The sequence below is a fragment of the Schistocerca cancellata genome, chromosome 6 (assembly GCF_023864275.1).
Source record: "Schistocerca cancellata isolate TAMUIC-IGC-003103 chromosome 6, iqSchCanc2.1, whole genome shotgun sequence".
NCBI classification, from domain to species: Eukaryota; Metazoa; Arthropoda; class Insecta; order Orthoptera; family Acrididae; genus Schistocerca; species Schistocerca cancellata.
This window is the reverse complement of record NC_064631.1, coordinates 566819964-566892052: the sequence shown is the minus strand read 5'-3', so window position 1 is coordinate 566892052 and position 72089 is coordinate 566819964.

Sequence of the window (72089 nt, the reverse complement as noted above, 5' to 3'; positions counted from 1 at the left end):
GAGCGAAGAAAACCTCCAACCCTGCCGGGAATCGGATCCGGGCCCTTAGGATAGACATTCTGCCGCGCTGACCACTTTTTTTTCATTTTCTTCGATATAGTTCGTTGTGTTAGTTTTGGGCGGACGTCAAAAGACACGCGTTCAGGTTGTTCGTTGATTCCTTGACTCATTTTTTTTTATTACAGAGAGCACGCAGCCCTCTGGCCGAACACGCTGAGCTACCGTGCCGGCAAAAAATGTACACAAGCAGGATTCGAATACGGTACCTCCCGATGCTGACCATTGATGATGATGTTCATAGTATTGTCCATGCATGCCAATACCAGATGTGGGTCAGGGTAAGGCAGCTGTAGTGCCGATTTGAGTGTGTTATCCAATAACATAGCAAACTCACGTGAATCGTAGGCCAAATGCAAGAAAACCAGGGGACAGGTACGCAGTCATAGAGAAGGGATACGGATAGCAATTATGTGTGACAAGAGATGCCCAACAAAAGTGGGAATGTCAGACAGGTCAGCTACCGGCGACGGCCTACTGCATGGTGTTCTTAGGAGATTGAAATCAAAACAATGTTTGGTCTATGTGGATGACAAAATAGCGTATCCAAATGAAATGGAATTTCAAGTATGACGATTGGAGGAGGTATTCAAAACAATGAGAACAAAACAACTGACGCTAAGCATCGATAAATGTCATTTTGTAGCAATGGTAATAAATTACCTCGCACATATAATTAACAAGGAAGCTGTGAAAACGATGTCTGGTCTCATCAGTTTCGAATTTTTCGCCACCACAGACAGTCAAACAGTTGCAAAGTTTCAATGGTCTCTATAATTATTAAGTTCGATTCGTAAAGGACTTTTCTGGAATTGCCGGACCTTTGAACCGTTAGTTATAGAAAGGAGCAAAATTTGAATGGTCTAGCGAATGTCAGATAGCTTTCATACTTTAAAGCAAGCGCTGTCATCGTATCCAGCTTTGAAATCCCCGATTTTGAAAAAAAAAAAAGTAGCCGGCCAGAGTGGCCGAGCGGTTCTAGGCACTACAGTCTGGAACCGCGCGACCGCTACGGTCGCAGATTCGAATCCTGCCTCGGGCATGGATGTGTGTGATGTCCTTAGGTTAGTTAGGTTTAAGTAGTTCTAAGTTCTAGGGGACTGATGACCTCAGCAGTTAAATCCAATAGTGCTCAGAGCCGTTTTTTTTTTCTTGAAAAAAAAATTATTCTGTTTTCTGGTGTAAGCAAAATTGCTCTGGGCGTTGTCTCAGAACAGAGTATAGATGGGAAAGAGCGTACTATAGCCTAACCATCCTGACAGTTGAACCAAACACAGTGAAAATATTCTACAGGGGAGAAGGAGATGCTAGCAGTAATCTATGGCTTTACATACCTCCGTTGTTATTTACATGGCCAAAAGTGTAAGGTAGTGATGGATCACGCTGCTCTCAAATGGTTATTAGGGTTGAAGGAATCTTGCAGGAGACTAACAAGATGGGCATTTCGTGTGAGTGAATTTGATTGCGAAGTAACACACTAGCCAGAAAAAGCCATGTTAACACCGATAGTTTGAGTAGACAAATCACAGTTCTACAAAGACTGGGCAGGAACGTTGCTGAATGGCGAAAGTCTCAAACTGATGATGCCGACTGTCAACAACTCAAGCCGCAACCTCAGTTCGTGACACTTGACGGCTTGCTGTGCAAAACAACAAAGAGCGGATTACAAGTGGTAGTGCCTAAAACTTTCCGGAACGACGTCTTGGCACAAGCACATGACCATATGTTGTTAGGCCATGGTGGGCAAAGAGCAACTGATAGGCGAATTGCCGAAAAATTTAGTTAGAGGACTAGAAAATGTGATGTCGAATATTAGGTCAGAAACTGCATACCTTGTGCACAACGAACTGATCTTAGCTACTGAGGAATTCCGTTACAAGGTCTACCGGAAGCATGTAAACAATTTTAAATGCTTCGATTAGAAATTTTAGGCCCATTTAATAGAACACCAGTGGGAAATGAATACGTATAGACTGTAACTGACCATTTCTCAAGTCATATAGTAATAGCTGCAATTCCTCACTAAAAAGAGAGTACAGTTGCTCAGACGTTTCTAAATAAATGGTTCTCGCATTTGGCATTCTGAACACGCTAATTACAGACCAGGGTACCAGTTTCATGTCCGATCTTATGAAGTCATTGTGGCGATTGCTCCAAATTCGCTAGGTGAGAACAAGCTCCTTCCACCCTCAAGCAAACGGAAGATCGCTAGGTGAGAACAAGCTCCTTCCACCCTCAAGCCAATGGAAGAACAGAGTGAGTTCATTGCACGATTTCGAAGATGTTGAGCTACTACGTTAGCAGTAATCATGAAAATTGGGATGTATATTTAAACTCTGTAACTGCTGCGTACAGTTCTAAAGCCCATACGACTACTGATCTTTCATGTTTCAAGGGATAAAAGTATCTTTGCTTTTTGAAGTGATTAAGCTGAAGCTTGGATCCGACGTCGAATCAGTTCAAAGAATTTCTACGAAAGTATGAGACATTTGACAACAAGTAAAAGTGCAAATACGAAAGCCTTAGAATGTCAAGAGCGGATAGGATATGGAGGTTGTATGGTTTTGTCCGGGTAATCTCGCCTTCTGAACGAAGGGGAAGATAGTGATAAAGGTTCGTTTCTCTCAGGTCGCATAGCAAAATGGGTACAGGAACGAACGAAAAATGTACTAATAATTTCAGGGCAAAGAGATGGCTACCTCTAATGTCATTGTAAAACCTGAAGATATGCCAGAGGGAAAATATTAGGGTCTGCCCAAGTAGAATGATACATAGTAGCGTACAAGCATGTGAGGTCCAGCTATCCCTGGGAAAAACCGAAGCAAGTGAATGTCGCAGGGAAGTGTTGACGCCGTATTCTCATTTCCAGAGAGTAGGCATCCACTGGGTCTACTCAATTTTTTTCACCAGAAGTAGTCGAAGTAAACCGTTACGAACACGGGAATAATAAGTTTCAGACATTGTATTGTAGCTTGCCGTCCTGACCTCTTACTTCAAAATATTTTGAACGATCATGAAGATGATACCAGGCAGAAATCCATATGTCAAATTTATGTATATTATTATTATAATAATCAACGGTACGATTTGTGACATAGCATGTGCGTCATTTCGTTTACCAGCTGCGATCAATGGTACTAGCACACTTGAGTGGGAACAATCTATTTTGTACTGGGGCGAGAAGTCGCTAGAAGTGCTGCCTACACAAAACTTAACCTTCCTAAGTAATATTCTGAATTCAGATATTTTACATTCACTAGACGAACTAGTAGCATTGCAAAAATGTAGAATTACAGCCTAATAAATGTTGTACCACATAAAAGAGTACCGTGATAGACAACATCATAGTATCACGACTATAAGCCCCTTTGTACTTGTGTCAGTACAAGCAAGCACTTTTTAATTACAGTTCCTTTAAGTTCTTCCATAGATCTCAGTTTCCTATGTTTCCTTCACATTTTTATTTGATCACGAAGTTTTAACAGCTTTAGTTATACATTCTGTTTTCGGTTGCTCGTGTTTCTAGTTATATACCGTATCGGTATAATGGGAAAATAATAGGCCTGCCTTTTTACAAGCGGCAACATTTATTTATTTTCGTGGTCAAATATTAGTTACTGATCCAATCAAAGATACTTTGCTGAGTGGTGGATATACTTATAGACCCATAGGCAAGGGCCTATGGGCGGCATCTTAAGGGGGGCGACAGTTTTTGCTCTGCACTCATTTTAAAATTTTACCTTTTAAAATGAGTGCCCTTACAAGCGATAATTTTTTTAATATTGTTAAACAACTTGCTAGTTTAAATAAGCCTTAATAACGAAATTCGACAATCCAAGCTTGAGGATATACATAAATTTGACATTGGGTTTCTGTCTGGTATCATCTTCATGATCGTTCAAAATATTTTGAAGTAAGGTGTCAGGACGGCAAGCTACAATACAATATCTGAAACATTATTATTCCGAGAATGTTGTCGGCTTCTACTTAACCCTACCATATTTTCTCCGTGAAAATACCGAGACCCCTGAAATTCTGTAATAAACGAATCAGCAGTTTCTTAATTACTGTAATATATATGGGCCTCGGTATGTAAAGCCCCACTCTACTTAAATTTATTGTAGAAATTACGGCGAACTATCAAGTCAACCCTCCATTACTGTAGTTAATGTGAAAGCTCTGTGCTCTTCAATATCTGAGCTTTGATTTAATGACACCAGTTTAACAAAACATGTTGATACTGGGAATGTTTTACATTTTTAAACACATGTTTATACGAAAAGGGCATAAGCAGATTATCTAATAATGTGTGAAACACACTTCACAACAGTTTAAAAATTTTATTTATTTACTTAGTTACTTTTTTTGGCGAAAAAAGAAGAAGAAACCATATTTCGTTTGTCTCATTTATTGTGCTGCAGCCTGCACGATATCAAAGTTCCCAATCTGGGCAATCGAACAGTATGTAGCATTGCAAATTTTATATTAAACTACTTAAATAAGGTTTTTTTCTTCGATGAAAGGTTATTTTTATTTTATGTTGTAACAAAAGGTGCATCTGCGTGTAGACATAACAGCGGTGTTCACACAAATGACAACAAACCACATCAACTGCCAACAAGACTACTTAAACTTTTTAGTCTGTCTTCTCTTTCCACAGAAACGGCTAAAATGTTATAAGAATAAGTGGAATAGGAGTCGATCAAGCACACCTCACTGCAAGAAATGGCAAAAATTATTTTCTTTTTAAATTAGAAAGACAGTGTCAAGAAAATTTACAACATATATGCGTCCCAGCTAAAATTCAGGCGGCATGGGAAACGGGACTGTCCCGTTTTCTTTACGAGACGAATTCCAGCCGGCAGGTGTGCTTCTGCCGTTCACTGACAACAGATAAACAGGCGACAATGAAATTAAATTATTCCGCATTGTCGTTACTTCGAGTAATCCGAGTTGGTCAGTTCATCGCTTTGTGTTTAAACGAAAAATCTTTGTGCTCTTATGCCGTTCTTAAAGTAAAAATCTTTGTGCTCATGTGCGGTGTAGTACGAGTGGGACTGGATACAATCTTTTTTTTCCTTTTACACATTTTTTTCTTTTGTTTTGACTGTTGGGTGACAAGTTTGTAAGTGCCTTAACATGAATAACAGTGATAAAAGCAAACATGCAAAATTAAGTGGGGTGGCATTTCGAAAATTATCGAAGGAAACGCGAGAGCGAGAAGCCAATGTTCTAAAAACGCTTGGCAGGTTAGATAAATTTTTTGCAAAAAATGTTGCTGGTTCGACTTCGAGTTCAAGTAGTATGGATGATATTTTTGGCACTGCAGCTGTTGTAAAAGAAGTAAATATATGCGAAACAAAAGTTAAAAACGAATAAAAGCAAATTATTCCTGATTTAGAGTTTCACGGAAAAGTAGGTGTGGAGTCAGACATTAGAAAAAGAAATAACTTCTGTAAGTAGGCTGTTTATGTTTTCTTATTGGCAAAGTTACGTAGCGCTCTGTATGAAAATCACTGGCTGTGCTGTGTGCAGTCTGTGGCTAGTTTGCATTGTTGTCTGCCATTGTAGTGTTGGGCAGCGGCAGCTGGATGTGAACAGCGCGTAGCGTTGCGCAGTTGGAGGTGAGCCACCAGCAGTGGTGGATGTGGGAAATGAGATGGCGGATTTTTGAGTACAGAATGGATATTATGAACTGCTATGTATATTATGACTTTTGATGATATTAAGGTAAATACATTGTTTGTTCTCTATTAAAATCTTTCATTTGCTAACTATCCCTATCAGTAGTTAGTGCCTTCCGTAGTTTGAATCTTTTATTTAGCTGGCAGTAGTGGCGCTCGCTGTATTGCAGTAGTTCGAGTAACCAAGATTTTTGTGAGGTAAGTGATTTGTGAAACGTATAGGTTAATGTTAGTCAGGGCCATTCTTTTGTAGGGATTTTTGAAAGTCAGATTGCGTTGCGCTAATAATATTGGGCGTCAGTTTAAGCACAGTCGTGTACAATTGTTCTAAAGGGACGTTTCATATGGCGACCCTTAGCCTAGGATACCTCACTGGAATCTTCTGATTTTTTCTTGTAGTTTGTGTAATTAGTGTAGCTTTTGTTTATTGCTAGCGCGTAATTATAGAGAGAATTTCCTTGGTAGTTGTGGTTTTTCATTGTTGCACAGTAAAACAGTTGTGGCATGCATGTAGATTTGCACCAAGTATTTCGCACAGCTGCGCTTGCAATTAACTAGATATTATTTTCAGTTCTATGTTAATGTGTTCTCTTATATTTTCTCTTCAAATTGTGTCTTTTTGTGTTATCGTGTGAAATATTGTGACAATAATGGCGTGTGAAAAACGTAATACTAGGCTCCAAAGTAAACTGAGAAATGACATTGAAGACGAAAGCAGTGTGTTAGCGCCACCGAGTAATGAATTAACTAATGTTCAAAGTAGTAATTTGGTAATTGTACATAGGGAAATGGAGCGGGCTGCAAACAATGGTGTAGACAGTGAACCGATTGGTCGGTCACAGCTTGCCTCAGGAATCCGAAACGACAGGACACAATCTTGCAAATACTGTAGATTCAGGTTTTGCGTCCTCACCCTTTTCTCAATTAAGTCAAGACATATTTTCTGCTATTCAAACTGCAAATATTGCTGGTTCAAATGCGTTGCCGAATAGCACTGAGGGACATGTTTCAGACACCAGTGCACTGTTATTACAGTTAATGCAACAAATGGGACAAAGACTACAAAAGTTAGACACAACGCTTGAACAAAATCAGAAACAAATGGAACAAAATCAGAGACAAACACAGCAACAGTTAGACACAGTGGAACAAAATCTTTAAGTTAGACACAATGGAAGAAAATCTTCAAAAGTTAGACACCACACTCGAACAAACACATGAAGATTTAACTGCTGAGTTACATAACATTGAATCGAAATGTCAAAGAGTCTGTAATGACGTAAAAACACAAATTTGTGAGCATTTTCAACCTATTTTTTCGCGGCATGAAAATGCATTACAGAATCACGAAGCAGCCATAAAAGAACTGCAAACCATTGTTCATGAAAATCATGAGACCCTGCAAGCTAAAATTGACTCAGTTTCATCTACCGATTCGGTTACGCAACTTGCAAAAACTCAAGAAAACTTAAAGGATACAGTAGATACTCTGAAAATTGGTTCAGAAAGACACACTGAGGAAATGTGTTCACTATCGGAGAAAGTAGCCGAACTTTCGGATCAGGTCACTAACTTATCTACGAAGGTAGATGATAATCTGAATGACACAAAACCGGTAGTCTTTAATGACACAGAAGAGTGCGAACAAATTAGGAAACTGAAACAAAATCTGAATCAAATTAATATGCAACATCAAAGAGAAATCCGGGAAGTACAAGATCAGCTGACACAGGTAATACAAGAATTACGTATTTCAGAGGACACTCACGCTCCAATACGGGAAGAGGGACATAGAAATACGGAACAGCCACAAAATAATAACACAGGGCACTTCGGAAATTATGAAAGAAATTGGCAAGGTACACCGAATTTTGAGATGGAACCGCCGAAACGACGTAACAATGACCGACATGCGACTCGCCGACATGATGATTTTGATTATAAGCTGTTCATTACTACACGTAAATTCAAAACGTTTAAGAACTCTGCCAACGACATTCATCCACAAGCGTGGCTCCATCAATTCTCTCATTGTTTTCCTCCCAACTGGTCATTGGAGCACAGATTAGAATTTATGTGTGGCTACTTGGAGAATGAACGAGCTGTAAGAATGCGATCGGTCATTCACGATTGTCACAGTGAAGGAGAATTGTATCATGCCTTCCTCTCAGCATATTGGTCTCAAGCTACACAAGACCGAGTAAAGCATAGCATCATAATGATGAAACATTTCGAACAATCTGAATTTTCCAGTCTTGTGAAATATTTTGAAGACATGTTGCACAAGAATCAGTACCTGTCAAACCCATACAGCCCCTCAGAACTCATCCGCATTTGCTTAATCAAACTGCCTGAACATTTACGACATATTATTTTAGCAGGACGTTGCAAAGACGACATTGAAGCTTTTCAGGGACTGTTACAAGAACTGGAAATTGACACTGACAATCGCGGAACACGAAAACAGGAGTACAACAATTACAGGTCACATCTGTCACAATTCCACGATGACAGAAATAATACACGACAAGGCTATTCTTATAACGTAAATCGTGACCATAACAGACACCACCCGTATGACAACCATTGGCAGAGTAGTAATAATTACAGGGAAAGATCACCTCTCCGCGGTAATGACTATCACAGAGACTATCAGAGAAACAGACAATATGGGAACCAAAATAATTATCATCAAGGGAGACAGAATAACTTTAGACGCAACGGTCCAGCGCGCAGTTACGATTCAGGGAGAAATTCTCCACCACGTGACCGACAAGAAAGAAACTATAGAATCTACCGACATGACGACAGATGATATGATCGTAACGACAGACCTGAACTGCATGAGAAATGGCGGGATTTAAACAGAGCAGAGCCCTCTCGGCAAGGCGAATTTGTAGAAGTTAGGTCTCCTAATCCCAATAACGGCGCGCGCCAACAAAGAAACAGACAATGACTCGCACCGCAGGCAGCCACCTGCACCCACTGGCTCAGGGAAAAATAACATTGACGCTAACCTTGAGCAAAATTCCAGTATTCTTTACGGACGAATACCGCATGATAATTGCATTCAAGTTGAAACTCTGCGAACTGAGAAGAGCAAAGGTTTACACCACATTTCACATGTAAAACCGTTTATTGAAAGATAATCTGCCTTTTAACTTTGTCTTTGCCATATAACTTTTCACTTTACATTACTCGTATGCTTTGTCAGACTTAGAATCTGTTTGCGGTGTTTCTGTTTCATAACTGCACAGTTTTTCTGAATTATTCTGGAAAGTAAAACATGTTTTAGTAGTAACTTTTGTGGTATAGCTACAATGAAACAGCCTCTTTCGTAGCACAACAATACGTTACAGCACAGTACGTTCTTCATCACAACAATAAGCATAATAACTAAGATATCTATACGCAAAGCATTTCACTTTTGTTTATCATGAGGTAAGTACATTGACTTCTGCAGAACTTAGCTTTCGGAGGACAATAACTACGACACTTCCACAGAGATTATCTTACAGCAAGAAGCACATTTAGCGCTACAGGACACGTATTTGAGTGATTAATTTTGTACTTAAATCATTTATTTTTAAAGATATTTGAAATACAATGATACAAAGGTTTTCCGTAATACATTTAATTCCATTCTTGTAATCTATAACACCTGAGGGTATAATTAAATTGATCCTCAGGGGGGTACATGCTTACTTCGTGTACCATGTGTTTGGCAAGCACAAGGAGCCCTAGCTAATATGGTATTTGCTTGTACAACTTTACACATCAGTACCATATTTCTCTAATACATAAATTACACAGCTATCTGATCATTTAACTGAGAGATAAACATGTTTTTTACTATGTCAGTGACACATGTTTACGTAATTACACCGTTGGGTAACTTCACACTTATGAAATTGTATTTTGTCTGTACTGTGTGAACTCTTCATATTTTTTCGGAACCATTGTGATACTATGAGAGCTTTGAATGATGTATTTGGTATGAGATCATGATTTTTAAAGTACGTTTGAGGCAGATGACACTATTGAAATGAGCAGAGAATATTTTTTATCGTTTGAAATTATTGCAGAAAGCTATGACTTTCTTGAGATTTGACTGAGGTGTTATGATGTTATTTTTACGACGACGATGTGTATTATGCTGTTGAGGTATGTTTATGTCAATAAGATGATGCTACCATATATGAGGAATGTGATTACGTGTTTATATGTATATGAATAATGAATAGAAGTTAGGGACTCTTGACTTGTGAAAAAAGATGTTGGAACCAAGAATCGTACTTAAAGAGTTATGAAATGTGTGTAAATGTGTGAATGTATCACAATGCAGAGGAAAACTTTTTGGACACTGTTATATTTATAGGATTTTGTTTCTACACATTTGAAACATAAATTCTTGACCTGTGAAATATTTTTATATGAGACTGTCACTGTAGCGGAAACTGCTGTCGTAAATATTTTCGTAAGAAAGTTAAGTGACCACCTGCACGTGCGTCGTGGGCACACAGCTGTATGAGACACCTGGAGAACAAGCCATTAGGGTGTGTCTTTCCGGAAGCACAGGTAGAAAAAAAAAATGGAGGCCATTATCCTCGCTATTGACATTTCCTTGTTGAAAGCATACTGTGGAGCTCGTAATTTATGATATTTACTGAAATGCCTAATGAAATAACGAGAAGTATTTTTATGTCTATACACCTCATTATGACAAGTGTCTTTCTATGAGAGTTGAGAGCTACTGACTTACGAAATGCCACACAGCTATTGAAAGATGTTTTTATGCTTTGGTCTGCGTAATTGCTTATTTCATTTGATACCTGTTTTCCAGCTGTGTTGCAGCATTGCTTCTATAAAATAAAATGCATTTGCTAATGTGAACACTTTCTGTCAACAGATCTATTAAATAATAATTTTGTAATCCACATTCCTTAAAAAAGGAGCACCTGGAAAGGAAAGAACAATAAGAAGGGACTAGTAACAGTAACTGGACACATAATTTTCTTTTCAAGTACATGGTAATATTTTTTTACAATAAGTTGTTGTGGTGCACCACTTTAATTACATAGACATTAAGATGTGAATAGACATTTCCCTTGTCTGCATTGTTGTTTTTACTGTAATATTTTTTCTGCTTGAGCTATGTCATGTTTAGGTATAAGTTGCTGCTGTTTGCCAGGCATAGTGCTGCTAAATTTAACTTTGTATTACTCTGTTAAGCTTTTCTTGTTGCTGCACATTGGCTCATATTAGTTGTAATTTTGCATTTTATCTGTTAATTTAGATTTACTGCTGCTTGCTTTGCAAATTGGCATTTTTTGTCATTGCTGTTTGTGTTGATTTGTTGTATGCTGCTGCATTGCCTCGTCCCTTAGTTTAGCATCTGAGCTCAGTAGATTTAAGTTAGCTTAAGAGGGGTAGACTATATAAGAAACTGACTATGGACAGTAGGGAAAGAATGCATTGAGAAGTTATAGGAAAAAGATTTGGGCCAAAATGAGTATTGTACAATCAGAAATACTTATTTTGAAAGAGATATGAATAGAAAACAGGAAGGAGGTATAGATAGGAGTTTTTGGGAATAATGATGAATGAAGGGAGATCTCCAAGAAGCAAAGAAAGTTTTGTTTGCCAAATACTGCAGTAAAACAAACCCTGTCCTTTCCTTGTGTTATCCCACTATATGTTTGTGTACCCTTGTGTATTTGTGTTTTTCCTGTCTTTATGTGTTTAGCTGATGAGAGCTATGTTGTAGACATTTTCTAATACTCTGTTATTTACTTTGTAAAGATGTTTAGACATTATTTATACTGTTTGGTTGCTCACATGTGAAGGTGATGTTTCAAACGTTCTTCTGATCTTTTATGTATTTACTTATGTCATAATTCCTGTAACACTGATGTATATGTTAGTTCAATTCTTTTGTAAAGCCCATTTTACTACAAATGTTATCTGTATTGTTATGTTTTTAATGATGTATTTTGTACCTTTGTTACTGTATTTTTATGTTATAAAATTGTAATTGACACCAGTTAATCAAATTAAGTACCTTGTAAGTTACATTTCACTGCACACGTTTCTGTTGGTCATAGTATATGGACAACATGTGAGAAGTAGGGACTGATAGTGTTTGCACATGTGTTACTAATTCAGCAAGGGACTGGATAACAGCATTGCTGGTTCTAAGGACAATTCCAAAAAACTTTGTGAGTGCACAAGTGGTGATTATGGACTTGCTATATTAACTGCAAGACTCTTCAATGGTGATTGTGCACCTGCACAGTCACAACAGATGGCTGCTGGCCATCTCTACAAGGACTGCAGTGGGTCTGCATCTTTGATGACCCACCAATACCATACTCTCTACCAGGACTACAGTGGGTCTGCACCTCTGGTGGCCCACCAGTACTCTCTACCAGGACTGCAGTGGGTCTGCTCTGTGATGACCTACCTACCAATATTCTTCAAAACGTCGAATGACTCTGCTGTGGGTTTGCTCTGTTGTGGCCCATTACCTGTCAGCATGTCAAGAGTCAGCACTGTCTTTCAGTTGGAAGGACAACACTGCTTCTTCAAGACTGCATGGAAATCCACTACTTCTGTGTGCAATTTCTTTTACTAATGAGACTTTGTGAAAAAAAACTGTAATTATTATTATGATGAATGATCAGGACTGTTTTTATGGACTGTGAGAAAATTTTAGCTTTTGACCAACATTGTATAAATAAGTGTGTGCATTTGATATCTTTGTTATTGTAATTATGAAAAATTTTTTCAAATCATTATTGGCCACTGCCCAAAAATATTTTGTAAAATTTTTTGTGGGGAGCATGGGGGCTATGTAAGTAGGCTGTTTATGTTTTCTTATTGGCAAAGTTACGTAGCGCTCTGTATGAAAATCACTGGCTGTGCTGTGTGCAGTCTGTGGCTAGTTTGCATTGTTGTCTGCCATTGTAGTGTTGGGCAGCGGCAGCTGGATGTGAACAGCGCGTAGCGTTGCGCAGTTGGAGGTGAGCCGCCAGCAGTGGTGGATGTGGGAAATGAGATGGCGGTTATTTGAGTACAGAATGGATATTATGAACTGCTATGTATATTATGACTTTTGATGATATTAAGGTAAATACATTGTTTGTTCTCTATTAAAATCTTTCATTTGCTAACTATCTTTATCAGTAGTTAGTGCCTTCCGTAGTTTGAATCTTTTATTTAGCTGGCAGTAGTGGCGCTCGCTGTATTGCAGTAGTTCGAGTAACCAAGATTTTTGTGAGGTAAGTGATTTGTGAAACGTATAGGTTAATGTTAGTCAGGGCCATTCTTTTGTAGGGATTTTTGAAAGTCAGATTGCGTTGCGCTAATAATATTGGGCGTCAGTTTAAGCACAGTCGTGTACAATTGTTCTAAAGGGACGTTTCACTTCGTTAGTGATGATCCTCCAGAATGGTGTCTCAATGAATCAACAACCGAAATTCTCTTACAACATGATATTAATCAAAATTGTAACGGTGATTTTTCTAATTCAAGATAATCAGTAGGCGATAAAACCAGATATTTGAACAAAAATATATTTTATAGTAAACTTTTAAATGGTGAATCAACTTTGTGTGATTTTCCAGTATACTACCGTAGCACTGGTGATATTTTTTGTGCACCGTCTAAATTGTTCGGAGGTAAGGCCTCGACTGCTACTAATGGTATTGCAGATTGGAAAAATATTTATAATATTTTATCTCACAATGGGAATTCACTGTGACACAAAAAGTATGAGTTATCATTCTTAACAAGAAGAAAAACACTTGGAACAATAGATAACCATATCGAGTCGTATGTTAAGACAGAAAAAATGTACTGGCACAGTGTGTTGAAAAGGGTGTTTGTAGTAGTGAAGAATCTAACAAGTCGTGGACTTCCCCTGTGTGGACACGTTGAAAGATTCCATTCATTACGTGATGGTCAATTTATAAAATCTCTTGCCATTCATTACATAATGGTCAAATTTATAAAATCGCTTGAACTTATAGCCAAGTTTGATCCTTTTCTCGCGGAGCACACTGAACGATATGGAAATCCAGGGCAGGGACATACAAGTTATCTTTCTTCAACAATCAATGATGAAATAATAGAGTTTCTTTCTGAACGAATAAAAAGAATTCTCATAAGTGAAATAAAACAGGCCAAATATGTCTCTATAATAGTAGATTATACTGTGGACATTTCACATATTGATCAATTTCTTTTCATATTAAGATATGTGAACGAGAATGATGCACCTGTTGAACGTTTCCTTCTGTTTTTACCAAACCCGGGACACAAGTCCGAAAACTTAGCTGAGGCCATACTAAAAGTCCTGTCTACAAATTCTATTAATATTATTGACTGTAGAGGCCACTCATATGACAACACAAGCATTATATTAGGAACCTACACGGGTATGCAGGCACGCGTTAAAGAACGAAATCCGAAAGCGCATTATGTGGCTTGTGCAACACATTCTTCGAATTTAGTCAGCACTAGTGGTGCAAGCTGTTGTACAGAAGCATTCAGTGTAGTGCAATACCTTTATAACTTTTTCTCTGCTTCTACACAGCGCTGGGATAAACTTCTTTCTTTCATGAAACCAGGAAGCAAAACGGAAAAAAAGTTTATCAAAAACACGTTGGTCAGGAAGAGATGAGTCTGTATGAAAACTGAGAGGGCTTTAACAATGCTCTCACACATATGGCGTTTGAAAAACCACTTGTGCGAAATGAGGCTTTACCTTTATTGAATCAATTCAGCAGACTAGAAACAGTATTCCTGATGACAGCTTGAAGGGCATACTCCAGAGAATTAATAGTGTAAGTCTGAAACTGCAAAGTGTAAATATTAATACTAAAATAGTGCATGAATTATATGAATCACTTTTAGGATCTATTGCATCTATTCGTGACATGTTCGACTATTATGAAAATAAATCCATGGAGACTCTAACTGATATAGACTATGAATGCACCTACAAATGATAACGAAAAAGCAAACTTCGTGATGACGAAGAAGCGGAGTCTGAAGAAGTTTCTCTGACTGGACGGGAAAAATTTAGAGTCGAAACATATCTCCCAGTACTCGACAACTTGTACGCCGAATTAGTGGAAAGGAAGGTAAGCTATAGAACACTGTAGAACTCCTTCACAGTTTTCAGTAACCTTAAGAACAGTTCACCTGACGATATTGCTGAACGTGCAGAGAAACTCCAAGCGCCATATGACACAGATTTAGAGCCGTCCTTACCTATAGAATGTGTACATTTCGCGGAACTTTTGAAATCTTCTGAGATGAGTGATATAACAGACGAACTGAGTAAATTTTTGGGAAAAGAGAGGTTAAAGTCCGCATTTTCGAATGTTGACATTTCTCTTAGAATATTTCTATGTATGGCACTTACAAATTGTTCAGCAGAACGCTCGTTTTCGGCTCTTAAAAGACTGATATCGTACCTACGTTCTACGTTATCTGGGCAGAGATTGAATGCCTTGTCCATTATACATCGAAGCCCACCGCCTAACTGATAACCGTCTGAGCTATGAAGGAATGATAACAAGTTTTCAGCCGTTAAAGCCAGATGCAAACTTTGCTGACATTTGAGTTTGTTTATTTATTCATAACAGTTTTAAAAATTTATGATTATAATGTGATTTTTATTATAACTTTGAGCACATTCATTATATTTACAAACTACGTATTATCTATTTATTTCTACAATTGCCGATGGCAGAACGCGGAACTAAACCTCATTTACGTGCAGACGTGACCGAAGGCACCTGACAATACTAAACAATACCCGAATGACCCAGGCCGCTCGTCGCTGTACAATCAAGTCATACTGATATGAAACTTCCTGGCAGATTAAAAATGTTGCCGGACCGACACTCGAACTCGAGACCTTTGCCTATCGCGGTACTGGCAGAAAAGCTGTGAGGACGGGTCGTGAGTCGTGCTTGGGTAGCTCAGTTGGTATCGCCGGCACGGTAGCTCAGCGTGTTCGGTCAGAGGGTTTAGCTACCCTCTGTAATAAAAAAAACTGAGTAAACGGATCAACGAACAACCTGAACGCGTGTCATCGGACGTCCACCACGAAGAAATCCAACGAAAAAAAAAAAAAATTTGATAGAGCACTTGCCCGCGAAAGGCAAAGGTCCCGAGTTGAGTCTCGGTCCGGCACACAGTTTTAATCTGCCAGGAAGTTTCATATCAGCGCACACTCCGCTGCAGAGTGAAAATGTCTTTCTGAAGTCATACTGATACTGTGGTATATTACAACTGATGCGTATTATTGGCGTCTGCTGAAGTATATAGTTATCGAAGAAATATACCTTATCGGAGAGTACGCTTAGATCAAAAAGTATTAATATATAACGTAGTTCAGCTCTGTCGATAAATACGTAAAAGCTTTGATAATACCGTTAGAAAGAGCTATGGTGAGAGCAGCAGCTGCAGTACGAAACTGTTCAGCCCTTATATGGATTAAAGGTATTGTGTACACTAATTATGGAGCATCTAGTTACAGACCTTAATCCTTTACACGTTAACTATTAGATTATAAAACAAATTTGATTTTTCCACACTAGTGTGTAAAATTATGTAATAACAAATCCAGTTCTGTGTTTGTTTGTATTTAGTTATTAGTTCATGTATTGAAATCTCTATTTCATTTTCATTTCTTACGCTTTCCTATAGATTCTCGTATTAATACAGAACGTGTTTTTTTGTCTACTACACATTCAAGTTATTAGATCGTAAAACGGCATTTTAATTTTGACTTTGAACAAATCTCTGTAAAAGTATGCACCAATTTGTAACGTATGAGACGTTCGCTTCAATTTTTAGATATTAACACAACTCTTATTTTCATTTTCGGTGGTTTCATGTAAAAGAACTTAATAAAACTGAATTTATAACAAAAATCCGTTTTCTCCTACACTCTTTGCTGAATTTTTAGGCCATAAAAGAAGTTATTTTCCTTGTGTTCGTTTCTGTTGTCTTTCGGAAGAAGAATGTGTTAACACAATCTCTCCAGAGAGATAGAAAGAAAGACAGGATTTAAGCGCAAATAATAATTATACATTACATATAGTAATGTTCATTCAAACTATTAGTCAATTACAAAATTCTCTAATCTATTTTAAGCGTATTTATAACTTTTAGACAAATCACTTTACAAAATGTAATACAGACTGGTGTGTAAAACTTAAAGACGAAAGTAGCTTTCGCATGAAGTCCCAAGTAACTCAGCACGATTAAGTTTGAACCATGCTTAGAAAGAATTGCTACAGAATAGCGGAGAAGGTAAATTAAAGCAATACGCAACGCGGTGAACAGAAATGGCACCTTTATTCAGAAACAATAACTACACTGAAGACACCACGACTTATGATGCTCCCCTGGACGTTGCAAAAGGCAGGACAAGGTTCTCACGAACAGTAGAATGTTTATTCACCACGATCGGCAGTGTACGCTCCGCAACGTGCTTCCGTGATGGCCACGAGTTTGGTAGGGCGCTGCATTTCCCCACAAGCGCCGCTGACCAATCCTGGATGTTGGCTAGTGCATGTGGACGCGCTGCGGTACGTCTCCCCGACGCATCCCACACGTGCTCGATGTGATTTAAGTCAGATAAACGGGCAGACCAGACCATTTTCCGAAAATCCTGACGTTCGAGAAGCTCCTCCATCAGCGAAGTTCGATGCGGTAGCGCATTGTCATCAATAAAAATAAAGTCGAGGCAGAATGCACATCTGAATAGACACTCATGGAGAAAGAGTGCATTGTCACGTTAATGTTGACCATATTTGGAGATCAGGACATCGATACCTCTCCACGCCATCGCACCTGAATCTCCAAAACAATCAAGATAGACGGCGGTGGACGTACCGTCCTATGGGGGGAGGTGGGAACACACACTGCACCCAGAAACATGGCCGTGATACGTCACGCGACAGATACGGTCGTCCTTAAGTTTCTCATACCACTGTGCTTTCGAAATAATCTTAAAGCACTGAGAATAAATCTACAAACCTGCTATAAATTCAGTGGTGGGATAGTTATTCTATTGGCTCAAATGGCTCTGAGCACTATGGGACTTAACATCTATGGTCATCAGTCCCCTAGAACTTAGAACTACTTGAACCTAACTAACCTAAGGACATCACACACATCCATGCCCGAGGCAGGATTCGAACCTGCGGCCGTAGCGGTCACGCGGTTCCAGACTGAAGTGCCTAGAACCGCACGGCCACACCGGCCGGCCAGTTATTCTATTACAAAGGGACACACAACGAGTCCAAAGCAACATTATATCACTATGAGAGATACAAATGTTATTTTAAACAGCCGAAGCAGATGTCTTCTACTTTGTTGATATATTTCTGCAGGAGTTCACTTGTTAGTGAGGTTCAGGTCCGTGACCCCTACCACGGCTCATAGCGGCGTAAGCTGTCGAAGCCCACGCCAGAGGAGTACAGAGGCATGTGCCGAAAGCTCTTACTGTCAGATGGTGAAAAGGACAGATGGTGAAAAGGACAGATGATGAAAAGGACAGATGGTGAAAAGGACAGATGGTGAAGCTGTTGAGAAAGCAAACACAGCTCTCGTCCACAACGGGCGTAGCGTGCTTTCAAATGACAGTAGATTATTCGCCGAACATATGATGGGGCGTTCGTCAATATTGAAATGTAACGTCAGTTGCAGGAACCATTTATTTGAGCGGCTAGGTAAAAGATATTATTTCGGTGCATTATGCATAATTTCGCAAATAAACAAATGGCGCATATATAACTCACCCGCTTTTTTAAAATAAATTGTAATCTGAATTACTCAGAGCTTTAGTTACCACAGGCCAGTATCGATTGCCAGTGATCAATAATTGTGAATAATACAATAGATTTTATTGGTGAAAACGTCAGCTGGATTTCAATAGAGAAAATACTACTAATAACTTGAGTAGCAAGCTGACTGGCTAATAATTTTCCGATGGAAACCTTATTGTGGTGCCACTAGTGCAAACGTCGTATTAGTGACATGATGACTCCCGTAAATCGAAGTAATGTGCAAAACGTATTGGTAAAGGCTGCTGGCTAGTACTGAGTATATGCTGCATACATGTTTTAGTTGTTCACGCTGTCATACATGACCTGAAAATGAGTTTGGAGTAACTTATAAAATGCAGGCGCTCCGTTTTGATATTGCATCAGTTTTCTCGCCGACTCAAGATGAAAGGATCGGTTTTCCTATATTACTTGTGGAAAGTTTCCTTAAATATAGTGCTTCATTTCACGCTCAGTACGAATTTCATTGTACATATTTCTATTGCCATATAACGCTATTCTATACGTAGCACTTCGTGTCTCGCATGCTTTAATTCCATCGTTATCCTCATATCTCACTAGTTTGTACAGCTATCACAGTGACAGCTCTCTTACTTTGTAATGATTTCCTGAAATTAGTTCTATTCTTAACGTTTCTACCAACGGAACGCCATTCATTACTCTCAAATGCTGGTATTTTCAAAAGTATTCGTTATGTCGCACTAAAAAGCTGCGAATTCGGTTCTTTGTTACCGAGTTAAGCGTGAAACGTATCATTTCACGGGAAGTAACTCCATATATTCGATGTACAATTTTAGGATACTATGGCGAGCGTTGATTTTGTTCATTTCAGAATGTCACTGCGCAGATTTGTTCGTCGAGTAGTCGAATGGATTAATGAAATTTCATTTGAAGTAAGCAACGAATTTCGTTTTTGATATTCAATGACTAAAACATTTTTTCCAGCACTCTTCAAAACAGCAGGTGACACTTAGAATTATATCTCACGCTGCACAGAACACAAAATCTGTCGTATCATCGTTTGTGTTTATTTAAAATGGAAACACATTTCTACTAGTTTGTTAAGTATCGTGGCCAAACGAACTGACTGGGCAAAGAAACCTGGGGAAGGAAATTAGCCATGCCCTTTTCAAAGGAACCAACCGGCCTTTGACTGGAACGACTTTATAGAAATAACGAAAAACCGAAATGTGAATGTCAAGACGCGGATTTGAGCCATCGTCCTCCAGAATGTGAAAAAAGACCAAGATGGGTTTAATGCCCCTTTGGCATCAAGGTCACTAGGGACGGAACACAAGCTCGGAATATTTCCAGGATATGGAAGGAAATCAGCCTTGCTCTTTCAAAGGAACCATCCCAACATTCGCCTGCAGCGATTTAGGTACATCACGGAAAACCTAAATCTGGATGGTTGGCCCCGGATTCGAATTACCGTCCTCCAGAATGAGAGTTCAGTACGCTAAACACTGCGCCACCTCACTCTGTATGTAGGCAAGAGATGGTGACAAACAGCTCTTGATCGCTGTATTGTGTGAAATTTAAAATTTCCCGAAGTATGTTGTTGGCCTAGGAATTGCCATAGTGTCGGCGGTGTTCCATTCCCTGGGTGGAGACATGCTGCCTCACCTCTACTGAAAATGAGCAGCTGGGTTTCAGCCTGTTCTTTATTCCCCGCCATCATCAAGAGCATTAAGCGAAAACCGCAATGCACATAATTATTCAATCATCCATGCTAAACATTTTTTTACTTAGGTTATTTATTTATATATTTATTATACCTCATCATCATCATCATCATCATCATTTAAGACTGATTATGCCTTTCAGCGTTCAGTCTGGAGCATAGCCCCCCTTATACAGTTCCTCCATGATCCCCTATTGAGTGCTAACATTGGTGCCTCTTCTGATGTTAAACCTATTACTTCAAAATCATTCTTAGCCGAATCCAGGTACCTTCTCCTCGGTCTGCCCCGACTCCTCCTACCCTATACTGCTGAATCCATGAGTCTCTTCGGTAACCTTGCTTCTCCCATGCGTGTAACATGACCCCACCATCTGAGCCTGTTCGCCCTGACTGCTACATCTATAGAGTTCATTCCCAGTTTTTCTTTGATTTCCTCATTGTGGACACCCTCCTGCCATTGTTCCCATCTACTAGTACCTGCAATCATCCTAGCTACTTTCATATCCGTAACCTCAACCTTGTTGATAAGGTAACCTGAATCCACCCAGCTTTCGCTCCCATACAACAAAGTTGGTCGAAAGATTGAACGGTGCACAAATAACTTAGTCTTGGTACTGACTTCCTTCTTGCAGAAGAGAGTAGATCGTAGCTGAGCGCTCACTGCATTAGCTTTGCTACACCTCGCTTCCAGTTCTTTCACTATGTTGCCATCCTGTGAGAATATGCATCGTAAGTACTTGAAACCGTCCACCTGTTCTAACTTTGTTCCTCCTATTTGGCACTCAATCCGTTTATATTTCTTTCCCACTGACATTACTTTCGTTTTGGAGATGCTTATCTTCATACCATAGTCCTTACATTTCTGATCTAGCTCTGAAATATTACTTTGCAAACTTTCAATCGAATCTGCCATCACAACTAAGTCATCCGCATATGCAAGACTGCTTATTTTGTGTTCACATATCTTAATCTCACCCAGCCAGTCTATTGTTTTCAACATATGATCCATAAATAATATGAACAACAATGGAGACAGGTTGCAGCCTTGTCTTACCCCTGAAACTACTTTGAACCATGAACTCAATTTACCTGCTGCCTGACTATCCATGTAAAGACCTTTAATTGCTTGCAAAAGTTTGCCTCCTATTCCATAATCTTTATTATACCTAGTAACATATATTCCGGTCGTCCAACGAGAAATCCTATGCGATCCTGTTTATGTTTGATATTGATATATCAGTAGCAGAAGAGTTTCGCACGGCTAGCCGCGCTGTCTAATGCGCTGCTTTCCGAGCGGGAAAGACGCGCAGGGTAAGCGCGAGGTCTGGGCGGCTTGCCAAGGTTCGCGTGGCTCTGACCCCCCCCCCCCCCCCAACCCGCCCCCCCCCCCCACCGGTCGGGGGTTCAAGTCCTCCCTTGGGCACGTGTGTGTGTGTGTGTGTGTGTGTGTGTGTGTATGTGTCTTCCTTAGCGTAAGTTAGTTTAAGTTAGATTAAGTAGTGTGTAAGCCTAGGGACCGATGGACTCAGCAGTTTGGTCGCATAGGAACTTACCACTGCAGAGCGGGAAGGCGTGTCGGTTCACGGCACGAATCCGCTCGACGGACTAGTGTCGAGGTCCGGTGTGCCGATCAGCCTGTGGATAGTTTTTGAGGCGGTTTTCCATCTACCTCAGCGAATGTGAGCTAGTTCCCCTTATTCCGCCTCAGTTACACCATGTCGGCAATTGCTGCGCAAACAGTGTCTCCACGTATGCGTACACCACAATTACTCTACCATACAAACATTTGCGGTTACACTCGTCTGGTATGAGACGTTCGACGTTCCCGGTGGGGGGGATCCACAGGGGGCAGAACTGTACAATAAACCTGGGTTCAGTGTGGGGCGGCGGTGGGGTGGGTGGACTACTATTGCCTGTTGTCAGGTTGTGAACCACTGAAGGCTATGGCGGGACGAAGCCTCTCCGTCGTTTCTAGGTCTCCGGTTTAAATACACAATACATGAGTTGCATATAATAATAATAGTTATGGTAGAGAATGTGGATATTACAGAAATGTCAGTACCGTAACTTATATATATATATATATATATATATATATATATATATATATATATATATATATATATATATATTTGTGTGTGTGTGTGTGTGGTAGATAATGTGGATATTACAGAAACGTAAGCATTGTATACATGTGGTATCTGTTCTTTCCGACATGTCTGAAAGAACAGACATCATTTTCATCCAGTAGCTACTATGAACCGAGACAAAAAGACATTAATCACATTAGTATCCAGCTGACATTGGTTTAAATCAATGGGAAAAGTTGAAAATTTGTGCCAGACTGTGATTCTAATACAGGTGTCCTGGTTACTAAGCAAATTCGCTGACCACTGTGCCAGCCGGACACCCAGTGGTCATCGCAAATGCACGGACCACCCTGGTAAATCTCACATCACACTCAAATAGTCAAGTCATCCACACACTAATAATGTAGTACCCCTTCCCCATTATCCACATTATTTGCGGCATTTCGCCGATTTCTTTAAGAGTTCGAGCCTGGTGTGCATCCACACTGACGATATCATTCGACGTCCTCACCTGAACTGTAAATGTGAGGCGAATGTTCTATGGACTTTTTGGGATGGCGCAATGGTCAGCGCATCTGCCTGGTAGGCAGGAGACCTCGGTCTGAATCCTGGACCGGCACATATTTTCAACTTTACACTTTCATTTAAATCAGTGCCCACCGGCAGCTAATGCCATTAATTCGATTGTGTTTTGACTGTAAGCACTGTCAAAAGATAATTTCTGATAATACACTGAGCGCCAAAGAAACTGGTATAGGCATGCGTATTCAAATACAGAGATATGTAAACAGGCAGAATATGACGTTACGGTCGGCTGTGCCTATGTAAGACAAGTGTCTGGCGCAGTGGTTAGAGCGGTTACTGCTGCTACAATGGCAGGTTATCAAGATTAAAGTGAGTTTGAACGTGGTGTTATAGTCGGCGCACGAGCGATGAAGCGAGGTAGCGATGAAGTGGGAATTTTCACATACGACTATTTCACGAGTGTACCGTGAATATCAGGAATCCGGTAAAATATCAAATCTCTGACATCGCTGCGGCCTGAAAAAAGAATCCTGCAAGAACGGGACAAACGACGACTGCAGAGAATCGTTCAACGTGCAGGAGTGCAACCCTTCGGCAACTTGCTGCAGATTTCAGTGCTGGGCCATCAACAAGCGTCAGCGTGCGAACTATTTAACGAAACATCATCGATTTGGGTTTTCTGAGCCGAAGGCCCAATCGAGTATCCTTGATGACTGCACAGCAAAAAGCTTTATGACTCGCCTGGGCCCGTCAACTCAGACGTTGGACTATTGATGACTGGAAACATCGGACGAGTCTCGTTTCAAATTGTGTCCAGCGGATGGACGTGTATGGGTATGGAGACAACCTCATGAATCCATGTACCCTGCTGCATGACAACAGGGGAGGGACTGTTCAAGCTGTTGGAGTATGTGTAAGGGTGTGCTGCGTGTGTAGTTGGAGTGACATCGGACCCCTGATGACTTTAGATACGACTCTGAAAGATGACACGTACGTAAGCATCCTGTCTGATCACCTGCATCAATTTATGTATATTCGGCATTCCGACGGAGTTGGGCAATTCGAGCAGGACAATGCGACACTCAGCACGTCCAGAATTGCTACAGAGTGGCTCCAGGAACACTCTTCGGAGTTTAAACACTTCCACTGGCCACCATACTCCCCAGACATGAACGTTATTGAGCATATCTAACATACCTTGCAACGCGCTGTTCTGAAGAGATCTCCACCCGCTCGTACTCTTCCGGATTTATGGACAGTCCTGCAGGATTCATGGAGTCAATTCCTTCCAGCATTACTTGAGACAATCAGTGACAGTATTCCAGTCCATAATTCCATACGACTTCCCTTTACTACCTTCTGCCAATGAAATTCAGTGGAAGGAAGATTAGCGATAAAATCTCGTCAAAGACAATGTTATTAATGATGGAGCAGAAGCTACTAAGGATAAGGAACGACATTCGCCATGCTCCTTTGAAACCGTCGGAGCAAATGCCTTAAGTGATTTAAAAAAATTATGGAAAATCTTAAACCTATTTGGCAGGATGGGGATCTGTACCACTGTCCTCTAGAACACAAATACAGTGTCTTAGCACTAAACTGCCTCTCTCGGTGAACCACATTTGAATAACCATAGTGATTCCTAACCATTAAAACAGTGTGTTAGAGAATACCAGCCCTGGAAGGGGACAGTACTGAAGAATCGAAAATGCTAAATGTTACCTTTACACCATCACGATATAATCACCGATGCAAGATTTGTTTTCGTGTAAGTTGACGGCTTTGTACCAGTCTTAAGAGTACACAACAAACCCCACAAGAAGCCGCCGCGAGACAGATAAACCACTTGCCTGGCACTTCTGGATTCCGAGCAGCAGGCTTCAGACGGTGCTCCCAAATCTCGACCCCATTCTGCTTCTGTGCCAAGCTCGTCAATGAATCCTACTGCCTATACTGCTGCCAACCGACAAAAAAAGAGTTGTCACCTGAGAACTACTTCGCTTCCACATAGTACTGGCGGAGATGAAAATCCTTCCGCCAACAGGCAGAGAAGGTGATGCGGGGCGGACACTGTCTCAGTGCCGATCCTGCAGTTACAGGACTCAGTTCAGTGCCTGAAGCCAGCTGAGTTTATTTCCCAGTCGATCAGTATTTCCTGCATTACGCTAGTTAGTAGTCGCTATTGAAAGAACAGCAAATACAGTCAAATGAGTATAAATGCTTTCAGTCGTAGTGACAATATCACAGACTGCAAATAGACAGCAAAGCTTCATTGTATTATGTGTAAGAAATCAAGTGCCACTGCATCCAATTGTTACTTAAAGTTAAGTACAATACTGTAACACACTTTTAACTATTGTTTTTCGTTATTTCTCACTGTGCTGCCACGTTTCCGTTCTAGTGCCTCCCTGTAAAGAAAGGGTACTTAGCGATTTTATATAGTGTGGAAACTACTGCGCATTTTGTCGAACTATAGCAGTAAACAAGTGCTACCTTCCATGTTTGGGCCGGCCGCGGTGGTCTCGCGGTTCTAGGCGCGCAGTCCGGAACCGCGCGTCTACTACGGTCGCAGGTTCGAATCCTGCCTCGGGCATGGATGTGTGTGATGTCCTTAGGTTAGTTAGGTTTAAGTAGTTCTAAGTTCTAGGGGACTGATGACCACAGCTTTTAAGTCCCATAGTGCTGAGAGCCATTTGAACCATTTGAACCTTCCATGTTTGGGTTGAATTAATAGTAACATTGAGTTACAACAACCCAGCAGTAATTTCAAGGCAATTTATGGGTTAAGCCAACAGACTCCACCCTCCAAAATTCAGTGTAATATAGAAAATGTGGGGAGGGGGGAGGGGTGTAGTGTTAATCCTTCTCTACATATTCATGTTTCAATGAGACACGTTTTTCCCAGTGGTGGATTGCTTGGCGGAAAACTTGATTGCAGAAGACATTTCTGCTGTTCTAGAAACATACATCTCGAATACCATCTCGTCGTCAGTCCGAAACTACCTGCCATATGAAGACTTTTATGCATGAAAAGAGAAAAAAGGCAATAGATTCCCTGTCAGCAGAATAAAGCGGATACAGAATCATTCGACATCTTACAGAAGCTGTACATGTGACTCTGTCCTGTGCAGGATGAGCTGGGGTGTTGGCGTGTAGCCAAGAAGCTCTTCTGGATCGCTTCCCGCGTCGCTCCGTCCCCAGTGGGCCGTTGTGACCGGGCGGTTCTAAGTGCTTCAGTCTGGAGCCGCGCGACCGCTACGGTCGCAGGTTCGAATCCTGTCTCGGGCATGGATGTGTGTGATGTCCTTAGGTTAGCTATGTTTAAGTAGTTCTAAGTTCTAGGGGACTGATGCCCACTGCAGTTGGTCCCATAGTGCTCAGAGCCATTTGAACCATTTTGAGCTCCGTCCCCACAGCCTCTCATACGGTCAGGAGTTCTGTAGTATACCTATGTGACGGCGTACCACTTCTGAGCATAACACCAGGCAATTTGATTTTGATGTTCACTTAATATTCACTGTTCCGAAGTACATTTTGGTGCTTATTTCAGATTTGTTATGAATGTTTTTCTGTCATGTACACTTTTTACCCAAATCAAGGTAACTCGTTTTTCATTTAAACCTATAGTTCCACATGGCCAAATTTTATTATAAGTAAGGGAAATTTTATTTTTGTAAAATGGAGTGGTTGGACATGCTCGTCACACGCACCTGTCTGTTAGGCGGAAAATGTTAGCTCATTGTTGGCAGATTATAGTGTTGTGAGATAATATTTATGCTGTTAAAAGTAGTTTTGCAATTTCTTAGAAATGAAGTATTTGAGTAACCTTGAGTAACTTTTATGTTTGTTATAACAACGTAAGTACGAAGCAAAGACAGCAAATTTATAATTTCGTGAAAAATGTCTTCTACGCGTACTTTGGTATAAGATGTAGGGGTCGCCGGCCTCTGTGACCGAGCGGTTGAAGGCGCTTCAGTCCGGAACCACGCGTCTGCTACGGTCGCAGGTTCGAATCCTGCTCGGGCGTGGATGTGTGTGATGTCGTTAGGTTAGTTAGGTTTAAGTAGTTCTAAGTCTAGGGGACTGATGACCTCAGATGTTAAGTCCCATAGTGCTTAGAGCAATTTGAACATGTAGTGGTCGAGACAGAAGTCTGGCACCGCCCAAGATGAGTGGTGGCAGCAGAGCCAAATGCAAGCATTCAAAAGTAACTTCCTGGCAGATAAAAACTGTGTGCCCGACCGAGACTCGAACTCGGTAGAGCACTTGCCCGCGAAAGGCAAAGGTCCCGAGTTCGAGTCTCGGTCGGGCACACAGTTTTAATCTGCCAGGAAGTTTCATATCAGCGCACACTCCGCTGCAGAGTGAAAATCTCATTCTGCATTCAAAAGTAAATTACTAGTCCGAAAGGAAAGCCCTCGAACCTTGTTCACAGATATACGAAGGCGTGCTGAAAAATAATGCCTCTTAGTTTTTTATGTGAAAACGAAAGATTTTCTACATAAAGCCAAAGTTATTGACAGTCTACATCTTTATTCTTCGCCTCTTGATATTTCTTACACAACATAAGACACCCGGGCGATGAACACTTTTATTCTAAAGGGAGACCAGTTTGCTGATACCGTTATTGTAGAAAGTTTAGCTTTGTTGACGGAGCCATTACCTCGGCTTGTTTCACTTCATCACTGTCAAAGTGAAGTCTTAGAAGGTGTTCTTAATATTTCGGAAAGAAACGAAAATCTCATTGGGTCATGTAGGGGCTGTATAGAGGATGACCGATGAAAGTGGACCGAGGCCGTCAGGCTGTTGCAGATCTCGCAGCGCTCGTGAGTGGTCTGGCGTTGTCATGATGAAGGAGAGAGTGCTCCATGTGTAGACGAACTCTTCCAATCCGAAACTCGATTACAGCACCATGTTTCTCAAGAACCGCCATAGTTATTTTACAAACCGTTAAGTTACACACTACAATTCGCAGAGCTCTAGCAGTAGAACGACTGCAAATATACAGAATTAAAAATAAAGATGTAGAATGTTAATAACGTGTGTTTTATTTAAAAAACTTTTATAAGTTTCGCCTAAAAGAAACACAGGCGTTAGTTTTCCCCACGCTCTCGTAATAAAGGAACCACCTGATCAACCAAGGAAGATACTATTACCCCCTCCTCACATCAAATTTGGATTAATGAGAGATTTGAGTAAATCACTTCCAAACGACGGTGAATGCTTCCTGTGCTTGGTAAGAAGATCTTCAGAATTATCTTAGGAGAAACTTAAAGTACAGATCTTCGTGGGGCTGCAGATCAGAAATTTAATGGAAGACAATGAATGTGAAAGTACAGTTAAATGGAAAATGGGCTTTGGTTTCTTTTAAATAACTAGTAGCCATCTTTTTGACAACAAGAAACATCCAAATTACAAAGTCATGGTTGAAGCACTATTACAGAATTTGATGAAATTAGGATGTAACGCACATGTGAAGTTTAAATTTTAAATTCTCTTATCGATTTTTTCGCAGCGAACCTTGGTAAATTTGTGGAGAAGAAGGAGAACGGTTCCATGAGGACAGCGAGGAGATGAACAGAGGTACCAAGGAAGGTGGAATGCGAACGTGATGCCTGACTATATGACATTGGTTAAGTGTGACAGCTTCTACTCTTGTTTCTGCGAGGGGAGGGCTTCTTGAATCTTTGACGTCTATCACTTTCGTAATGTCATGCTATATATTTGTAATTCATCCATGGTTGATTTTCACGTTTTCTACTAACTTCTCGAATGTGATATGTCAGTTTTTGAGCAGCAAGGAATCATCTACCGATTTCCAATTCTTCACAGAGTCATGCCATGCTACTTCGTTCTTTGTCATTCGGACCTCTTTAACCGCCCTCTGAGCGTCTCTGGCACCTGTCAGGTTATATGATGGTCCATGGTTGCTGTACATTCGAAAAAAATTGTATGGACTGTTTTTCCGTGGTTTCCGGAGACAAATTACCGCACAGTATTTTATTTTATGAGCAGACTTCGCGTTCTTGTCTTGGTTTCTCTAGCGCTCTGCTAAGGAATCGTGGCACTTAACATATACCCAAGGGCGCCGACTTTCCAAAATTTTTATGGGTGCATGTAAATGGTGGAATGCAGTATATGTTTTCCGGGGAGTCTCCATATTTTTTAAAATCAGGGTGTATACGATCCGGGACATCCGGGAAAACCCGGGAATTTTTTCATCTGGGAGAAAACCGGGAAAAATTCGGGAATTTTTAAGAATCCCAAGAGTTTTTGTTTTGTTTTAGTTTTCAGTTAAATTTTTGTAGGAAACAATACTCTAACAAACGATATTACTGTATCCCGCCATTGCAGAATAATGTTCCAGCAATAAAACATGAACGAGAGGGGAAAAAAAATAAAACTTCAGTTGTAAAGGAAATGCGCCATATACAACAACAAAACACAGTGCTCATACATGAGTCCGCCAACAGCAAAATGTGTCAAAGGCTTTAGGAAGACTGTGTAATGGTTCATAACAACAAATTGCATCCGATAAGCGTGACGTCACAACTGTTTGCATTTGGTTCCTTTGAGCAGCCGCGAGCGGACTCGAGTGCATGCGTAGTTGAGTCGCGCATGTGTAGTACCTTCTCCCGTTTCTGGCTACAGAAGTGTGGCTGTTACCTGTATAAGCAGTAGCAGCAAGATTCTGCCCAGAAAATCACTGGCACGCTCAAGTTGCCAGATTCAGTGGGGGCAAACCGGGGTATCTGCCACGGGCGGCAAGAATTCATATTCTTGAGGAAAAAGCTTGCTTCACAAAGCACCTAGTATCCAGCACACGTTGGTCTATCGATTATTCACATGATTTTGAAACGCATCACTGTTGATTTTTGATCATTTGTGAACATATTCTAAGTTTATTTCTGAATGTATCATAGGTTGATTTTTGAATGTGTGCATAGTGTACGTCATGTCTCTGCTAGGGGAATCCCCGTAGCATCTAGAAATAAACTTTCCTGCAGACAGAAGGGGACGGGGCTATTTGAGCTGAGCGGAATGAAGCCAAACAGGTAATGTCAATCACTGTTTGTTTATGCTATTGACTGAGTTTGCGAATGATCAGCGTTATTATAATTACCAGCGATATCCACAGATTCAGACTACCAGAGTGGAAATAAACTACTAACAGGAAAACACGTAAGAAAGATTACGTATTAACTTCTCAGTGTATCGAAGAAAATTAAACGTTGACTGAAAATTTTTGGCCAGACCGCTACAGTAGTTCAAAATGGCTTTGAGCACTATGGGACTTAACATCTATGGTCATCAGTCCCCTAGAACTTAGAACTACTTAAACCTAACTAACCTAAGGACATCACACAACACCCAGTCATCACGCTACAGTAGTAACGGCCAGTTGTACAGACACCGGTAGCAGCTGCCTAAGTTCTATTCTGGGAGCAGCACGGAAAACGCGTTGTACGAACATATAATAACGCCTAACAGGAGAATAAACGCAGGATAACTAAGCAGTTGATTGGGGAAGGGGTAATCAAATTAACCGGAGAATAAGTTTTGACACAGGCAGGAATAGTTACAGAAATAGTGATGACAAGATTGTTTGTCAGAGCTAGGAAGGAGAAGAAACGAGGACATCACACGTATTAAGGAAGAATATACGATTCCAAATTTATATAGAAATTTCGTACTACTAATTTTCGATCTCATGCTTGGGAACTGGAGCATATGAATGAAATGTGAAACTATTTCCGAACATAAAGATTTTTGGCTTGTAGTAGGCCTAATACGCATTTGGTATTGGTACTTCGTGAATAATATTCCGTTGTGTTGAAAAAAAGTGACAATTTGTGCTAAAACGTCTAATTATTTGGTGTGTGTTACAAGTGTTGCAATATTAGAGAGGCCTATTTTGTTTTATCTAGCAGACAGTGACAAAATACACGCAAACAGATCGAAAACCACACCTGTCTTGGGTACTGTTTGTATTAACAGCTTTTTCAGTATTAGACAACAACGATTCGTTTCTTCATGAGGCAAAACGTTTGCTGAGGTAATAGATCCTTTCACAGAAAGGAAAGGACACCATGTAAAGCTGTAGCAAGGTTAGAGAGAAATAAATGCTAGGCCGTAAGGATTGAAGAAATGTTCTTTATTGGTTACATGTATCCCATATTTAATGTTATGTTACAAAAAAAAAAACAAGTTGTTAGCTAATAGGCAATAAATAGTGGAAATTTTCTGAGTCACTCATTTTTTTTTTTAAAAAGTGGCTGGATGTCAAAAATGACGACTGTGAGCAGGAGAGACACCACAGGACATTATAATGTCCACTGCCCTGAATGTAGTTTGATGGCATCCATTACAAAATGTTATACGTTTGAATTCAATACAGCGAAATAAAATGTGCGATAGAAGAATGCTGTGTGAAGAGGCGTGGCACTGCACTTTGGCGCACTTAAAACCAAATAACATGTCTTACATTTCCTCGAACACATGTTTTATGTATCAGACTCTTCAGAAAGATGTGCGCTACAAAATGAACATATTTTTGAGGAATCGATTTTGTTTTTTCAAATTTTTGGCGTCCTACCTAAAACGCTCGATGGAGGAAGGGGGAGGGTGGGGTGACCACTGTGTACTATTGCCGCAGTTCGGAAATATCGTAGATCCGGGGCTGATGTACAGAGCAGTCTCAGTTGTAGTGGGGAGGTAGAATAGGCTCTACGTGCCCTGTGTTTACATTTAGTGATTTTGCTGTTTTCTCTTCATTTATTTCTCTCAGGTCAAATGAACTCAAAACGGATTTTGGTGGCCGGAAGCTATCAAGTAAATTAAAATAATTCACATAATTATGGAAGGCTAAAGTATGTTATTAGTTTCCGGTTTTATTTCCACCTTTCTGACAGTCAAGCATTAATCGCCTTGCAGAACAATGAAGTTATTTTTGTCGGTTTGCTAAAGAAATTCGGCTTTTATTAATCTTTTCCGCTGAGGCAGCCTATTTATTTGAAACAAAGTGTTTAATTCCACACTATTGGCTAGTTTCAACTGTTCGCTGCATTTCAAAAGTGCATCTTTTCATCTTCTAGCATGTACAGCATTATGTCATAATAAGGAACCAAAAATGAGATAATACAGTACTGGTTCTCCAAGAAAATTAACGTGCGAATCTGGCCATACGAATGTGCACTGTAAGCCGAATTATGCATTTTAGTATGGTTCATGAAATTCAGATGCTCTTGGAGTACCCTCTGATGTCTTGTTTCTTTTATGACATAATGTAAGATCTTTTAATGTTTTACACATACGAGCATACGGGCTTCCTGCGCCATCGTAGCTGCACAAGTGCTTTGACACCTGTTACCTGGCGCTCTGGCAGCTGCTGAAATGAACCTATTTCTAACAGGTCGCAGGAAGATATTGCGAATTGTTGTTTGAAATGCGTTACTTTCAAAGTAAATTTCCTTTTACGCAAGCTGAACTATGTGCGAGAATGTACAATGAAATTCTTAAATCACAGAGCGTTTGCTCTTCATTTAAAAATCAACTCTTTGAGGACGACCATTTAGAAAAATTTCGAGCCCAGAAGATAAGACATTTATGTCGTTATTACAAAATTTAATGTCACATTTGTGTGATATGTGTAACACATGCAAGAAATTTAAATATTATATATGAAAGCTTAGCTTCTTTGCCAGCTTCTTAATCTTCGAGACAAATATTATATGTGAATGCTTTGCTTTTCTTGTAGCAACACTATGTATATTAATTCAAACCATTAACTTTTCCAATACATGTATATGTGCTATTTAACAGTAATGCTGCTATTGACTGACTATGTCACTTGTCCTATGCTCTGAATATTAGCTGTCATCGGCTGGCAGGATCACGTGAATGATCTATGACTTGCTTTTAAAAGCGCATCGCAATCTCGACTTCAATGCTTCGGAAAGATACATCCGGTGTTTGGTGGAATTCAAATTTATACTTTCGTAATATGCAGGGTACATGTTGCTGCACATCTAAGATCTTTTCAAAACGTATTTTGTTTCCCCTTGTAACTGAGTTTGGTTTTCTAAAGGGCTGTGAAGTTCTACACCGGCATATAAAAACATAACCATTCAAAGGATTGATAAGTTTTACTGTTCTGAGGAAAAGTATACTGTCAGTTAACATGGAAAAAGTGTATTTTCACCTGGGAGAAAAAATATTTTTAACCGGGAAATCCGGAAAAAACCGGTGATTTTTTTTTCTTGTCCACGTATCCACCCTGAAAATGATTACCTTTCATTTATAATCCTTTATGACATCACCTGTGTATAAAGATCTATGCCGTGGTAAAGTAAAATATACTGGTACTGTAACCACACATCGAGACTGCCCTTGTTCAGTTGGTAACACAGTTGACTTAAAAGCAACAGAAATGAGATCATACTTGGGTTCAAATGTACTTAGACGAGCCCGCAGACCTAGAGGCGTAACGTACGTGATACGGGCCCATCTGCAAAAATAAGTGCAGACCTCCTAAAATAAATATATAACCTATCACTAAATAACGTAACTTTTACTACAGCAGATAGAAACAGAAATTTAATAGAATATGTTGTAACAAGCCATGTAATATAAGCAAAGAGATATACATAGAATCAATATTCAGTATTGTGTTTCAGCTTTCCACATGTGTCCAGTAATGGCATAACGTTTGAAAACTGCCAAGCGAAGAGGTTTTGCTCCGCGCATACCATCAGTAATCTCTCTTCCTTGTACTAGCTATTAATGAGGTAACACCCCTTCAGTCTACAATATAAACTCCCTCCTCCTTCAAAGCCATTGCGTCAACAAGCAAAATGATAACACTCCAGATAACATGAAAACAATTTCACTGAAATGTTAAACCATGCCAATGTTATGATAAAAAAAAAATATTGTGGTAGTCTGTCTGGTACCGCGCGCCGCGGAATTTGAATCACCATCGCGCCGTAAGTGGTGGCGGCGCCGCCTCCTGGCCCGCATTTAGTGTAAGGGCGCCACAGTGGAACACATGGTTCCAGCAGCCAATAGCAGTGCCCCCGATAGAGTATTTAAGCGCCTGCCTCTCGCTCAGCCAGCTCCTCTTAAAACTCCAGACCTATGCTCTCCCCATCAACTTTGTCTGTCTCGTTGCTTCCTTCCTCTCCCATCGCCCCTCCTATGTGACTAACCACAATTCCAAGTCCCGTACTTTCTACCCCTCTGCCGGCGTGCCCCAAGGTTCTGTCCTTTCCCTGCTCCTCTATCTCCTGTACACTGCTGATATGCCCTAACCTCCCCTAGCCCTTTATCCTACCCTTCAATGGTCCCAATGTACCCTCCAAACCCACCTTGACCAATTCACTGCTGGGTGCAACCAGTGGTTCCTCCGTATCAATCCCTCCAAGACCCAGGCGATCTCATAGGCCACACCACCTGCTCTTTCCGCCTCCATGATTTCTACCTCACCATTTATGGCCGTCCTATACACCTCACTCCTACCCTTTAATACCTTGGCCTCACACTCGACCGCCACCTCACCTAGACTCCCCATCTCCTTACCATCCAAAACAATGCTCACAACTGCCTTCGCCTCCTGAAACTCCTGTCTGGCTGGACATGGGGTCTGCATCCTTCCACCATCCTTCACACCTACAAATCCTTGATCCATCCCATCCTCTGTTATGCCAGCATAGCTGGGATATCCGCCCCTACCCAGTTCTATAAAGCCCTCCAAATCCTCAAACACCATGCTCTCCGCCTCACCTTCCGCATCCGCCTTCCCTCCCCCACACGCATCTTCTACGACCTCATTCCCTTCCCCCACCTTCTCCTTTTCCTTGAACACATCCGCACACTATATATCGTTCGCCGTCTTGATCCCCCTCACCCCCTGGTGTCTCCCTTCCTCTCCTCCGCCAACCAGTTGCCACGCCTTTACCGTTGTGTCCCACCCTTTCTCCATCTCCACACCTTCCATCCCCTTTCCCAACGCAACTTCCACCGTCTACCTCTCCCGGATGATGAACTTCACCCTAACATCTACCCTTCCTACCAACTATAGCCCCATCTTCCTGCCTCATCCTCAGGGCTCCCTCTCCTCCCCCTCGCTCCACCTTAGCGGCTTCTGCCTCTTACTAACCCTCCCTCTCTTGGGCCTCCTTTCAGTGTCTCTGCACTCCCTCCTGCCCTGTCTTCCCTCTTCATCTCCCACCCCACGTGTCTCCTGCGTCTTCGTGTACCCGCTGACGCCCCTACTCTCTTCATCCCGCCGCTTCCCCTGCTGCCCCTTGCTCTCCCCTCCTTTTCCATCCTCTCTGACCTTTCCCTCGGCAGGTACCATCTGGCAGTTTTGTTCTTCGTCGTGTGTGCTACAAGTGGGTTTTAAGTGTGTTGTTCTGGAGTGTTTTTAATACTGTGGCCGACTTTTAACCTGTGCATGTCCATTCAGTGTCTTCTCTGTGTTTTAAGAATCGCCAACTGTGTTTTTTAACTTACTGGTGACTTTTTTAACTGTCCCCCATGAACGTCTCCATGTCAGTCTATTTTTACCTCCATTTTTCTCCCTTTACTCTGTTTTATGTTCCCCTTTCTTATCGACTTATGTATGTAACATTTTATTCATATTTTAGTTGTCATGTCACTCTGCTGAAGAGTGGCGGATTGTGCCACTGACAGCCCTCCCCTGCCCATATGGGGCAGGGGAATGGAATCACAATAAAAAAAAAATTCAGCCAGCCAATCTAACCTTGCGTACGTCTCTGGACACATTGCCTCGCATTAGACAGCTTATTTACTTTCTTGTTCTGTGTACGAGTGGACGTGGTTGTTATGTTTTCTTGTGACTCAGTTGTTTCGATCTTGTTGTTGTTCGTTGTGTCCTTTGTTGTTCGTGTCCGTCCTTTCCCATATTCGTGAGTCCCTCCATGCTTTCTGTCACTTCAGCCCCGCGACCATTCCAGTCACCGATACAACAGTCTGTAACAATCGTCTTTCTTGCGCCTCGGACTATTATTTATTATTTCTCAGTATTGACAAGTAGATATTTTAAAACAATTGTTGCGTGTCACTTGTAAGGAAACATGAAAACAAGCCGAAAAGACAGGATTCCGTTCACTGTATAGTGTGACAGTTATTCTGGTGAGTGCCTTCCACCTGGAAGAGAAAGGCAAGGAATCGGGTAGTGCGTTGCTTGATTGCCTTTGCACAAAAACATCTGACAAACAGATACGTTTTAGAGGTCAGAAATTCTAACTTCCATCACAATGTTTTAATAGCTCATTACTTTTTGATAAAGGTAAGTGGGAAATGGAAAATATTTACCTTACTTTGTTTCTATCAACCTAAAAATTCTGTGGGTTAAGCGCACCCACAAGATTATGCATGCGGATGCTAGTGCCCCGGCGGAACCATGTAGTATGCGTGCATGCATATACCTTCAATCAAACAAAAACTCAATCACATGACCTTTTCTCTCTTCGACTTGATTTCACGTCCAGAGTAAAATTAACCCTGCAGCCACGAAAGAATATAGGTCCATTCAGTGTAACAGCTTGGGCAGTTCCATTTCCTCCCAGTTTATTTTCAAGGCTAATAATATGTTTGTAGACAGGCATGCGGTGGCGGCATTGACGATACACACGTCGACGAGGCATAGTGCTTCAATGCTGTTGCGGAGAGAGCTCACAGCGGAACGTCCAGAGTAAAATTAACCCTGCAGCCCCCACAGAATATAGGTCCATTCAATATAACTGCTTGGCCAGTTCCATGAGTCAGGAGTTAGGGATCACACTTTATTAATAATTATAGTACAAAGTAATATCTCCATTTACAGTTACATTTTCAGCAAGTACCCCAAGTCCTTTCATCCATACATGTACTTTTTCATCATAACTAACTTTTCTACATGAGTGTGTATACAAAGTAAACGTTATGTTACTATAAACATACAGGGTGTTTCAAAAATGACTGGTACATTTGAATCGGCAATAAAAACTAAACGAGCAGCGATAGAAATACACCGTTTGTTGCAATATGCTTGGGACAACAGTACATTTTCAGGCGGACAAACTTTCGAAATTACAGTAGTTACAATTTTCAACAACAGATGGCGCTGCAAGTGATGTGAAAGATATAGAAGACAACGCAGTCTGTGGGTGCGCCATTCTGTATGTCGTCTTTCTGCTGTAAGCGTGTGCTGTTCACAACGTGCAAGTGTGCTGTGGACAAAATGGTTTATTCCTTAGAACAGAGGATTTTTCTGGTGTTGGAATTCCACCGCCTAGAACACAGTGTTGTTGGAACAAGACGAAGTTTTCAACGGAGGTTTAATGTAACCAAAGGACCGAAAAGCGATACAATAAAGGATCTGTTTGAAAAATTTCAACGGACTGGGAACGTGACGGATGAACGTGCTGGAAAGGTAGGGCGACCGCGTACTGAAACCACAGAGGGCAATGCACAGCTAGTGCAGCAGGCCTCGGGTTTCTGTGCGCCGTGTTGCAGCTGCGGTCCAAATGACGCCAACGTCCACGTATCGTCTCATGCGCCAGAGTTTACACCTCTATCCATACAAAATTCAAACGCGGCAACCCCTCAGCGCCGCTACCATTGCTGCACGAGAGACATTCGCTAACGATATAGTGCACAGGATTGATGACGGCGATATGCATGTGGGCAGCATTTGGTTTACTGACGAAGCTTATTTTTACCTGGACGGCTTCGTCAATAAACAGAACTGGCGCATATGGGGAACCGAAAAGCCCCATGTTGCAGTCCCATCGTTCCTGCATCCTCAAAAAGTACTGGTCTGGGCCGCCATGTCTTCCAAAGGAATCATTGGCCCATTTTTCAGATCCGAAACGATTACTGCATCACGCTATCTGGACATTCTTCGTGAATTTGTGCCTTAGACGACACTGCGAACACCTCGTGGTTTATGCGAGATGGTGCCCGGCCACATCGCACGGCCGACATCTTTAATTTCCTGAATGAATATTTCGATGATCGTGTGATTGCTTTGGGCTATCCGAAACATACAGGAGGCGGCGTGGATTGGCCTCCCTATTCGCCAGACATGAACCCCTGTGACTTCTTTCTGTGGGGACACTTGAAAGACCAGGTGTACCGCCAGAATCCAGAAACAATTGAACAGCTGAAGCAGTACATCTCATCTGCATGTGAAGCCATTCCGCCAGACACGTTGTCAAAGGTTTCGGGTAATTTCATTCAGAGACTACGCCATATTATTGCTACGCATGGTGGATATGTGGAAAATATCGTACTATAGAGTTTCCCAGACCGCAGCGCCATCTGTTGTTGACAGTTGTAACTACTGTAATTTCGAAAGTTTGTCTGCGTGAAAATGTACTGTTGTCCCAAGCATATTGCAACAAACGGTGTATTTCTATCGCTGCTCGTTTAGTTTTTATTACCGTTTCAAATATACCGGTCATTTTTGAAACACCCTGTAGCTACGCCTTATACTAAATAACGCTGAGAGTAGAGAAGGTGATAATGTCGGCACAAAAAGAACTTGTAGTTTTGCTATACTAGAGGAAACGTTGGGTACAGAGAGATAAGCCACAGGGCAGCGAAACGATGTGAGGTGCGGTAACGCCCCTGTGACGTACAGTGCCAGGCTTTATAGAAGAGCAGTACGGATGTGCGCATAGCAGCGGCTACAGATACGAGGATGTGCTGGGCGGCTGTTGCGCGAACTCAGCTGACTGGCGGGCGGATGAATAATGCATCAGGTTGCGGCTCGCAGGGCGACCGCAAATAAAACGAGAGGCGCGGAAGTAGAGCGACACGGTTTGGAAAATTCCGGCTGGGTAAGACGCGCCTCCTTGCGGTGTGCATTTGCAAATCCCCAGCCCTTACTCCCGCTACGGATACCCCTCCTTGCGAGAGCATTAGGAGTGCCATAAATACTTACTCGCTGACAACATGCCTCGCTGGATAAATTACGGGCGACGGCGCTGAAGCATTTCACGGTTCCAAGAAAAATAGGATGCGCCCTTTTCAGGGAAGAAGCCTCTACCCCCTACAACCTTTTATTTCTCCCTAGTCACTTGTTTTACGTAATTGTCACGTGCAACAGAACTTATTTTGACATCATTTACAAACAGATTAAGCTGCTTCTAGAATTTCTTTCTCTCCAAAATTCTGTAGAACTTAGTCGTTATCATGTACTCTAATCAAACATTAGTTACAAGTTAGTTTTCAATCGAATCATTCCATGGTAAGATAGTCAATTTCCTTCTGGCAATCTGAATTGCGACAACAGCGTTGTATCTTGTGGTTATAGTCAGGTAAAAATGGAACTTTATGTTCATAAATCTCTCGTTTTCTAACATTTGGAGCATCTACACAGAGGCAGCCCACCTCCTTAGCGGCAATCGCTAACGCACGTTTACGCAGTGGCGCTCGATTCGAAAAATGCCGTTTCGATTACAGCTGGCGGAAAATTTTCGCTGAAAGTAGGCGTAGAGTTCCTGACCAATAGTGTTATCCCCCCTCTCCTCCACCCCTGAGCCATGGACCTTGCCATTGGTGGGGAGGCTTGCGTGCCTCAGCGATACAGATAGCCGTACCGTACTGCAACCACAGCGGAGGGGTATCTGTTGAGAGGCTAGACAAACGTGTATTCCTGAACAGGGGCAGCAACCTTCTCAGTAGTTCCAGGGGCAGCAGTCTGAATGATTGATTGAACTGGCCTTGTAACATGAACCAAAACAGCGTCGCAGTGCTGGTCTGCGAACGGCTGAAAGCAAGGGGAAACTACAGCCGTAAATTTTCCCGATGGAATGCAGCTTGACTGTATGGTTTAAATTGTAATACACTTCTAGGGGCAGATATGGACTCTGACCACAATTTATTGGTTATTAACTGTAGATTAAATCTGAAGAAGCTGCAAAAAGGTAGGAATTTAAGGAGATGGCACCTGGCTAAACTGAAAGAACCAGACGTTGCAGAGAGTTTCAGAGGGAGGATTAGGGAGCGATTGACAATAACAGTGGACAGAAAAACAGTAGAAGAAGAATGGGTAGCTTTGAGAGATCAAATAGTAAAGTCAGCAGAGGATAAAGTAGGTAAAAAGGCGAGGGTTCATAGAAATGCTTGGGTAACAGAGGAGATATTGGATTTAATCGTTAAAGGAGACAATACAAAAATACAGTAAATGAAGCAGGCGAAAAGGAGCACAAACGTGTAAAAAATGAGACAGACAGGAAGTGAAAAATGGCTAACCAGGGATGGCTGGAGGTCAAAAGTAAGGATGCAGAGGCTTATATCATTAGGAGTAAGATAGATACTGCCTGCAGGAAATTTAGAGAACTTTGGAGAAAAAACAACCACTTGCATGAATATCAGGAGCTCAGATGGAAAACCAGTCCTAAGCAAAGAAGGGAATGCAGAAAGGTGGATGGAGTATATATAGGGTCTATACAAGGGCAATGCACTTTAGGACAATATTATGGAAGTGGTAGAGGACAGATGAAGGTGAGATGGGAGATGTACGTGATGAGTTCAATGGAGGACCATAAGACCTAAGTTAAAACAAGGCCACGGGAGTAGACAACATTCCGTTGGAACTGTGGATAGCCTTGGGAGAGCCAGCCATGACAAAACTCTTCCATCTGGTGAGCAAGATGTATGGGGGTAGGCGAAATACCCTCAGACTTCAAGAAGAATATAATAAATCCAATTCCAAAGAAAGTAGGTACTGGTAGTTGTGAAAACTACCGAACTATCAGTTTAATAAGCCACAGTTGCAAAATGCTGACACGAATTCCTTACAAACGAAAGGAAAAACTGGTAGAAGCCGACCTCGGGGAAGATCGGTTTGGATTCCATAGAAATGTAGGAACACGCGAGCAAAACTGACCGTACGACTTATCTTAGAAGATGGGTTAAAAGAAGGCAAACCTACGTTTATAGCATTTGTAGATTTAGGAAAAGCTTTTAACAATGTCGACTGGAACACTGTCTTTCAAATACTGACGGGATTCGGCAGGAATAAAATACAGAGAGAGCAAGACTACTTACAATTTGTAGAGAAACCAGACGGCAGTTACGAGAATTGCGGGGCACGAAAGGAAGCAGTGGTTGAGAAAGGAATGAGGCAGGGAGTGCGGTAGGTGGTATAGCACTTAGCAGCCCCATCAGTCAAACAAAGTAGTAACAGCTTGCACTGTACGTGCTTGATCATTGTCCTGCAAAATGAGTGTCAGATTCGGCTGAAAGTGTCATCACTTCTGCCTCTATGCTGTTCATTTTTGGAACACAACCTACTTAGAGACAGAAGTGATGACACTTTCTGCAGGACCTGACCATCATTTTGCAGGACAATGCTCAAGCACGTACAGTGCAAGCTGTTGCTGCTTAGTTTGATTGATGGGGCTGCTAAGTGCTATACCACCCACTGCACGCCCCTGACGTAAACCCTCGTTAAGTTCAACTCGATTTCTAAACTGAAGGAAACACTTCACGGCATTCGCTTAAATTCATCGGGCAATAGACCGCGCCGCTTGAAATGTCAACACAACTGGCGCTCTAAGAATATCCTACGACTTCCACATCGCTGGCAACGGGTTATACACAATGCTGGTGACTACTTTGAAGGTCTGTAAAACTTTGAAACACGTATCTATTTTGCACGAGCTGTAAATAAATAGTTGTAACTATTTAAGTTCAAGCCGTCATATTTATGCTTCAGTACCCTCTGCGCAGCTGGATCGTCAAGGGTAACAGCAGTTGGAATTAAAAGTCGGTGACAGAACAAAGCAAGATTCAACGTGGGATATGTACCGTAGCTAGTACGAGAAGTCGTACCTGGATGATTAAGCTATGGGAAAGTCCTATCATGACGCTTTGCATTGTGCTGCGCTATGCGCCCCCTTTTTATTTTTCATCTTAACTGAGAAAAAATCCAGGCTACTTTTTAGTCCCAGTCCGGCGCTTCTGCTGCGTCAATAGCTACTTACTACGTTCGATCAGTACCGTTCATACACGTAGCCCCCAATTTCGTGCAACATGAGTAGCACTCAGTTTCAATCTTTTATGGTAAGACAAGAACACAAAAAAATACAAAATTGCAGAAGAAGAGGCACATTTTTCATTTGATGTACAAGTCATAATTTTTTAATTTATACTTGGAAAATGCTTTATTTAAAGGCAATGAAGCCGGGCCCAAAAAAAAGGTGATCTGGTGGTCAAAACAACAACAAAAAATAATAATAACAATAATAAAAAATAATAATAAATGAAAAATAAAAACGAAACAAGTTGGTAGAGCACTAAACAAGTAAATTAGACAAGTAAGCTGAATACTCCATGTTCGAATCACGCTCCAGCACACATTTTCTCTCGTCGCCGCTGATTCCGCATGAAGTCCCGATACAACTGGCATCAGTAGTTCTTTCCGTTTCCTTTCTCCCTCCTCCACCTTCAATTTACATAAAATGTGTAAAAACTGCGGATTCCGCGTGTTATCTGTTCTTTCGGAGGTGTCCGAAAGAACAGACATAACGCATTCATATAGCTTGAATTGTCTTTTCAATGTTTTTCAAAGTTGGATCCTTCCTTCCAATGTTAAAATCCTAGCAGTAGTAAAAGCAAGATTCGAGTGATCTTTTTCTTACTATACTCGTATATGAACTTCAAAACAGCGTAAGACCGACTACTTAAAAACGCCAATTGGCGATTTTTCGCTGAGCGAAATTCAGTGGCCCACAATAGTCGACCTTGACAGCTAATCAATATCCGCTACATCATACGCAAATCTGCAATACCTTGGTCAGAGGGACTCTATAGTTGGGTTAGTTACCAAACAACGATGGGGTGAGGTAAGTGGGTCTCACAAATACATAGTTTGAAAACCCGTACCTCTCGCTCGAATAAAGCCTCACTATTACCCGGCATGACACTCTGAGTAAATAGCATTTAATTAAGTATCAATTTCTCATGTACGTCAATAGTTATGTGTGAAAAATCTCATGTCTTTTTATAATGGTAATACAAGTGGAGTTATATTTACATTCCAGCTGTATGTTCAAAAATGGCCCTGAGCACTATGGGACTTAACATCTATGGTCATCAGTCCCCTAGAACTTAAAACTACTTAAACCTAACTAACCTAAGGACATCACACAACACCCAGTCATCACGAGACAGAGAAAATCCCTGACCCCGCCGGGAATCGAACCCGGGCGTGGGAAGTGAGAACGCTACCGCACAACCACGAGCTGTGGACAGCTGTATGTCATCAAATCATTTGTCGCCGTGCGTTTGCACGCGTCTTCTCACAGTGAAGTCAAATTCTCGCCGCTGCTCGTGCAGCTATTTGCATGCTTGGCACCCAGTATGTAGTTATTCGTGATATAGGTGGTACAATTAATCTCCTTTGCATTTAAATTAGTTCCTTCACAAAACATTTGCATATTGAGATAAAAGTCGGCCACATGCTGAAAAGCTCATTCCACTGGTCACATTGGGTCTGTGATACAAATCGGAATTTGTTACGTTCCGTTCTTCAGTAGTTTTCTTTTACAATGAAGGTAGTGATGGGAACAACTGAATGAAAACAGTCGATTCATTCGGTTGTTGGAAAACAATCAATTCATTCGGTTGTAGTTATACGAATCGGTAGAATTATTCATTTATTCTTTGGAGTGAAACTAGTCTGTGGGAGTAACCGAATGAAAACAGTCGTTCAGCTGGTCGGACTACTCACACATACTTTTGAATGAAAGTACTGTGCGAGATCAACCAAATGAAAACAATCTTAAAAGTCACCTGTCTGTTGGATTATTATTCATTTATTTTTTTCTAGTGAAAGCACGCAGCGCAATCAATCGAATTAAAAGATCCGAACAGTTGTAGCCTTGCATATTGACTGCATTATTCTTTCTTTCTCTTCGAATGAAAGCCACCAGTAGTTTTTCTTCCGGACGAACCTCGTATTCATACTTTTAACTAAAACCACTCTTAAGTGTTATAGCTGACCTAGCTATGCATTCATTCTTCCCAGTGAAACCAGCCTGCAGTATTTTAATGAGCTGAACTAAATCAGTGCTACTTTATACTGACAGAGGGTGGTTCTAAATGAAGACGTATCCCAGGGGTATGGCAAAGTTAACATAGGCAGTGCACACGTTCATTTAATTATGAACTGAATGGAGTAATTTTTCTTTTCATCATTTAAAACTGATTCATATACTGTTGTGGATTATACTGTTCCACGTGCCATTAAGGCGTAATTAATTAACAAGACGTATCACTGGGGTAGTCCTGCCATCACGTAACCTGCCGACCCAAACAAAAACTTTGAAAGCCCTCGACATGTGGGTGAAATCGGATTATTTTCCTTGACACAAGCAGTCTGTAGACGGTAAGTTGGCCAATTGCCACGATGTTCTGCGGGGAGCGGGGGCAGGAGAGGGGGAATATTTCCTCACTTGCCTTTCAGAGCTAACTTTATTCAGCTCAATGAGTAGGAGGCAAATGCCATTTAAGACACTCAGTTGTCTGGCGGACGGGGCGGCGTTGCGGTGTATGCGATCGCCCATTGTTGGCGGCTTCACATTGTCTCAGCAAAGAAATACGGAAAATACGGATGTTCCAAATTTGTCTTTATATATTTGACCACATATAATTCAGAAGTGGAGATAGGTAGAAAACCACTGTTTGCAGCACCATGTTAATATACACCTAAGATTTTAGGAGCCGCTTAACAAAGTTCAAGTTAAGGTGACCGTAGAGGGATACATTAAGCAATTATGATATTAGACAAAAAGTCTGAATTCAACGTAATAAATGCAAACCATCACTTTAATTTGTAACAAAAAGTATATTAATTTATATTTTATTAGTATCTTCTAAGATGGAGTGCGAACAGGCACACAGTATTTACCAGTGCTGTAAATTTTCTTCAACAGCGTTACTAAAACATTCAACTCAAGTTTCCTCATAATTCACTCCAGCCTCTAAAATGGTTCTGAGCACCATAGGACTTAACTGCTGAGGTCATCAGTCCCCTATAACTTAGAACTACTTAAACCTAACTAACCTAAGGACATCACACACATCCACGCCCGAGGTAGGATTCGAACCTGCTACCGTAGCGGTCACGCGGTTCCAGACTGTAGCGCCTAGAACCGCTCGGCCACTCCGGCCGGCATTCCAGCCTCTAACATTTCTTTCGGAGTATCTACAGCAAATTGTGTTTTGCCACTGCTCCGTGCCTTACTCAATTGGGAAAATACCCTTTCAGTAACAGCATACCGATACAGGTGAAATGAACTTATAATTCGGGACAAATCGTTTCATAACGACAGAAAGGACACAAAGGTGTCCCGAATTACTTTCGGAAAAATTCGAGACATAGCTAGAAAATCGTGACTGTCACGAAGAAAGGCGGGACGGGGGGATGGATGGTCAACTTAAAAGCATGCGCCGTCTGTATCAAACAGATTTTCAAGCGAATATCCCATTTTCGTTTCCGCCCTAGGTTGTTTTCATTAAAGTGTGTTATTGCCGCTCTGAAGCGAGCTAACAGTTCGTGCAAGTACAGCCCGAAGAAGAAAGTGTAATGAGGTTCCGCAGGACCTGGCTCTCAAAATCTGGTCTGTACCAATCGTACCACACGCTATGCCAACTGCTGGAGGGTGGCCAGTCAATAACTAACATGGGAAAATAAGAAAAAAAAGAGTTAGGTGTGTGTAAACATTATTCCGCACACCAGACCTTCCTACGTATTCCCATTTTTAAAACATGCATTATCAATGTTGGATCATACTGTATGTGCATAGGAGAGCGGTCAAGCGTTTTAAATCCCTCCAGCACGCCTCTGCACTCCATCAATTAGGACAAATCCGGGAAAATCCGGACGTATTGCAGCCATAGTTGGGGGTGCTAAGGTGAGCGCAATGGTTCCCTTAGGGATATATGAAGAAGAAAAGACCTTGCCTCGTTTTAGAGACAGTTTGCATACCGTTTTATAGGCAGTGTATGACGATGTCCACAAACGCAAAATCATTTGAATATTCAGCCATTTATTTCTGTGGAAGTTGAATATTTTGTACAGAAAACAACGTCACCAGCTACATACGTAAGCCCCACGTTTTCAGTTTTGCAGGTAGTGTCACAGCTATTAAAAATTCTCAAGTACAAATTTTCAGGATTATCTGTATGACGTTTGGGATCTGTATGGCGTTACGAAAACTGTATGGGACTAGGAGAGATCATGTAATATTTACTAATCCGTTTTAAAACTGTGTTATATTAAAAAAATTCTATTTCAATAGATATTTTCTACTCTTTCAAACCTTTTGATGAGATTGCAGCAGGATATGGGGTACACCTCAAATTTACTTCGGCTCCTCTTCAAATGAGTCACCCAATATATCGCTTCCTCATTGGCATATCTCGCAAGAAGACAAAACATGTAAAAACTAGAGAGAATCGAGCTGACAGAGAACCTTTGCAGACATCGTTCTTAAGAACGAAAGATTCGCGAGAAACCAGGGAAACAGCAATGGTACACCAAGTACCTACTCTCTGTCATACACCAGAAAAGGAAGAGATTTAATATTGCACTGTCATCCAGTTCTAAGCTAAATTGGAAGATTCAAGTCTGCAGCTTATCGCGAAGTTAGTTTAAAGTCAGTGGCGAAAATTGTACCGAACAGACAGATCGAGCGAAAAACAAAGTAACCTCCGCCACACGCCAGACTCGAAGGCGAATTAATATTGCAGTGTCACCCAGTTCTTACACCAAGTACATACACTTCACCATACACCAGAAGAGAAACCGATTAATATGGGATTGTCAACCAGTTCTGAGTTATGTTCAAAGTCTCAAGTCTTTAGCTTATCGGGAAGTTAGTTCGAAATCAACTGCAAAATTTGTACAAAAAAAAAAAAAGACAAGAAACCGACGTAATAAAATCACGTTAAAACGAGTTGTTCACTTATATACACACAAATTTTACGGTACAGAACCAGATATTAAACTTTTAAAACCAACCAAAAATGGATATTTAATAGCCAAAGTACGAAAATTTCTATATCATGCATTTTGAAATTACTTTATTTTTATAAATATGCTGTTTAGTCAGATCTACTTTATTTGTCTCTAAAATAGTTGTAAACTCTAGTCATGTTTCATGTATAACCGTAAAGTCTGAAAAAATACGTAAATAAAAACACTCAAATCCGGTGAGAGAGTGGAGACTTCATATAACGGCTCAATCCAACGGAGACTTGTTTCAGTCGGTTGTCTCGCATTGATTGAAACCACTCATCCCGGAGAGTGAATGAATATATTCATATAACGGCCGCGACCGATGGGGACGTGTTCCAGACAGTTCTCTTACACTGAATGAAACCACTGAAACACAGTGAGCGAGTGAAAACATTCATGTAGCTCACATGAACACTGAGTATAGCTTCATTCGGTCGTTTCATTCGACCGAAAATCCGACTGAACGAAAAAACAATCCACTGACCAATCGGTTGTTAAAAACAGTCGATTGTTCCATCAGCAACTGAAGGATCTAAAACCGCAGGTAAGACAGGATATGCTTTTACATGTCCTGCCGGTCAGCAACACCATTCGTTGCCGAGTACAAGTGTTTTTAAGGTGGAACTAATAGCCGTTAACAGAGCGCTCCCTTCACCGCTTGACAAAAAGTTGACAAAAGTCATGGAATAGCTCCTAACAATATGTCGGATTTCCATCTTTTTGATTTGCAGCTCCTTGTATTGGCCGTGTTTGCTGTTAAAAGTTTTTTGGATGTGAGGTCCGCCAGTTATGCAAAATACCGATTATCTCAGTACCCGAACATGTTTCGGTACCACTGTTCCATCATCAGTGGGATTTAGTTTTTATTTATCCTGCAATGTGAACATTTTTGTTAATGATAACAACAGGAATCTGGAAAATTCAAAGGAGTTGATAGACAGTATCAAGAACATACACATACTGGATACAGCAACCCTCATATCATTCGACGTCACATCAATATACACTTGCATTCGAATAAATGTAACAATCAACATAATCACACAAAGATTAAAAAAAAAAAAGGAAACGCATCAGACACACAAATCAATGAAATAAGAAACATATTCAAGACTGTAACATCACAAAATAATTTTGTATTCAACAGAGAATTTTATTCTCAACACGAAGGACTGCCAAGTAACCTATTCAGGAACAACCTGGAGAACATGATCTTCAGACATATAATAAAACCAAAGAACTACAAAGTTATATACTGGCACCGTTATGTCGATCACATAATATGCCTGACTGATGAACCACACACACACATAGAACAGCTACACAATGAAATAAACAACTTACACCCAAAAATTAACTTCGCATTAGAAACACAAACTAACAACACACTACACTTTCCAGATCTCACCACACAAAAAACAAACATCACACACAACTTCACAATATTCAGGAAACCGACAACCACAAGCACTACCATTCACAACCTAACAATCCATCCATTGACACATAAGCATGCAATCTTCAGATTCATGCTCCACAGATTAAACAGAACACCCATGAACAAACAGAACTACACACAAGAACTAAACACAATAAAAGAAATAGCAGTAGAAAATGGTTATACCACCCGTATGGTAGACAAGTTAAATCAAAAAATATGCAAACAGTACAAGAATGAACACACCACACACACACACACACACAAATCCTCGCCCAGTACAGAGCAACACAAAACACAAACAATGACACAACAGAGCAACAACACACACACAAAACGAAATGGCACATACTAACGTAAAATAATAGGCAAAAATTAAAGAAACAGCGACTCCAAATAGGATACAGGACGGAGAACACAACACAGAAAGAGATCAGAACACAAAAAACGCCCATGGATAAATTTAACAGATCAGGAATATATGCACTCACATGCAACACTTGCCAGTCAGTATACATAGGACAAACATGCAGAAACTTCAAAACAAGATATTCGGAACATCTCAGAGCTTTAAAAAGCAACAGCTTCCATAGCACATTTGCTGACCACCTTATAGCCAACAATCAGCACCCAACCACAATAGAAACGTATTTAAGAATACTAAAACCTAGCCACAGCATATACAGCAAACTGACCATTGAGGAAAACTTCCATATACAGAAAGCAATAGCAGAAGGAAAACAGATCTTAAACGAATACACTACACTCATCAAGGGCACACTATTTACCACATTAAAGGAACTTTACAAATAAAAACAGCACAAACAGATAAGGTCTACACACACACACACACACACACACACACACACACACACACACACACACACGAAAAATAGATACACTAAAACCAGCAAAGACGCACCATTTACACACAAAAGGAATACCATACAAAAGACAACACACACAGCTAAGAAGCACACAGAAAACACACACACGCACAAAGATAAAATTCAAACAAAATTCAAATTTGGCGCCGAACTCTCTGGTGAACAAATGAACACTGACTGGGCTGGGACACGTAACAAACCACAATCACACTGTGTTCTGGTGTATTGAAAAAGTGTTTTACTTCGTTATTTGTGGAAAATACTTGTTATAGTTACGTATGCATCACAACGTCTCAGCATGATGCGGAGAAACGAAGTGCTTGCCACACTAAAACGTAAGTAAATATGAAAATAGGAGCGAAAGCATCACGAAAAACTAAATTACATTCTAGAAGATAGGTTAACTCCCAGCAAAAAACTTCCTCATCAACATCGTTTGGTTGCAGATGACAAGCTACCTGCAGTAATTAACACAAAAGTGGTCCAGAAAATTCATGCACACCAAATATAAAGGTATTTACAAAAAGAAATGATATGTTCTTTGAACTAAAAATGCACATAACTTTATAATCATTCAACAAAAATGTTCACATTGCACAATAAATAAAAACGAAAACCCACTGATGAGGGCACAGTGGTGCCGAAACATGTTTGGGTACTGAGAAAAACGTTGTTTTGCATAACTGGCGGACCTCAAATCCAAAAAAAAAAATGTCGGATTTCCTTTTGCCGGATATAGTACAGCAACCCGACATGTCATGGACACGACAAGTTGTTGGAAGTTGTATGCAGAAATATTGAGTCATGCTGCCTCAATAGCCGCCCGTGATTGAGAAAGTGCTTCTGGTAAAGGCTTTTGTGCATGAACTGGCCCCTCAGATGTTAACTGGGATCATGTCGGGCGATCTGGTTGCCAAGACCAATCGTTCGAAGTGTCCAGATTATTCTATAAACCGGTCGCCACAATTGTGGCATAATGACGTGGCGCATTGTCATCTACTAAATTTCATCTTTGTTCAGGAACATGAAGTCCATGAATGGCTGCAAATGGTCTCCAAGTAGCCGAACGTAACAGTTCATAGTCAATCAGTTCAGTTTGACCAGAGGACCCAGCACGTTGCATACAAACACAGTGTACACCATTATGGAGCCACCAACAGTTTGCACAGTGCCTTGTTGACAACTTGAGTCACTTTTACGTAGGGTATGCGCCACGCTCTAACTCTACTATCAGCTCTTACCAACTGAAATCGGTACTCATATGACCAGGCCACTGTTTTCCAGTCCTCTAGGGTCCAACCGGTATGGTCACGAGCCTAGGAGAGGCACCGCAGACTACGTAGTGCTGTTAGCAGCCGCGTTGGTCGTCTGCTGCCTTAGCCCATTAACCCCAGATTTCGCTACACTAACCCAATGGATTCGTTCGTCGTACGTCCGTCATAGATTTACGCGATTATTTCATACACTGTTGCTTGTCTGTTAGCTCTCATAATTCTACGCAAACGGCGCTGCTCTTGGTAGTTAAGTGAAGGCCGTAGACCACTGCGAGGGGAGGAGGAAGGCCTATTGGTTTTAACGTCCTGTTGACATCGAGGTCATTAGAGACGCACCACAAGCTCCGGTTGTGTCAAGCGTGAGGAAGGAAATGGGCCCTGCGCTTTCTATGGAACCATCCCGCCATTAGCCTGGAGCAATTTAGGAAAATAACGGAAAACCTAAATCTGGATCTCCTGACGCGTGTTTGAACCATCTACCTTTCGAATGCGAGTCCAGTGTGCTAAGCACTGCTGTAGCTCACTCGGCTCGGCCACTGTGCAGTCCATGTTGGGAGGTAATGCCAGAAATTTGGCATTATCGGCACGCTCTTGGCACTGTGGATCTCGGAATATTAAATTTATAATCGATTTCCGAATTGGAATGTCCTTTGCGTCTAGCTACACCCACCATCCGCGGTGGACGAGCGGTTCTAGGCGCTTCAGTCCGGAACCGCGCGACTGCTACGGTCGCAGGTTCAAATCCTGCCTCGGGCATGGATGTGTGTGATGTCCTTAGGTTAGTTAGGTTTAAATAGATCTAAGTTTTAGGGGACTGATGACCTCAGACGTTAAGTCCCATAGTGCTCAGAGCCATTTGAACCATTTTTACACCCACCATACCGCGTTCAAGGTCTGTTAACTCCTCTTCGTGCGACCATGATCACGTCGGAAACCTTTTCACATGGAACACCTGAGTACAAATGACATCTGCCAGTGCACTACCCTTTCATACCTTGTGTACGCGATACTGCCGTCACCTGTGTATGTACCTACCGCTATCCCATGAGTTTAGTCACCTCAGTGTAATGAGTAATGACTCAATGAGCAGTTTGCAGGTCACCGAATATCGTTTTTCTTGTCGCTCTGTGGTGTCTGTTATTCGTGACCTTTTCGATCACTTAATCCTTAGTGTCTGCTCGGTCGTGTTCCTCTAGGTTCCATTTCATGTGGGTATCCGATGGAATGAAATGGCCGACTGCTTGGACAGAGGAGCAATTACTCGCAACACATTCCCTTTGACGATCCTAGGTGTGTATCTGAGGGTGCAAATAACACTTCTGCTCACTCAGAAATGGAACGACATCTGGAGTGCTACTCCCCCTTCTAATGAACTCCGCTCAACAAGGATTCTACTGCTGTTTGACCCTTCCTTTCTCTCCTCCCTCACTGTCCTATTCCGGCTCCATACCGATCATACCAGGCAAATCCACAGTTATACAGGGTGTACATAAAGTTCGAGAACACTTTCAATTATTTATTGCACAAGAACCAAACACTGTACTGATGTCATACATATGTCATTCTGAAGAGAAATTCTGAAAGTTTTTTTCATGTATACCGCCAAAGCGTAGTTTGGTAATTTGCCGATAGTCAGCGCTGGTCGCAAACATGGTAAGTTCAGGTGCGGATCGACCCTTCTGTGTGTTGGAGTTCGACAAAAACAAGTGTGCTACAACTGTTCAACGGATGTTTAGAACCAAGTACAGTAAGAAGCCACCAACGAGGAAGGCCATTTATCACTGACGCAACAAATTCGTTACGACGGGTTGCTTGTGCCCGGCGAAGAGAAGCGGACGTCCCAGTGTGAGTGAAGTGAATGCGGAGCGTACGAGAGACATTCATAAGGAGTCCAAAGAAATCGGTGCGTCGTACATCCAGTGAACTGGAATGTTTGTAAAAAAAAAAAAAACTTTCAGAGTTTCTCTTTAAAATGCACTATGTTTACATCTGTACAGTTTTAAGTTCTTGTACAATAAATAATTGAAAGTGTTCGCGGACTTGATGTACACTCTGTATTCAGCGTCAAATAATGGTTGGGGAGCCTTACCGACACCAGCTCACATTCTACTGCAAGCCAACTCCTTCTGCTCCTTCCTGCTAAGCATGCCATTTCGAATTGCTGGCGGCTTATATTGGTGGACGTATCACGAGCAGTTAAAATGGTTCTCATTTTTCTCGATACAAGTGGTTTTTAATCTCAGATATAAGTTTTTAAGGTACCTTCATGACTGGGGAGGGGTGACTGGGGTTGTGATGTCTGCTGCTGCATGCTGCCTCTGGGAGGCCCCAGATCATGTCTCGTTGAGTGGCTCACTCTGTAATCCTACATTTATTCTGTTTTAATTTCGTTTATTAATGACGATCCAGCTAATGTCGATTACATTATTAACTTTCTCACTTCGATGGTACTGAATCTGCTGACTGGAAGACATTATTTGCTAGAAAACTCTCGTCACCCTTCATTGTGTTGACGGGTTGTGTTGAGGGGTTCGTCTGTGGGGTTGGCTTTCTCTACATCTGCATCCACAACTGCACGATTACCCTGCAATTCACTATTAAGTGCCTGGCAGAGGGTTTATCGAAAGACCTTTGAGCTACGTATCTACCGTTCCACTCTCGAACTGCGTGCGAGCTCTGGTGTCCCTTATTTTATTATGGTGATCATTTCTCCCTATGTAGGTGCGTCTCAACAAGATATTTTCGCACTCTGAGAAGAATGTTGGTGATTTAAATTTCGTGAGGAGGTCCCGCCGCAGTGAAAAACGTCTTTGTTTTAATGACTGTCAACTGAATTCGTGTATCGTATCCGTGGCACACACTCCCTTATTTTGCGATGATACAAAACGAGCTACGCTTTTTTGAACTTTCTCGATATCCTCCTTCAATCCAACCTGATGCGGATCTCACGCAGCACAGCAATACTCCAGAAGAGGACGGACAAGCTTAGTGTAGCCAGTCTCTTTAGTACACGTGTTACATTTTGAAAGTTTTCTGCCAATAAATCGCAGTATTTGCTTTGATTTCCTCCGTGAACGTTCCAATTGGTAATTGTAATCGCTATAATCCCTAAGTATTTAGTTGAGTTTACAGCATTTATATTTGTGATTTACTGTGCAACTGAAATTTAGTGGATTGCTTTTAGTACTCATGTGGATGACTTCACACTTTTCATTTAGAGTGAACTGCCTCTTTTTACACCATACAGATATCTTGTCTAAATCATTTTACAATTCGTTTTGATTATCTGATGACTCTGCAAGACCGTAAATGACAGCATCATCTGCAAACAATCTGAGGGCTGCTCAGATTGTTTTCTAAATCGTTTATGCAGATCAGGAACAATCGAAGGCCTATAACACTTCCTTGTAGAAAGCCAGATATTACTTCTGTTTTACTCGATAATTTTCCGTAAATTATTACGAACTGTGACATTTCTGACATGAAATTACGAATTCAGACGATACTCCATAGGCATCCAGTTTAATTTATAAGTCACTTGTGAGGAATGGTTTCAAAAGCCTTATGGAAATCTAAAAATATGGAATCAGTTTGACGGCCCTGCTGATAGCCCTCATTACTTCATGACAATAAAGATCTAGTTGTGTTTCACAAGAACGGTATTTTCTGAATCCGTCTTGGCTGTTTGTCAATAAATCGCACAGAAGACCTTACCCGTCTGCTACGTCAAGGATGTGCCCAGGGAGACTCCCTCCCCACTCACGTGCTCTGATCTAAGTACCGCCTCGACCCATATACTTCTCCGTAACTTATTTTCAACTCTAGCATCAGTTTTGCCTCCAGTGTCTCAATTTTACCGCCCATACGTACTTACGACACCAGAACACCTTCTCGGCGGAGGTCATTATTTCCGGACAAGCTACCCCTGAGACAACGGACTGACGAGTTTGCTGTTTACTCTCATTACCACCTGTCAAGCAACCAGTCTGTAAGTAAACTGTTCACTGTGTAGCCAACTTGCTGTGTCCGAACAAAGCGACAGCTTCGAGCAGTGGTATCGCCAGTACCAAACACCAAACAGCTGAGCATTGATTCGACTATCTTCAGATCAACTACAGTGGTAGCCAATGCTGTGGTGGAACGACAAATTCCTCTATACAATCAGGGCAGACAGGTGGCTGATCATAGGTTCAAGAGTCCTCAAACTACAGAGAAGCTCGTAGCCTTTCGGATAACGAGGCCGAAATGTCGAATTATCGCAGAAGGCAAGAAGAGATCGTGGAAAAGTACCTAAACACCATAAACGTGTGCACGAAGAGACAGTTGTGTGTTAGTGAATCATGATGAGGGAGAGGGGGGGGGGGGCGCTGCCTAGTTGCTGCTGAAGTGCGAAATGGAAGTCTTCAGACAAATACGTATTAGAAAATCCAGCCAAGGACAGAAAATTTCTACAGACTTCCCAACAACTGTCGCTGAGGGGGGTGAATGGGAGTTCTCCATAAGGGAAACTAAATGTACAGTGTCTGCGACACTGGTTGTTTAAGATTTCACCGTCTTTTGTTTCTCTGTCCCTTGATACACACAGAAATTTCGAAGAAAGAAGCTCCACTGGCTATTACTCGTCTTCAGGACTCTCTCACCAAAGACCATAATCTATTATTTGCACAATTATACGTAATCCCGAGGGCACTGAGGAAGGGGGGGGGGCAATGTGCCAACATCTCATCAAAACGTTTCTCTTCTTCTTAGATTTAGTGACCATACAATACAACACGACACAATGCTCTTTCTCCAGCAGTAGAAGAATCGTGTCTTCCTGCTGGGTAGCAGAGGACGTGTGATTCTAGTGGAATTCTTTTTATTATTCTTTATTTATTTAGTGTTCTGTGGTACCAAATTAAGGAGAAGTCTCCATGGTCATGGAACGAGTCAATACATGAAATTATAACACGATAGTAGAAACAGATAAAATGAAATACAAGAAACGTATTCAGGCGACAATTCGTAAGTTTAAATAAAGAAAATCAACAATGTAACACTGGAATTTGCTTAATTTTTCAACTTTTCCAGGAGCTCCTCGACAGAATAGAAGGAGTGAGCCATGAGGAAACTCTTCAGTTTAGACTTAAAAGCGTTTGGGCTACTGCTAAGATTTTTGAGTTCTTGTGATAGCTTATTGAAAATGGATGCAGCAGAATAGTGCACTCCTTTCTGCACAAAAGTCAAGGAAGTGCATTGCACATGCAGATTTGATTTCTGCCTAGTATTAACTGAGATAAAGCTGCTAACTCTTGGGAATAAGCTAATACTGCTAACAACAAACGACATTAAAGAAAATATATACTGTGAGGGCAATGTCAGAATTCCCAGACTATTGAATAGGGGTCGACAAGAGGTTCTCGAACTTGCACCACATATAGCTCGAACAGCCCGTTTTTGAGCAAAAAATACCGTTTTTGAATCAGAAGAATTACCCCAAAAAATAATACCATATGACATAAGCGTATGAAAATATGCGAAGCAGACTACTTTTCGTTTTGAACTGTCACTTATTTCAGATACTGTTCTAATGGTAAATAAAGCAGCATTTAGTTTCTGAACAAGATCCTGAACATGGGCTTTCCACAACAGCTTACTATCTACCCGATCGCCTAGGAACTTGAAGTGTTCCGTCTCGCTTATAATATGCCCATTCTGTCTGATCAAAATATCAGCTCTTGTTGAATTGTGAGTCAGAAACTGTAAAAACTGAGTCCTACTGTGATTTAGCATCAAATTATATTCCACAAGCCACGAACTTATTTCATGAACTACATTATTTGATGTTTCAGTATTACACACAGGATCCTTCACTACCAAGCTGGTGTCATCAGCACAGAGAAATATTTTTGAATCACCTGTAATACTAGAAGGAATATCATTTATTTAAATAAGAAACAGCAGTGGCCCCAGCACCGACCCTTGGGGAAGACCCCACTTAACAGTGCCCCATTGGGACCGAACATCACTACCACTCTCAATATTGCGGAGAATTACCTTCTGCTTTCTCTTCTTAAAGTAAGAGGTGAACCAATTGTAAGCTACTCCCCATACTCCATAATGGTCCAACGTCTGCAGTAATATCTTGTGGTCAACACAGTCAAAAGCCTTCGTTAAATCAAACACAACACCTAGCGTTCGCAACCTTTTATTTAATCCGTCCAAAACCTCACAGAGAAAAGAGATTATAGCATTTTCAGTTGTTAAACCATTTCTAGAACCAAACTGTACATTTGACAGCAAATTATGTGAATTTAAATGCTCCAGTACCCTTGTGTATACAACCTTCTCGATAACTTTAGCAAACACTAATGGCATAGAAATAGGTCTATAATTGTCAACATTATCCCCGTCTCCCATTTTATAAAGTGGCTTCCCTACCGAGTACTTTAATCGGTCAGGAAACCGACCACTCCTAAAGGAAAAGTTACAGATATGGCTAAGTACTGGGCTAACATACATAGAACAATACTTCAGTATTCTGCTAGATACCCCGTCATCTCCATGAGAATTCTTGGTCTTTAGTGATTTAATTATTAACTCAATCTCCCTCTTGTCAGTATCATGGAGGAGCATTTCAGGTAACGGTCTCGGAACACTTTTTTCTACGAAAGCTATATGATTCCCTTTTGGGACTAGGTTTCTATTTAGTTCACCTGCTATATTCAGAAAGTGATTATTAAATACTGTACATACACTCCTGGAAATGGAAAAAAGAACACATTGACACCGGTGTGTCAGACCCACCATACTTGCTCCGGACACTGCGAGAGGGCTGTACAAGCAATGATCACACGCACGGCACAGCGGACACACCAGGAACCGCGGTGTTAGCCGTCGAATGGCGCTAGCTGCGCAGCATTAGTGCACCGCCGCCGTCAGTGTCAGCCAGTTTGCCGTGGCATACGGAGCTCCATCGCAGTCTTTAACACTGGTAGCATGCCGCGACAGCGTGGACGTGAACCGTATGTGCAGTTGACGGACTTTGAGCGAGGGCGTATAGTGGGCATGCGGGAGGCCGGGTGGACGTACCGCCGAATTGCTCAACACGTGGGGCGTGAGGTCTCCACAGTACATCGATGTTGTCGCCAGTGGTTGGCGGAAGGTGCACGTGCCCGTCGACCTGGGACCGGACCGCAGCGACGCACGGATGCACGCCAAGACCGTAGGATCCTACGCAGTGCCGTAGGGGACCGCACCGCCACTTCCCAGCAAATTAGGGACACTGTTGCTCCTGGGGTATCGGCGAGGACCATTCACAACCGTCTCCATGAAGCTGGGCTACGGTCCTGCACACCGTTAGGCCGTCTTCCGCTCACGCCCCAACATCGTGCAGCCCGCCTCCAGTGGTGTCGCGACAGGCGTGAATGGAGGGACGAATGGAGACGTGTCGTCTTCAGCGATGAGAGTCGCTTCTGCCTTGGTGCCAATGATGGTCGTATGCGTCTCTGGCACCGTGCAGGTGAGCGCCACAATCAGGACTGCATATGACCGAGGCACACAGGGCCAACACCCGGCATCATGGTGTGGGGAGCGATCTCCTACACTGGCGGTACACCACTGGTGATCGTCGAGGGGACACTGAATAGTGCACGGTACATCCAAACCGTCATCGAACCCATCGTTCTACCATCCCTAGACCGGCAAGGGAACTTGCTGTTCCAACAGGACAATGCACGTCCGAATGTATCCCGTGCCACCCAACGTGCTCTAGAAGGTGTAAGTCAACTACCCTGGCCAGCAAGATCTCCGGATCTGTCCCCCATTGAGCATGTTTGGGACTGGATGAAGCGTCGTCTCACGCGGTCTGCACGTCCAGCACGAACGCTGGTCCAACTGAGGCGCCAGGTGGAAATGGCATGGCAAGCCGTTCCACAGGACTACATCCAGCATCTCTACGATCGTCTCTATGGGAGAATAGCAGCCTGCATTGCTGCGAAAGGTGGATATACACTGTACTAGTGCCGACATTGTGCATGCTCTGTTGCCTGTGTCTATGTGCCTGTGGTTCTGTCAGTGTGATCATGTGATGTATCTGACCCCAGGAATGTGTCAATAAAGTTTCCCCTTCCTGGGACAATGAATTCACGGTGTTCTTATTTCAGTTTCCAGGAGTGTATGTTAACGACCTTCTCATTAACATTCAACAACCAAAGTTGATACTTTTTGCATACAATACTAGTATTATAATAAATCCCTATAGAGAGAAACAACAGAAGAATTAGTATACAGTATTTTCAAAAAAATTATTAAGTGCTTTTCTGAAAATGGACTCGACTAAATTTTCTAAAAGCACTCTACACTCAGTTCTGAACAACAAATAAGAGTCATACCAAAATTGAGACAGCACATGAGGAGGAGTTAGTAACTACCAAGTTTTTGGGTGTACATATAGATGAAAACGTCAACTGGAAGAAGCAGTTTTCTGAGCTTCTCAAAGAATTAAATTCAGCGACTTTTGTTCTTCTTATAATTGCTAATCTTGGAAACACGATCCAACCTCCAGACATATTTTGCTCATTTGCACTCAATAATGTCTTACGGAATAATTTTCTGGGGTAACTCATCACTTAGAAAGAACGTATTGACTGCACAAAAGCGAGCATTAAGAATAATATGTGGTGTTTAGCTACGGACGTTGTAGGTACTTCTTCAAGGTGCTTAGCTTTTTAACTGCACCGTCACAATACATATTTTCGGCAGTAAAATTCGTCATAAGCAATCCAACACAATTTGAGAACAACACTGGTGTACGTACCTACAATACTAGAGGGAAAAAGCACTTTTATTACCCACTGGTCGAAGCTGTCAGAGGCTCAGTAATTTCAGTACGCAGCAATAAAAATTATTGATCATTTGTTTAACAACACAAAATATTTGGCAGGTAGAGAAGCAAGTTTTAAATCTAATTTTATTTATCTCTCCAGGATGACTCCTATTCTATTGACTAATTTCTACTTAGAAACTGGTAGCCAATCAAAAACAAGAAAATTAACTTTTTAAAGTATAGTTGCATGTGTAGGAATAAAATGATAATGTGTCCATTAGTGTTTATAATAATAATGTATACATACCCTGTAAACTGACTCGTTGCACTCCATATCGGCAAAAGAATTTTTCAAGCGATCTGTGAAACATATAACTAACTAACTTATGTTATTCCCCATTTTATCGTTTTCCTAAAAAAAAAAAAGGCAAGAGCAAATTTAAGTGGGCCTCTGCTTTCTTTTGGTGTTAACGATGAGATGAGCAAACTTTTTGAAGTTTTGTGGTTTCTCTATACTCCAGGCGATGATTTCGGTTTGGAGGTTCTGTGTTGTAGAGCAGTTACCTCATATTGTTTCCATCCAATGATTATTTGCAGTAGTATTTTAGAACTAATGGTAAACAAACACACATCAAAAAAATGTTTGCATCACCTCAGTTCCGGAAGCTGTATAGAAAATTGGAATAGAAATCAACATAAACATCATTTCCGCCATTTTCATTGCTCATGAAAACCACACATTGCATGTTTTACCATCATTCAGCGAGACCTTCAGAGGTGGTGGTCCAGATTGCTATACACACCGTTACCTATAATACCCAGTAGCAAGTCCTCTTGCACTGATGCATGCCTGTATTCGTTATGGCATACTCTCCACAAGATCATCAAGGCACTGTTGGTCCACATTGTCCCACTCCTCAACGGCGATTCGGCGTAGATCCCTCAGAGTTGTTGGTGGGTCACGTCGTCTATAAATAGCCCTTTTCAGTCTATCCCAGGCAGGCTCGATAGGGTTAATGTACTGGTCACTCTAGTCGAGCGATGTCGTTATCCTGAAGGAAGTCATTCACAAGATGTGTACGATGGGAGCGCGAGTTATCGTCCATGAAGACGAATGCCCTGCCAATATGCTGCCGACATGGTTGCACTATCGGTCGGAGGATGGCATTCACGTATCGTACAGCCGTTACGGAGCCTTCCATGAGCACCTGCGGCGTACGTCGATCCCACATAATGCCACCCCAAAACAGCAGGGAACCTCCACCTGGACAGTGTGTCTAAGGCGTTCAGCCTGACCGGGTTGCCTCCAAACACATCTCCGACGATTGTATGGTTGTAGGCATATGCGACACTCATCGATGAAGAGTGGTCAATTCGACATGTTGTTGGGCCCATCTGCACCGCGCTGTAGCCCTTAGGCGGCCTGAGCGAGGCATGTCATCGACAGTTCCTGTCTCTCTGTATCTCCTCCATGTCAGAGCACCATCGCTTTGGATCACTCCGAGACGCCTGGACACATCCCTTGTTGAGAGCCCTTCCTGGCACAAAGTAACAATGCGGACGCGATTGAACCGCGGTACTGACCGTGTAGGCGTGGTTGAACTACAGAAAACACGAGGCATGTGCTTCTTTCCAGGTGGAATGACTGGAAGTAATCGGCTGTCAGACCCCCTCCGTCCTGTCGGCGGGTTTAGTGACATCTCTGAACAGTTAAAGGGACCGGGTGTATAATAAAATATCCACAGTCAACGCCTATCTTCAGGAGTTCTGGGAACCGGGATGATGGAAAACTTTTTTTTAATGAGTGTATATCAGTACATTTCTCTCTCTCTTTCTATGTGTGTGTGTGTGTGTGTGTGTGTGTGTGTGTGTGTGTGTTTTGAAAGCACATTTGCAGGTTGGGCGTGGATATATATTGCAAAAACGTAGATATAAACTCAGAATATAAATAAAGAATTAATTAAGATATTAATTAGTATAAGCGGTTGTATCGACTGTGGCATGCAACCGCTGGAACATTAGAATAATTGGGGACAGCATCTTTTTTGTTGATTAAGCCGTCCAGATAGGACGCATATCTGTCATCGCTGCAGATAATTATTTGGCACACCGCCATTATTCGATTTTATTGAGACGCAAACTCACTAGGCATACTCATAGTCATACACAGCAACAGAATTAATGTAAGTGTCTATGTAATTTAATTAAGTATAATATTTTGTGAATACAGTGATATTATTTATTGTTGTGTTTCATTTATGCTGCAAGCTATTGTTCCAATTAAACGGCGTCTTGGCATGGATATAGGTTCCGTGTTATAAATTGTCCAGCACGAGCCAAATATTTGGAATTATTCAATCTACGAAGTCCGATAAACGGATATTTTCAGAAAAATCACTCACGGTCAAACTTACAATGAACAGACCTTACGCAAAAAGCCATTGTCAAGCGCCCAAAGTCTGTATAAACTGATCACATACTATTATCATTACCTATTGTTATATGTCCGTTCTCTGACATTCTCAAACCAGACCGGAAAAGCCACGAAAAATCAAAGTGTGCGTGTAGGCATATGGCGTTTAGGGAGTTCTTATGCTCGTATTTTAAGGATGATGTTTTTATAGATGTAAAGCTATTAATATGAATAATTAATGGGGGTCATGTGAGGTATGTCAACAGCTATTAAATTATCATTTTCAAATTACTATCGTAGACCTAATTTCCATCAGAGCATTAACATAGAACATACAGTGTCTTAGGTCTGTGGCATGTGTCCTTGTGTCCTTAGCAAACTAACGTATACTCTGACGTATGCTTATCGTTCAGAAATTTTATAAGGTAACTGATTACAGCTTTCAAATGTTTGAATAAACGGGTCTCTGAGACATCAGCTGTACAAATACGCCTTTATTCTCTACCGATTTCTGTTAAATAACCGCCTTCACAGGAGGAAACGCTGTACGACGATGAGTCACGAATACATTATCTTCAAATAAGTAAATAATGTACTTGTGGCTCATCGTTGTACAGCTTTTCCTCCTTAGAAGATGGTTATTTAACCGAAATCGGTAGAAAACAGAGGTGTATTTGTACAGCTAACGGCTTAGAGATGCTTACCGTTCCTTTGTACATGTAAATAGCTTTAAACCGAAGGATATATATACTCCAAAATATGTTAAGGTGGCATAATAGTTTTCATAAAGTATAATACATAAAACCCACTGAAGATAACTCACAGAGACAGAAACATATTTGACTGAGGCAAAACGAAACCAACTGTGTCTTGTATGAGGTAGAATTTCTGTCCCATTGTTATATTGCTTCAAGGAATCTGTAATTCCTTTAACACCCCTAATCACACTCGTTTCATAAACTATTTTGTTACAGCCGTTAGAAACCTTATTTTTGTGTGCTAAAACCGACATTCGTTTTTAATTAAAAGTATGGATACCTAATACTTCACACATTTTTGCTTGTCACTCAGATGCTCAGTGACAAAAGTAGACGTTCCTTTTCCTGGAGTTTACTCTTCTGTATTGGAACAGCTCGTGTGTGCCCTACAGCTGGCAGAACAAGCGGTTTCTATAATATATTGTAGCTCACAATAACATCCCCTGTTAAAGACTAGTAATTAACTTTCAACGTTTCCAGCATGTTACTTAAATAAACGAATCCAAGACAAAAGCAATATAAAGCTTGTGACAAAAGCAATAATTTCACAACAGCCCCAGTAGGTTTTCTCATTAATAGCCCTTCTGTACGGTTATTGGCTTCATCTCGTTTGAAACACGTATCGTCTACCTCATTTCGTAAATGAAAAAGATTTCACGTCTTTCTACCGCAAAGCGTACACCTCATTCGTTCCTAGAAAAATACTGGCATTGAAATAATTGGATCACTGTGGGATCACAGCGATAATATATTCTTCGCTTCCAGGCAAGATTACCAATTCGTATCAAACGAGAATCTACAGTTCCTCTTACTAACGTGTTCCTTCACATTAATGTTTTTGAATAAGTGCTGTAGTTGTTGAAAGGACACCGTAATAGTCACACAGTGATCACGTTCCAAACTTACACGTCATTAGGAGTAATTTAATGAATTCTGCTTTAATAATGTGTAAACGTACAGATTGTCGTCTCGTATAAAGTTCAACATTCAGTGCACCAACTAAGGCCTTGTGTGTGTTGGTTGACGTATGACGCTTGTATTCCAGTGAGCTATGCTTCAGTTACCGGCATCCCGTTTGCATCCTCGGGGTCTGATCCAGACTGAGCTAGTGATTTAGTTTCTATTGTTCCAAGTGATATCTTATCCAAAGTTCCTATTAAGATATTAATAGTCTGCGAAGGTAGCATTGGACAGCTCATTGGTATTTAAGAAATTGCACTGTATGATCATACGGCAGTAGTTGTAACTAATTTTTTTTAATCATACGGTTATACAGGTGCACAACAGTACCTACAGTCAAATGAAAATCTCCAGATGTGACAGCCAGTCCAGAGCACTCGGAGTCATTTGGTATAGAGTCCTCAGATCAACGTAAAATGCTCTCAGTGGGCACTCCTTAACAATCAGCTGTTTGCTCCTCCGCTCCGCTGTCGCATTCAGTACATGAACGGAAACCCCACTTCTCCGAGGTGTATCCACACCTTCCTTGACCCTTTCTTATGTGGTTCAGGTCCACCAAATTTGGTGTGGTCGTTGGAATCCCTCAGCCTTTTTGAACCATTTGAGCGTTGCTGGGCGGATGTTCATTCGAGCGTTGTCGCCACTTGGAGGCCATGCCGAAAGAACTGATAGTTTCTGAATCAACCCAAGGTGGTTCACGAGAGTTGAGACGAGTTGTTGGTGGGTCTAGTAGGGCGTAATACAAGGGATAGTCCTTATGAGCACTTGAGGAAGTTCATCTAAGCCACTTTCATTCTTAGAGGTCGTGGGGCAATATTAACTACGTAACAGTTGAGGGAGGATAGATATAACAGTCCCAGTGACACCTGTCGAGGATTCATTAAGCTGAACATGAATCTTCGTTGTGTGGGTGATGTTGTCAAACACAGGAGTGCTATATTCACAAGCAGAATACACAAGAGTGAGTACAGAAGCGCCCAGAGTATTGGCGTCTGCACCCGAACTGCTTCTGGCAATCTTGCGAATTAGGCCGGCCGTAGTGGCCGAGCGGTTCTAGGCGCTTCAGTCTGGAACCGCGCGACCGCTGCGGGCGCTGGTTCAAATCCTGCCTCGGGCATGGATGTGTGTGATGTCCTTAGCTTAGTTAGGTTTAAGTAATTCTAAGTTCTAGGGGACTGATGACCTCAGCAGTTAAGTTCCATAGTGCTCAGAGCCATTTAAACCATTTAAAATGAACATCAAGGAAAGGAGTGAGACAGGGTTGTAGCCTCTCCCCGATGTTATTCAATCTGTATATTGAGCAAGCAGTAAAGGAAACAAAAGAAAAATTCGGTGTAGGTATTAAAATCCATGGAGAAGAAATAAAAACTCTAAGGTTCGCCGATGACATTGTAGTTCTGTCAGAGACAGCAGAGGACTTGGAAGAGCAGTTGAACGGAATGGACAGTGTCTTGAAAGGATGATATAAGATGAACAGCCGGCCGGAGTGGCCAAGCGGTTCTAGACGCTACAGTCTGGAACTGCGAGACCGCTACGGTCGCAGGTTCGAATCCTGCCTCGAGCATGGATGTGTGTGATGTCCTGAGGTTAGTTAGGTTTAAGTAGTTCTAAGTTCTAGGGGACTGATGACCTCAGATGTTAAGTCCCATAGTGCTCAGAGCCATTTGAACCAATCTTGCGAATTAGATTTACCCTTGAGCCGAGTTTCTTAGATAACTTGATGTACTGTTGTTTGAAAGTCAAGGACGGATGGATAATGAGTCCTAGATATACGGGACTGTAGTTATGCGGTGCTTGCATACCGTCGCAAGTCACATGTAACTTCCTTTGAAATTCTGTATTATTTACATGAAACACATTAGACTCAGTTTTATTTGGGTTAGGATGAAGTCAACATTTATTGAACTAATCACTCAATTTCGTCAAATCACTTGTCAGCATAATCTCTCGCAGCGCATAAGAATTGCGCTGAGAAAGACTAGTGCTAGGTCATCTACAGAATTTATTTTCATGGAGTCCATGTCTGCCATGTCATAGATATACAAGTTAAACATAATGGGGTCAGAACTGATCTCTGAGGTAGACCATTATTTAGAGCTGTCCATCTGCTACTTTGCCATTCAGGAATACCTTAAAGCTCCTGTCAGAGAGCATATTGTTTACTAGAAACATCAGCTTTTGACATGATATGATTTCAGTAAAATTTGACAATAGTTTCTCCCTCCACAAAGTGTCATAAAGTGCATTATGTTATCACAAAAACTGCAACAGATTTGAGACCTCGCTGACATCCAGCTTCTACTAGAGTGGTCAATGTTAAGATCTCGTCGCAGCAGCTCCGACATTTTCTAGCGCCACCTTGTTCGACACGGATGATTCGATCAATGGCGTCTTGAATGTGATTTAAAATTAGCCATTCTAGTCGCTTACAGATCATGCTGAGTAGCGGTACTGGTCGGTAGTGAGAGTCATCGGTTCCGACTTTGCCCGGTATCAGGATGGCAGTTACCTTCCAATAGGACCGTACGAACTTCTGTTCAAATGTGTGTGAAATCTTATGGGACTTAAGTGCTAAGGTCATCAGTCCCTAAACTTACACACTACTTAACCTTAAGTATCCTAAGGACAAACACACACACCCATGCCCGAGGAAGGATTCGAACCTCTGCCGGGACCAGCCGCACAGTCAATGACTGCAGCGCCTGAGACCGCTCGGTTAATCCCGCGCTACGAACTTCTCACCGATTTGATTCACATTGACAGCATGTGTAGGACACGACCAGGACTTCAACAACAAGAACACGCAAATTTGAACCGTTCTGGAGAAAATCGAGTTTGAAATTTTGTGGCGTGCTCATATATTTTATATGGTCTCTTGTGCTCAAGGATTCCGCGGCCAAGCGAGTAAGGGCTCGGTTTCATAAACGGGAAGTGTCTGGCCCGAATCAAGTTGCCAGTATTTTCTTCATTCCCACATAATTGTAGTAACAGGTTGATTATGAATGTCCAGATTATCAATATTCAACGATTCATTTATTGTTTTCATAATATTTATCCTGAAAAGAGAAGGTGATCTTTTTATCCTTAGGAGTTTGGAAATAAGAAGAGAATACTCGTGAACTGTCTATCAAATCAACATAGTCCTTTCGTATAGTTAATTGTATCTAGTTTCATGACAAGTATGATGTGTAAGCTATAGAGCATTGCACGATTGTACAAACATGGAAAATAATAATTACTGCTCACACAGCACTTCAAAATTTGTGTATTGCAAAATAAGCTTTGTTTAAATCATAACCGGCTCTCGGTCCTCATCACAATTTAGCGACGTGCCACGGATGCCGAAGCACATCACCGAATATTGGTGCAGATAAGTGGTCGTGTATGATTAGATTCTAAAAACTGATTGAAATCCGCTTCTATGGCGAGGAAATACTAGCATTTTCGACAGTTTCAGCTAAATTCTGAATATGTTATTAAGTGTATCCAAGGTTCTCGGGTGTCCAGCCGGATCCGATCGTAGAAGTTCCACGATATTTCGGCGAATAACCGTTCCGTGGTATTTATGATCTTGGGGTCCCGAGTCGTACCCCGGCGCGGACGGCCGGCTGAGTGCCGCGTGGAGGGAGGGGGGGGGGTGGGGGCAGCTGCAGCCACGCCCGGTGGTAGGCACAGTTCATCTTCGTCCGCCGTGGTGGAAGGCTCTCGCGTCCGCTCTTTGATGGTGTTTAATAATGCTTTCCAGGCCTTGCTAAGTTGAAACCCGGTGTTCCTGTTAGTGAGGTTATCTGTTACGCGAATTTCTATGGCCTCCTTGTAGCTACTGTCCCAGTAGGCACTTGTGGCCGTCAGGATTTTTGTCTCTTCGAATTTCTCTGTGTCTCCGGTTTCAATGCAGTGCTCTGTTAGGGCCGAATGGCTGGGTTGGCGTAAGCGGGTGTGACGTTTGTGTTCCTTGCATCGGTCCTCGACCGTGCGAACTGTTTGGCCGATGTAGGATTTGCCACAGCCGCACGGGATTTTGTATACGCCCGCTTTCTTAAGGCCTACGTCATCTTTTGCCGTTCCTAGTAGGTCACGAATCTTTGCTGGTGGTCGGAAGACTGTGTCAATCTTTTTTCGCCTTAACATTCTCCGTATTTTTTACGACATGTTGCCAGCAAACGGCAGAAAGGCCAGAATTTGCTTTTCTTCTTCGGGTTGTTCTTCATCTCGGTTCTTGCTGCACTTCTGTTGTCGGAAGGCCCTTTGGATTTTGCGGTTGCCATACCCATTCTTGCGGAACACGGTCTCCAGGAGTTTGAGTTCCGTTGGCAAGTTCTGTTCATCAGACATCCAGTTTGCTCTATGTACCATGGTATTGAGCATTCCATTAAGCTGCGCCGGATGGTGGCAGCTGGAGGCATGTAGGTACAGGTCAGTGTTTGTAGGCTTGCGGTACACACTGTGACCCAGTGAGGCATCAGACCTACGTTCCACTAGGACATCAAAAAAGGGCAGTTTTCCATCCTTCTTAGTCTCCATGGTGAACAGAATGTTACTGTGGACCTAATTTAGATGTTGTAGAAAAATCTGTAGTTGTTCCTGTCCATGTGGCCAGATGCCGAACGTGTCGTCCACGTAGCGAAAGAAGCATACAGGTTTCAGTTCGGTGGCTTACAGTGCTTCCTCTTCGAAACTCTCCATGAACAGGTTGGCCACCACTGGGGAGAGCGGGCTCCCCATGGCTACTCCGTCGGTCTGCTCGTAGTACTGACCATTGAAGACAAAGTCCGTAGATGTTAACACGTCCCTGAACAGTTGTGTCAGTTCAGGCCCGAATTTCTCACTGATTAAGTGGAGAGAATCTTCCAGCGGGACACCTGTGAATAATGAGACGATATCGAAGCTGACCATGATGTCGGATTCTTGTACTGTCATCTCCTTCAGGCGGCCAATGAAGTCCTTCGAGTTCCGGGTATGGTGCGCACATTTCCCCACATAAGGTCTTCGCATGACCGGTAAGTGCTGCGCCAAAAGATACGCCGGGGCCCCTATGTTGCCGACTATAGGGTCACATCCCTTCTTTGTGCGTTTTTGGGAGACCATAGCATATGTTATTAATTCTTTGCTAAGGCAAAGAAAAAGAGTGCCGCTGGTATGTTAAGCAAGGTAATATTTTGCTTGGAGACTTTCAAGGGAACCAGAAAGATGTTTGCAGTAGAATACCCATAAATTTCAGGTACACGTTTAATGTTTTATATTAAAGTTAAAAGTACCATTCATCGTTTCCCATTCCTTAGTGTTTAATTCATATGCAAAACCAAATTCAGTTCATTTGAATAATAATTAGATCCTTAATTAACATTTAAACCTAAATGCAGTTCATTTGAATAACGATTATATCCCATTAGCTCCATTAGTAATTGTGTAATAGTTACATTTACCATTTTTGCAGGCTCTCCGATTAATGGAGCGTTGGCGTATAAACCGTCTTTAAGTCACTTTTATTGTCTGAAAACTAAATTCCTTTAAAACATTCTTTGAATTCCTTCAGACTACTGAGAGCAAAATTAATCCTAACATTTCGCATCTTTATTATTAACGATGGCTTAAATACGGAAATTAAAATTAGCAATATTTTCAAATGCCAACCTGTGCCATGTCATTAATGTTCAATTATCCATTGAAACATCTTAGTTTAACAATTAACACACATTTTCTTATGGATGGCGTGTAACGTGTAATTTATCGATTTATGTTGGGCGGGGAGTGGGGGGGACCTTGGTTATTGCGTACCCTTAATAATTACTCAATCAAGTTACAGACCACTTCCTCACGAACAAACCATCAACAACCTCTTCTACTGACGCAAATGATAAACCTTTTCTTTTTGTAAATCTCAGCAACTTGTTAAGAGCGATTCTAATACTGTATCAAAGCTTTCATCGAAAGAAAGCTTACACATATCTCATTCTGCATTCCTTACTAAAGAATTTAGACAATATTAGCTTGATGGTAGTTTTTAGGGGTGAGAGAAAAGAAAATGTACATCGTTTGGAGATAAAAAATTCAGGTCTAAATCGAAAATTACGTGTTGTATGGTAACTCACCATGCAGAATGCGGTAACTACAATCCAGCCATCATTTAAATGTACAGTAAACTGCAGTACGGGCATAGTGAGCGATTGGTTGAAAAGCCAGTATTTGCATTTCCCCGCTTAACTACACGAGTGTACACTGTGACATATTTCTCACAATGTATCCAAAAGTATTAGGACAAATGTTAGTGGACACTAAAACGAGTATAGGGTATTTCCACCCTTCGCCTTTATGAAGGCTTGAACAATGGTGGGGGCATTTTCAGTGAGGTGTCTGAATGTCTGTGGAGGAATAGGAGCCCATTCTTCATCAAGAATAGAAGCCGGAGAAGGTAGTGACTTTGGACACTGGGATCCGGAGTTAAATCGACGTCCTAATTCGTTCCAGATGTTTTCTGTTGGATGCCGTTGGGGCTGTGGCAGGGCAGTCCATTAGAGTACAGACTGGCCACAGACCAATGCCTCACAAATACTGCTTTATGGCAGGGTACATTGTCACACTCATACAGTCATCGAAACGGAACAGCTGCTCTGTTGCACACAGTACACAATGCTGTAAAATGTGTCATATCCTTCCAAATTTAACATTTTTTTATCAAAATTAGGCGACCACACCATAACCAGGATAAATATCCCCTACTGTAACACGGCCTCCTCTGTACTTCAGTGTTGGCACTTCACTTGATGAAATGGTAGATTTATTCAGGCATTGCCAAACCCAATCTCTTCTATCGGATAGCCAAAGGGCATAGCTTGACTAATCACTCCAATTGTCTCGTTTTCAGTCATCCATTGTCCAGCGGAATTGCTCTTCGTGCTACCTCAAGCGTCGCTTAAGACTGACTTACAGGCAAGTTTATGAGGAGCTGCTAGACCATAGCACCAGTGCCTTTTTAACTTTTGGCGCACTGTTGTAACCTCCCTTTTGAAAAATTAAGACTGACTGTGCTGATAAACTACGTTATTTGATTTTCAAACAGCTGAGCAAAACTCAACTTACTCAGACAGTTTTCTCTTTACTTATTCTGATCATCACTAAACTGACACTCAATATTTTTAGCGCAACGCAGTCTGACTTTCAATAATACCTACAACAGAATGGCCCTATACCTTCCATGAATCACTTACCTCGCAAAAATCTTCGTTACTCGAACTACTGCAATACAGCGAGCGCCAACACTGCCAGCTGAACGAAAGATGCTAACTACTGAAGGTACTAACTACTGATAGGCATAGTTAGCAAATGATATATATATATATATATATATATATATATATATATATATATATATATATATCCGTCAATTCATGACATACATCTTTACAAATTTCCTTTTTCTGGTGGACACACGTCCAGATCGTCCGCTCCAAACTCTGTCATCTCTCTCTCCACAACCACCACTGCTGGCGACTCACCTCCAACTGCCCAACGCTAAGCGCTGTTCACATCCAACTGAACAACACTACATAAGCGAATATATTCCAGCAATGAGTCCAACCAACCACAGACTGCAGACAGCGCAGTCAGCGATTTTCATACAGAGTAGAGATGGGCAAACTGAAACACTTAACTGTTTCGAAACAAATGAAACAGTACAATGTAATGTTTCGATACGCTGTTTCGAAACAGTGAAACAGGTTGTGTTTTGTAATCTAATAAACGTACACATTTAATCACCTTGAATGTCTACTGTATAAGTATGTCCATATAAACACAAATGAGGTGCGAGAGCGCTAATCATATCGCAGAAAGTATGAAACTATCACCTGGGCGTCTTGGCAGTTTCGTATTTCCTGCAGCAAATGCGTTGCTTTCGTGTTGTGTGACTTTCATACTTTTCAATTGGCTGAGGACAGCCATAGCTGAAGAGAGAAGAACCACCACGAAAGGAACTGGAGGTAGGAGCAAACTGCAGAAACAACGGATATGCTACTGGGATTCCCACATTCCGTTAGTATGGGTAATATACCCATCCTGATAATTTCCATGCACACAACGGGAATCATTGTGGATAATAGGCACAGTGACTATAGACTCACAAATAACGCCAAATAATATGAATAAACAACAAAATATAACAGAATAAAATTTTGTCTTTCAAGATGTTTCGAACCTTTACTATAAAGTCACCATGCTTCCCAGCCCTTCCCGTTCACCATTACACTAACAGTGATATGTCAAACAGATTGCTTGCAATTATACCTAGATCAAATTTATGCATATGTCTAATAACTGTCACTCTAAGCCTTTTTTTATTCAAAATGTTGTAGGCTTACTTGCGTTTCTTAATACGATTACTGTACATGAAAAGAGAAGCGTATGTTATAAAAAAAGTGTAATTTAATCGAATGATTTTCACATATTTATTATTTTGAATGGGAATAGTATGCGTTGTTTCATTGTTTGGTTAGTGTTTATAAAGCAGATGTTACGCCATTTCGTAATAGGACAGTCAGCTAGAAACGAAGCTTTATTTTCGGATATCTTAAGCTTCATTCTATTGCTTGTCAAAAAGAATTCGTC